The following is a 72,089-nucleotide window of genomic DNA, read 5'->3' on the forward strand; positions in this document are numbered from 1 at the left end:
CATATAACTCACACACACACACAACACATAAAGTATACGGTCAAACGAAACAACGTTCCTCCGGACCAAGGTGCACAACACAGTACATATAACTCACACACACACAACACATAAAGTATACCGTCAAACGAAACAACGTTCCTCCGGACCAATGTGCACAACACCGTACATATAACTCACAGACAACACATAAAGTATACCGTCAAATGAAACAACATTCCTCCGGACCAAGGTGCACAACACGGTACATATAACTCACACACACAACACATAAAGTATACCGTCAAACGAAACAACGTTCCTCCGGACCAAGGTGCACAACACGGTACATATAACTCACACACACAACACATAAAGTATACCGTCAAACGAAACAACGTTCCTCCGGACCAAGGTACACGACACAGTACATATAACACACACACACAACACATAAAGTATACCGTCAAACGAAACAACGTTCCTCCGGACCAAGGTGTACAACACAGTACATATAACTCACACACACAACACATAAAGTATACCGTCAAACGAAACAACGTTCCTCCGGACCAAAGTGCACAACACAGTACATATAACTCACACACACACAACACATAAAGTATACCGTCAAACGAAACAACGTTCCTCCGGACCAAGGTGCACAACACAGTACATATAACTCACACACACACACAGCACATAAAGTATACCGTCAAATGAGACAACGTTCCTCTGGAACAAGGTGCACAACACAATACATATAACTCACACACACACAACACATAAAGTATACCGTCAAATGAGACAACGTTCCTCCGGACCAAGGTGCACAACACAGTACATATAACTCACACACACACACAACACATAAAGTATACCGTCAAACGAAACAACATTCCTCCGGACCAAGGTGCACAACACAGTACATATAACTCACACACACACAGCAGATAAAGTATACCGTCAAACGAAACAACGTTCCTCCGGACCAAGGTGCACCACACAGTACATATAACTCACACACACAACACGTAAAGTATACCTTCAAACGAAACAACGTTCCTCCGGACCAAGGTGCACAACACAGTACATATAACACACACACACAACACATAAAGTATACCGTCAAACGAAACAACGTTCCTCCGGACCAAGGTGCACAACACAGTACATATAACACACACACACAACACATAAAGTATACCGTCAAACGAAACAACATTCCTCCGGACCACGATACACCACACAGTACATATAACTCACACACACACACACAACACATAAAGTATACCGTCAAATGAAACAACGTTCCTCCGGACCAAGGTGCACCACACAGTACATATAACACACACACACAACACATAAAGTATACCGTCAAACGAAACAACGTTCCTCCGGACCAAGGTGCACAACACAGTACATATAACTCACACACACACACAACACATAAAGTATACCGTCAAACGAAACAACGTTCCTCCGGACCAAGGTGCACAACACAGTACATATAACTCACACACACACAACACATAAAGTATACCGTCAAACGAAACAACGTTCCTCCGGACCAATGTGCACAACACCGTACATATAACTCACAGACAACACATAAAGTATACCGTCAAATGAAACAACATTCCTCCGGACCAAGATGCACAACACGGTACATATAACTCACACACACAACACATAAAGTATACCGTCAAACGAAACAACGTTCCTCCGGACCAAGGTGCACAACACGGTACATATAACTCACACACACAACACATAAAGTATACCGTCAAACAAAACAACGTTCCTCCGGACCAAGGTACACGACACAGTACATATAACACACACACACAACACATAAAGTATACCGTCAAACGAAACAACGTTCCTCCGGACCAAGGTGCACAACACAGTACATATAACTCACACACACAACACATAAAGTATACCGTCAAACGATACAACGTTCCTCCGGACCAAGGTGCACAACACAGTACATATAACTCACACACACACAACACATAAAGTATACAGTCAAACGAAACAACGTTCCTCCGGACCAAGGTGCACCACACAGTACATATAACACACACACACAACACATAAAGTATACCGTCAAATGAAACAACGTTCCTCCGGACCAAGGTGCACAACACAGTACATATAACTCACACACACACACAACACATAAAGTATACCGTCAAACGAAACAACGTTCCTCCGGACCAAGGTGCACAACACAGTACATATAACTCACACACACACAACACATAAAGTATACCGTCAAACGAAACAACGTTCCTCCGGACCAATGTGCACAACACCGTACATATAACTCACAGACAACACATAAAGTATACCGTCAAATGAAACAACATTCCTCCGGACCAAGGTGCACAACACGGTACATATAACTCACACACACAATACATAAAGTATACCGTCAAACGAAACAACGTTTCTCCGGACCAAGGTGCACAACACGGTACATATAACTCACACACACAACACATAAAGTATACCGTCAAACGAAACAACGTTCCTCCGGACCAAGGTACACGACACAGTACATATAACACACACACACAACACATAAAGTATACCTTCAAACGAAACAACGTTCCTCTGGACCAAGGTGCACAACACAGTACATATAACTCACACACACACAACACATAAAGTATACAGTCAAACGAAACAACGTTCCTCCGGACCAAGGTGCACAACACAGTACATATAACTCACACACACACAACACATAAAGTATACAGTCAAACGAAACAACGTTCCTCCGGACCAAGGTGCACAACACAGTACATATAACTCACACACACACAACACATAAAGTATACAGTCAAACGAAACAACGTTCCTCCGGACCAAGGTGCACAACACAGTACATATAACTCACACACACACACAACACATAAAGTATACCATCAAATGAGACAACGTTCCTCTGGACCAAGGTGCACAACACAGTACATATAACACACACACACAACACATAAAGTATACCGTCAAACGAAACAACGTTCCTCCGGACCAAGGTGCACAACACAGTACATATAACTCACACACACAACACATAAAGTATACCGTCAAACGAAACAACGTTCCTCCGGACCAAGGTGCACAACACAGTACATATAACTCACACACACACAGCAGATAAAGTATACCGTCAAACGAAACAACGTTCCTCTGGACCAAGGTGCACAACACAGTACATATAACACACACACACAACACATAAAGTATACCGTCAAATGAAACAACATTCCTCCGGACCAAGGTGCACCACACGGTACATATAACTCACACACACAATACATAAAGTATACCGTCAAATGAAACAACGTTCCTCCGGACCAAGGTGCACAGCACAGTACATATAACTCACACACACAACACATAAAGTATACCGTCAAACGAAACAACATTCCTCCGGACCAAGGTGCACAACACAGTACATATAACTCACACACACACACAACACATAAAGTATTCCGTCAAACGAAACAACGTTCCTCCGGACCAAGGTGCACAACACGGTACATATAACTTACACACACACAACACATAAAGTATTCCGTCAAACGAAACAACGTTCCTCCGGAACAAGTTGCACAACACGGTACATATAACTTACACACAACACATAAAGTATACCGTCAAATGAAACAACGTTCCTCCGGACCAAGGTGCACAACACGGTACATATAACTCACACATACAACACATAAAGTATACCGTCAAATGAAACAACGTTCCTCCGGACCAAGGTGCACAACACAGTACATATAACTCACACACACAACACATAAAGTATACCGTCAAAGGAAACAACATTCCTCCGGACCAAGGTGCACAACACAGTACATATAACTCACACACACACACACACATAAAGTATACTGTCAAACGAAACAACGTTCCTCCGGACCAAGGTGCCATATAACTCACACACACAACACATAAAGTATACCGTCAAATGAAACAACGTTCCTCCGGACCAAGGTGCACAACACAGTACATATAACTCACACACACAACACATAAAGTATACCGTCAAACGAAACAACGTTCCTCCGGACCAAGGTGCACAACACGGTACATATAACTTACACACACACAACACATAAAGTATTCTGTCAAACGAAACAACGTTCCTCCGGAACAAGGTGCACAACACGGTACATATAACTTACACACAACACATAAAGTATACCGTCAAATGAAGCAACGTTCCTCTGGACCAAGGTGCACAACACGGTACATATAACTCACACACACAACACATAAAGTATACCGTCAAACGAAACAACGTTCCTCCGGACCAAGGTGCACAACACAGTACATATAACTCACACACACAACACATAAAGTATACCGTCAAAGGAAACAACATTCCTCCGGACCAAGGTGCACAACACAGTACATATAACTCACACACACAACACATAAAGTATACCGTCAAACGAAACAACGTTCCTCCAGACCAAGGTGCACAACACACTACATATAACTCACACACACACAACACATAAAGTATACCGTCAAAGGAAACAACATTCCTCCGGACCAAGGTGCACGACACAGTACATATAACTCACACACACACAACACATAAAGTATACCGTCAAACGAAACAACGTTCCTCCGGACCAAGGTGCACAACACAGTACATATAACTCACACACACACAACACATAAAGTATACCGTCAAACAAAACAATGTTCCTCCAGACCAAGGTGCACAACACATTACATATAACTCACACACACAACACATAAAGTATACCGTCAAACGAAACAACGTTCCTCCGGACCAAGGTGCACAACACAGTACATATAACTGACACACACAACACATAAAGTATACCGTCAAAGGAAACAACATTCCTCCGGACCAAGGTGCCATATAACTCACACATACAACACATAAAGTATACCGTCAAATGAAACAACGTTCCTCCGGACCAAGGTGCACAACACAGTACATATAACTCACACACACAACACATAAAGTATACCGTCAAAGGAAACAACATTCCTCCGGACCAAGGTGCACAACACAGTACATATAACTCACACAAACAACCCATAAAGTATACCGTCAAACGAAACAACGTTCCTCCAGACCAAGGTGCACAACACAGTACATATAACTCACACACACAACACATAAAGTATACCGTCAAACGAAACAACGTTCCTCCGGACCAAGGTGCACAACACAGTACATATAACTCACACACACACAACACATAAAGTATACCGTCAAACGAAACAACGTTCCTCCGGACCAAGGTGCACAACACAGTACATATAACTCACACACACACACAACACATAAAGTATACCGTCAAATGAGACAACGTTCCTCTGGACCAAGGTGCACAACACAGTACATATAACTCACACACACACAACACATAAAGTATACCGTCAAATGAGACAACGTTCCTCCGGACCAAGGTGCACAACACAGTACATATAACTCACACACACACACAACACATAAAGTATACCGTCAAACGAAACAACATTCCTCCGGACCAAGGTGCACAACACAGTACATATAACTCACACACACACAGCAGATAAAGTATACCGTCAAACGAAACAACGTTCCTCCGGACCAAGGTGCACAACACAGTACATATAACACACACACACAACACATAAAGTATACCGTCAAAGGAAACAACATTCCTCCGGACCAAGGTGCCATATAACTCACACACACAACACATAAAGTATACCGTCAAACGAAACAACGTTCCTCCGCACCAAGGTGCACAACACAGTACATATAACTCACACACACAACACATAAAGTATACCGTCAAAGGAAACAACATTCCTCTGGACCAAGGTGCCATATAACTCACACATACAACACATAAAGTATACCGTCAAATGAAACAACGTTCCTCCGGACCAAGGTGCACAACACAGTACATATAACTCACACACACAACACATAAAGTATACCGTCAAAGGAAACAACATTCCTCCGGACCAAGGTGCACAACACAGTACATATAACTCACACAAACAACCCATAAAGTATACCGTCAAACGAAACAACGTTCCTCCAGACCAAGGTGCACAACACAGTACATATAACTCACACACACAACACATAAAGTATACCGTCAAACGAAACAACGTTCCTCCGGACCAAGGTGCACAACACAGTACATATAACTCACACACACACAACACATAAAGTATACCGTCAAACGAAACAACGTTCCTCCGGACCAAGGTGCACAACACAGTACATATAACTCACACACACACACACAACACATAAAGTATACCGTCAAATGAGACAACGTTCCTCTGGACCAAGGTGCACAACACAGTACATATAACTCACACACACACAACACATAAAGTATACCGTCAAATGAGACAACGTTCCTCCGGACCAAGGTGCACAACACAGTACATATAACTCACACACACACACAACACATAAAGTATACCGTCAAACGAAACAACATTCCTCCGGACCAAGGTGCACAACACAGTACATATAACTCACACACACACAGCAGATAAAGTATACCGTCAAACGAAACAACGTTCCTCCGGACCAAGGTGCACAACACAGTACATATAACACACACACACAACACATAAAGTATACCGTCAAACGAAACAACATTCCTCCGGACCAAGGTGCACCACACAGTACATATAACACACACACACAACACATAAAGCATACCGTCAAACGAAACAACGTTCCTCCGGACCAAGGTGCACAACACAGTACATATAACTCACACACACACAACACATAAAGTATACCGTCAAACGAAACAACGTTCCTCCGGACCAAGGTGCACAACACAGTACATATAACTCACACACACACACAACACATAAAGTATACCGTCAAACGAAACAACGTTCCTCCGGACCAAGGTGCACAACACAGTACATATAACTCACACACACACAACACATAAAGTATACCGTCAAACGAAACAACGTTCCTCCGGACCAATGTGCACAACACCGTACATATAACTCACAGACAACACATAAAGTATACCGTCAAATGAAACAACATTCCTCCGGACCAAGGTGCACAACACGGTACATATAACTCACACACACAACACATAAAGTATACCGTCAAACGAAACAACGTTCCTCCGGACCAAGGTGCACAACACAGTACATATAACTCACACACACACAACACATAAAGTATACCGTCAAACGAAACAACGTTCCTCCGGACCAATGTGCACAACACCGTACATATAACTCACAGACAACACATAAAGTATACCGTCAAATGAAACAACATTCCTCCGGACCAAGGTGCACAACACGGTACATATAACTCACACACACAACACATAAAGTATACCGTCAAACGAAACAACGTTCCTCCGGACCAAGGTGCACAACACGGTACATATAACTCACACACACAACACATAAAGTATACCGTCAAACGAAACAACGTTCCTCCGGACCAAGGTACACGACACAGTACATATAACACACACACACAACACATAAAGTATACCGTCAAACGAAACAACGTTCCTCCGGACCAAGGTGCACAACACAGTACATATAACTCACACACACAACACATAAAGTATACCGTCAAACGAAACAACGTTCCTCCGGACCAAGGTGCACAACACAGTACATATAACTCACACACACACAACACATAAAGTATACCGTCAAACGAAACAACGTTCCTCCGGACCAAGGTGCACAACACAGTACATATAACTCACACACACACACAGCACATAAAGTATACCGTCAAATGAGACAACGTTCCTCTGGAACAAGGTGCACAACACAATACATATAACTCACACACACACAACACATAAAGTATACCGTCAAATGAGACAACGTTCCTCCGGACCAAGGTGCACAACACAGTACATATAACTCACACACACACACAACACATAAAGTATACCGTCAAACGAAACAACATTCCTCCGGACCAAGGTGCACAACACAGTACATATAACTCACACACACACAGCAGATAAAGTATACCGTCAAACGAAACAACGTTCCTCCGGACCAAGGTGCACCACACAGTACATATAACTCACACACACAACACATAAAGTATACCGTCAAACGAAACAACGTTCCTCCGGACCAAGGTGCACAACACAGTACATATAACTCACACACACACAACACATAAAGTATACCGTCAAACGAAACAACGTTCCTCCGGACCAAGGTGCACAACACAGTACATATAACTCACACACACACACAACACATAAAGTATACCGTCAAATGAGACAACGTTCCTCTGGACCAAGGTGCACAACACAGTACATATAACTCACACACACACAACACATAAAGTATACCGTCAAATGAGACAACGTTCCTCCGGACCAAGGTGCACAACACAGTACATATAACTCACACACACAACACATAAAGTATACCGTCAAACGAAACAACATTCCTCCGGACCAAGGTGCACAACACAGTACATATAACTCACACACACACAGCAGATAAAGTATACCGTCAAACGAAACAACGTTCCTCCGGACCAAGGTGCACAACACAGTACATATAACACACACACACAACACATAAAGTATACCGTCAAAGGAAACAACATTCCTCCGGACCAAGGTGCCATATAACTCACACACACAACACATAAAGTATACCGTCAAACGAAACAACGTTCCTCCGGACCAAGGTGCACAACACAGTACATATAACTCACACACACAACACATAAAGTATACCGTCAAAGGAAACAACATTCCTCCGGACCAAGGTGCCATATAACTCACACATACAACACATAAAGTATACCGTCAAATGAAACAACGTTCCTCCGGACCAAGGTGCACAACACAGTACATATAACTCACACACACAACACATAAAGTATACCGTCAAAGGAAACAACATTCCTCCGGACCAAGGTGCACAACACAGTACATATAACTCACACAAACAACCCATAAAGTATACCGTCAAACGAAACAACGTTCCTCCAGACCAAGGTGCACAACACAGTACATATAACTCACACACACAACACATAAAGTATACCGTCAAACGAAACAACGTTCCTCCGGACCAAGGTGCACAACACAGTACATATAACTCACACACACACAACACATAAAGTATACCGTCAAACGAAACAACGTTCCTCCGGACCAAGGTGCACAACACAGTACATATAACTCACACACACACACACAACACATAAAGTATACCGTCAAATGAGACAACGTTCCTCTGGACCAAGGTGCACAACACAGTACATATAACTCACACACACACAACACATAAAGTATACCGTCAAATGAGACAACGTTCCTCCGGACCAAGGTGCACAACACAGTACATATAACTCACACACACACACAACACATAAAGTATACCGTCAAACGAAACAACATTCCTCCGGACCAAGGTGCACAACACAGTACATATAACTCACACACACACAGCAGATAAAGTATACCGTCAAACGAAACAACGTTCCTCCGGACCAAGGTGCACAACACAGTACATATAACACACACACACAACACATAAAGTATACCGTCAAACGAAACAACATTCCTCCGGACCAAGGTGCACCACACAGTACATATAACACACACACACAACACATAAAGCATACCGTCAAACGAAACAACGTTCCTCCGGACCAAGGTGCACAACACAGTACATATAACTCACACACACACAACACATAAAGTATACCGTCAAACGAAACAACGTTCCTCCGGACCAAGGTGCACAACACAGTACATATAACTCACACACACACACAACACATAAAGTATACCGTCAAACGAAACAACGTTCCTCCGGACCAAGGTGCACAACACAGTACATATAACTCACACACACACAACACATAAAGTATACCGTCAAACGAAACAACGTTCCTCCGGACCAATGTGCACAACACCGTACATATAACTCACAGACAACACATAAAGTATACCGTCAAATGAAACAACATTCCTCCGGACCAAGGTGCACAACACGGTACATATAACTCACACACACAACACATAAAGTATACCGTCAAACGAAACAACGTTCCTCCGGACCAAGGTGCACAACACAGTACATATAACTCACACACACACAACACATAAAGTATACCGTCAAACGAAACAACGTTCCTCCGGACCAATGTGCACAACACCGTACATATAACTCACAGACAACACATAAAGTATACCGTCAAATGAAACAACATTCCTCCGGACCAAGGTGCACAACACGGTACATATAACTCACACACACAACACATAAAGTATACCGTCAAACGAAACAACGTTCCTCCGGACCAAGGTGCACAACACGGTACATATAACTCACACACACAACACATAAAGTATACCGTCAAACGAAACAACGTTCCTCCGGACCAAGGTACACGACACAGTACATATAACACACACACACAACACATAAAGTATACCGTCAAACGAAACAACGTTCCTCCGGACCAAGGTGCACAACACAGTACATATAACTCACACACACAACACATAAAGTATACCGTCAAACGAAACAACGTTCCTCCGGACCAAGGTGCACAACACAGTACATATAACTCACACACACACAACACATAAAGTATACCGTCAAACGAAACAACGTTCCTCCGGACCAAGGTGCACAACACAGTACATATAACTCACACACACACACAGCACATAAAGTATACCGTCAAATGAGACAACGTTCCTCTGGAACAAGGTGCACAACACAATACATATAACTCACACACACACAACACATAAAGTATACCGTCAAATGAGACAACGTTCCTCCGGACCAAGGTGCACAACACAGTACATATAACTCACACACACACACAACACATAAAGTATACCGTCAAACGAAACAACATTCCTCCGGACCAAGGTGCACAACACAGTACATATAACTCACACACACACAGCAGATAAAGTATACCGTCAAACGAAACAACGTTCCTCCGGACCAAGGTGCACCACACAGTACATATAACTCACACACACAACACGTAAAGTATACCGTCAAACGAAACAACGTTCCTCCGGACCAAGGTGCACAACACAGTACATATAACACACACACACAACACATAAAGTATACCGTCAAACGAAACAACGTTCCTCCGGACCAAGGTGCACAACACAGTACATATAACACACACACACAACACATAAAGTATACCGTCAAACGAAACAACGTTCCTCCGGACCAAGGTGCACAACACAGTACATATAACACACACACACATCACATAAAGTATACCGTCAAACGAAACAACATTCCTCCGGACCACGATGCACCACACAGTACATATAACTCACACACACACACAACACATAAAGTATACCGTCAAATGAAACAACGTTCCTCCGGACCAAGGTGCACCACACAGTACATATAACACACACACACAACACATAAAGTATACCGTCAAACGAAACAACGTTCCTCCGGACCAAGGTGCACAACACAGTACATATAACTCACACACACACACAACACATAAAGTATACCGTCAAACGAAACAACGTTCCTCCGGACCAAGGTGCACAACACAGTACATATAACTCACACACACACAACACATAAAGTATACCGTCAAACGAAACAACGTTCCTCCGGACCAATGTGCACAACACCGTACATATAACTCACAGACAACACATAAAGTATACCGTCAAATGAAACAACATTCCTCCGGACCAAGATGCACAACACGGTACATATAACTCTCACACACAACACATAAAGTATACCGTCAAACGAAACAACGTTCCTCCGGACCAAGGTGCACAACACGGTACATATAACTCACACACACAACACATAAAGTATACCGTCAAACAAAACAACGTTCCTCCGGACCAAGGTACACGACACAGTACATATAACACACACACACAACACATAAAGTATACCGTCAAACGAAACAACGTTCCTCCGGACCAAGGTGCACAACACAGTACATATAACTCACACACACAACACATAAAGTATACCGTCAAACGAAACAACGTTCCTCCGGACCAAGGTGCACAACACAGTACATATAACTCACACACACACAACACATAAAGTATACAGTCAAACGAAACAACGTTCCTCCGGACCAAGGTGCACCACACAGTACATATAACACACACACACAACACATAAAGTATACCGTCAAACGAAACAACGTTCCTCCGGACCAAGGTGCACAACACAGTACATATAACTCACACACACACAACACATAAAGAATACCGTCAAACGAAACAACGTTCCTCCGGACCAATGTGCACAACACCGTACATATAACTCACACACACACATCACATAAAGTATACCGTCAAACGAAACAACGTTCCTCCGGACCAATGTGCACAACACCGTACATATAACTCACAGACAACACATAAAGTATACCGTCAAATGAAACAACATTCCTCCGGACCAAGGTGCACAACACGGTACATATAACTCACACACACAACACATAAAGTATACCGTCAAACGAAACAACGTTCCTCCGGACCAAGGTGCACAACACGGTACATATAACTCACACACACAACACATAAAGTATACCGTCAAACGAAACAACGTTCCTCCGGACCAAGGTACACGACACAGTACATATAACACACACACACAACACATAAAGTATACCTTCAAACGAAACAACGTTCCTCTGGACCAAGGTGCACAACACAGTACATATAACTCACACACACACAACACATAAAGTATACAGTCAAACGAAACAACGTTCCTCCGGACCAAGGTGCACAACACAGTACATATAACTCACACACACACAACACATAAAGTATACAGTCAAACGAAACAACGTTCCTCCGGACCAAGGTGCACAACACAGTACATATAACTCACACACACACAACACATAAAGTATACAGTCAAACGAAACAACGTTCCTCCGGACCAAGGTGCACAACACAGTACATATAACTCACACACACACACAACACATAAAGTATACCATCAAATGAGACAACGTTCCTCTGGACCAAGGTGCACAACACAGTACATATAACACACACACACAACACATAAAGTATACCGTCAAACGAAACAACGTTCCTCCGGACCAAGGTGCACAACACAGTACATATAACTCACACACACAACACATAAAGTATACCGTCAAACGAAACAACGTTCCTCCGGACCAAGGTGCACAACACAGTACATATAACTCACACACACACAGCAGATAAAGTATACCGTCAAACGAAACAACGTTCCTCTGGACCAAGGTACACAACACAGTACATATAACTCACACACACAATACATAAAGTATACCGTCAAATGAAACAACGTTCCTCCGGACCAAGGTGCACAGCACAGTACATATAACTCACACACACAACACATAAAGTATACCGTCAAACGAAACAACATTCCTCCGGACCAAGGTGCACAACACAGTACATATAACTCACACACACACACAACACATAAAGTATTCCGTCAAACGAAACAACGTTCCTCCGGACCAAGGTGCACAACACGGTACATATAACTCACACACACAACACATAAAGTATACCGTCAAACGAAACAACGTTCCTCCGGACCAAGGTGTACAACACAGTACATATAACTCACACACACAACACATAAAGTATACCGTCAAACGAAACAACGTTCCTCCGGACCAAGGTGCACAACACAGTACATATAACTCACACACACACAACACATAAAGTATACCGTCAAACGAAACAACGTTCCTCCGGACCAAGGTGCACAACACAGTACATATAACTCACACACACACACAGCACATAAAGTATACCGTCAAACGAAACAACGTTCCTCCAGACCAAGGTGCACAACACAGTACATATAACTCACACACACACACAACACATAAAGTATACCGTCAAACGAAACAACATTCCTCCGGACCAAGGTGCACAACACAGTACATATAACTCACACACACACAGCAGATAAAGTATACCGTCAAACGAAACAACGTTCCTCCGGACCAAGGTGCACCACACAGTACATATAACTCACACACACAACACGTAAAGTATACCTTCAAACGAAACAACGTTCCTCCGGACCAAGGTGCACAACACAGTACATATAACACACACACACAACACATAAAGTATACCGTCAAACGAAACAACGTTCCTCCGGACCAAGGTGCACAACACAGTACATATAACACACACACACAACACATAAAGTATACCGTCAAACGAAACAACATTCCTCCGGACCACGATGCACCACACAGTACATATAACTCACACACACACACAACACATAAAGTATACCGTCAAATGAAACAACGTTCCTCCGGACCAAGGTGCACCACACAGTACATATAACACACACACACAACACATAAAGTATACCGTCAAACGAAACAACGTTCCTCCGGACCAAGGTGCACAACACAGTACATATAACTCACACACACACACAACACATAAAGTATACCGTCAAACGAAACAACGTTCCTCCGGACCAAGGTGCACAACACAGTACATATAACTCACACACACACAACACATAAAGTATACCGTCAAACGAAACAACGTTCCTCCGGACCAATGTGCACAACACCGTACATATAACTCACAGACAACACATAAAGTATACCGTCAAATGAAACAACATTCCTCCGGACCAAGATGCACAACACGGTACATATAACTCACACACACAACACATAAAGTATACCGTCAAACGAAACAACGTTCCTCCGGACCAAGGTGCACAACACGGTACATATAACTCACACACACAACACATAAAGTATACCGTCAAACAAAACAACGTTCCTCCGGACCAAGGTACACGACACAGTACATATAACACACACACACAACACATAAAGTATACCGTCAAACGAAACAACGTTCCTCCGGACCAAGGTGCACAACACAGTACATATAACTCACACACACAACACATAAAGTATACCGTCAAACGATACAACGTTCCTCCGGACCAAGGTGCACAACACAGTACATATAACTCACACACACACAACACATAAAGTATACAGTCAAACGAAACAACGTTCCTCCGGACCAAGGTGCACCACACAGTACATATAACACACACACACAACACATAAAGTATACCGTCAAACGAAACAACGTTCCTCCGGACCAAGGTGCACAACACAGTACATATAACTCACACACACACACAACACATAAAGTATACCGTCAAACGAAACAACGTTCCTCCGGACCAAGGTGCACAACACAGTACATATAACTCACACACACACAACACATAAAGTATACCGTCAAACGAAACAACGTTCCTCCGGACCAATGTGCACAACACCGTACATATAACTCACAGACAACACATAAAGTATACCGTCAAATGAAACAACATTCCTCCGGACCAAGGTGCACAACACGGTACATATAACTCACACACACAATACATAAAGTATACCGTCAAACGAAACAACGTTCCTCCGGACCAAGGTGCACAACACGGTACATATAACTCACACACACAACACATAAAGTATACCGTCAAACGAAACAACGTTCCTCCGGACCAAGGTACACGACACAGTACATATAACACACACACACAACACATAAAGTATACCTTCAAACGAAACAACGTTCCTCTGGACCAAGGTGCACAACACAGTACATATAACTCACACACACACAACACATAAAGTATACAGTCAAACGAAACAACGTTCCTCCGGACCAAGGTGCACAACACAGTACATATAACTCACACACACACAACACATAAAGTATACAGTCAAACGAAACAACGTTCCTCCGGACCAAGGTGCACAACACAGTACATATAACTCACACACACACAACACATAAAGTATACAGTCAAACGAAACAACGTTCCTCCGGACCAAGGTGCACAACACAGTACATATAACTCACACACACACACAACACATAAAGTATACCATCAAATGAGACAACGTTCCTCTGGACCAAGGTGCACAACACAGTACATATAACACACACACACAACACATAAAGTATACCGTCAAACGAAACAACGTTCCTCCGGACCAAGGTGCACAACACAGTACATATAACTCACACACACAACACATAAAGTATACCGTCAAACGAAACAACATTCCTCCGGACCAAGGTGCACAACACAGTACATATAACTCACACACACACACAACACATAAAGTATTCCGTCAAACGAAACAACGTTCCTCCGGACCAAGGTGCACAACACGGTACATATAACTCACACACACAACACATAAAGTATACCGTCAAACGAAACAACGTTCCTCCGGACCAAGGTGTACAACACAGTACATATAACTCACACACACAACACATAAAGTATACCGTCAAACGAAACAACGTTCCTCCGGACCAAGGTGCACAACACAGTACATATAACTCACACACACACAACACATAAAGTATACCGTCAAACGAAACAACGTTCCTCCGGACCAAGGTGCACAACACAGTACATATAACTCACACACACACACAGCACATAAAGTATACCGTCAAACGAAACAACGTTCCTCCAGACCAAGGTGCACAACACAGTACATATAACTCACACACACACACAACACATAAAGTATACCGTCAAACGAAACAACATTCCTCCGGACCAAGGTGCACAACACAGTACATATAACTCACACACACACAGCAGATAAAGTATACCGTCAAACGAAACAACGTTCCTCCGGACCAAGGTGCACCACACAGTACATATAACTCACACACACAACACGTAAAGTATACCTTCAAACGAAACAACGTTCCTCCGGACCAAGGTGCACAACACAGTACATATAACACACACACACAACACATAAAGTATACCGTCAAACGAAACAACGTTCCTCCGGACCAAGGTGCACAACACAGTACATATAACACACACACACAACACATAAAGTATACCGTCAAACGAAACAACATTCCTCCGGACCACGATGCACCACACAGTACATATAACTCACACACACACACAACACATAAAGTATACCGTCAAATGAAACAACGTTCCTCCGGACCAAGGTGCACCACACAGTACATATAACACACACACACAACACATAAAGTATACCGTCAAACGAAACAACGTTCCTCCGGACCAAGGTGCACAACACAGTACATATAACTCACACACACACACAACACATAAAGTATACCGTCAAACGAAACAACGTTCCTCCGGACCAAGGTGCACAACACAGTACATATAACTCACACACACACAACACATAAAGTATACCGTCAAACGAAACAACGTTCCTCCGGACCAATGTGCACAACACCGTACATATAACTCACAGACAACACATAAAGTATACCGTCAAATGAAACAACATTCCTCCGGACCAAGATGCACAACACGGTACATATAACTCACACACACAACACATAAAGTATACCGTCAAACGAAACAACGTTCCTCCGGACCAAGGTGCACAACACGGTACATATAACTCACACACACAACACATAAAGTATACCGTCAAACAAAACAACGTTCCTCCGGACCAAGGTACACGACACAGTACATATAACACACACACACAACACATAAAGTATACCGTCAAACGAAACAACGTTCCTCCGGACCAAGGTGCACAACACAGTACATATAACTCACACACACAACACATAAAGTATACCGTCAAACGATACAACGTTCCTCCGGACCAAGGTGCACAACACAGTACATATAACTCACACACACACAACACATAAAGTATACAGTCAAACGAAACAACGTTCCTCCGGACCAAGGTGCACCACACAGTACATATAACACACACACACAACACATAAAGTATACCGTCAAACGAAACAACGTTCCTCCGGACCAAGGTGCACAACACAGTACATATAACTCACACACACACACAACACATAAAGTATACCGTCAAACGAAACAACGTTCCTCCGGACCAAGGTGCACAACACAGTACATATAACTCACACACACACAACACATAAAGTATACCGTCAAACGAAACAACGTTCCTCCGGACCAATGTGCACAACACCGTACATATAACTCACAGACAACACATAAAGTATACCGTCAAATGAAACAACATTCCTCCGGACCAAGGTGCACAACACGGTACATATAACTCACACACACAATACATAAAGTATACCGTCAAACGAAACAACGTTCCTCCGGACCAAGGTGCACAACACGGTACATATAACTCACACACACAACACATAAAGTATACCGTCAAACGAAACAACGTTCCTCCGGACCAAGGTACACGACACAGTACATATAACACACACACACAACACATAAAGTATACCTTCAAACGAAACAACGTTCCTCTGGACCAAGGTGCACAACACAGTACATATAACTCACACACACACAACACATAAAGTATACAGTCAAACGAAACAACGTTCCTCCGGACCAAGGTGCACAACACAGTACATATAACTCACACACACACAACACATAAAGTATACAGTCAAACGAAACAACGTTCCTCCGGACCAAGGTGCACAACACAGTACATATAACTCACACACACACAACACATAAAGTATACAGTCAAACGAAACAACGTTCCTCCGGACCAAGGTGCACAACACAGTACATATAACTCACACACACACACAACACATAAAGTATACCATCAAATGAGACAACGTTCCTCTGGACCAAGGTGCACAACACAGTACATATAACACACACACACAACACATAAAGTATACCGTCAAACGAAACAACGTTCCTCCGGACCAAGGTGCACAACACAGTACATATAACTCACACACACAACACATAAAGTATACCGTCAAACGAAACAACGTTCCTCCGGACCAAGGTGCACAACACAGTACATATAACTCACACACACACAGCAGATAAAGTATACCGTCAAACGAAACAACGTTCCTCTGGACCAAGGTGCACAACACAGTACATATAACACACACACACAACACATAAAGTATACCGTCAAACGAAACAACATTCCTCCGGACCAAGGTGCACCACACGGTACATATAACTCACACACACAATACATAAAGTATACCGTCAAATGAAACAACGTTCCTCCGGACCAAGGTGCACAGCACAGTACATATAACTCACACACACAACACATAAAGTATACCGTCAAACGAAACAACATTCCTCCGGACCAAGGTGCACAACACAGTACATATAACTCACACACACACACAACACATAAAGTATTCCGTCAAACGAAACAACGTTCCTCCGGACCAAGGTGCACAACACGGTACATATAACTTACACACACACAACACATAAAGTATTCCGTCAAACGAAACAACGTTCCTCCGGAACAAGGTGCACAACACGGTACATATAACTTACACACAACACATAAAGTATACCGTCAAATGAAACAACGTTCCTCCGGACCAAGGTGCACAACACGGTACATATAACTCACACATACAACACATAAAGTATACCGTCAAATGAAACAACGTTCCTCCGGACCAAGGTGCACAACACAGTACATATAACTCACACACACAACACATAAAGTATACCGTCAAAGGAAACAACATTCCTCCGGACCAAGGTGCACAACACAGTACATATAACTCACACACACACACACACATAAAGTATACTGTCAAACGAAACAACGTTCCTCCGGACCAAGGTGCCATATAACTCACACACACAACACATAAAGTATACCGTCAAATGAAACAACGTTCCTCCGGACCAAGGTGCACAACACAGTACATATAACTCACACACACAACACATAAAGTATACCGTCAAACGAAACAACGTTCCTCCGGACCAAGGTGCACAACACGGTACATATAACTTACACACACACAACACATAAAGTATTCTGTCAAACGAAACAACGTTCCTCCGGAACAAGGTGCACAACACGGTACATATAACTTACACACAACACATAAAGTATACCGTCAAATGAAGCAACGTTCCTCTGGACCAAGGTGCACAACACGGTACATATAACTCACACACACAACACATAAAGTATACCGTCAAACGAAACAACGTTCCTCCGGACCAAGGTGCACAACACAGTACATATAACTCACACACACAACACATAAAGTATACCGTCAAACGAAACAACGTTCCTCCAGACCAAGGTGCACAACACACTACATATAACTCACACACACACAACACATAAAGTATACCGTCAAATGAAACAACGTTCCTCCGGACCAAGGTGCACAACACAGTACATATAACTCACACACACACAACACATAAAGTATACCGTCAAAGGAAACAACATTCCTCCGGACCAAGGTGCACAACACAGTACATATAACTCACACACACAACACATAAAGTATACCGTCAAACGAAACAACGTTCCTCCAGACCAAGGTGCACAACACACTACATATAACTCACACACACACAACACATAAAGTATACCGTCAAAGGAAACAACATTCCTCCGGACCAAGGTGCACGACACAGTACATATAACTCACACACACACAACACATAAAGTATACCGTCAAACGAAACAACGTTCCTCCGGATCAATGTGCACAACACAGTACATATAACTCACACACACACAACACATAAAGTATACCGTCAAACAAAACAATGTTCCTCCAGACCAAGGTGCACAACACATTACATATAACTCACACACACAACACATAAAGTATACCGTCAAACGAAACAACGTTCCTCCGGACCAAGGTGCACAACACAGTACATATAACTGACACACACAACACATAAAGTATACCGTCAAACGAAACAACGTTCCTCCGGACCAAGGTGCACAACACAGTACATATAACTCACACACACACAACACATAAAGTATACCGTCAAACGAAACAACGTTCCTCCGGACCAAGGTGCACAACACAGTACATATAACTCACACACACACAACACATAAAGTATACCGTCAAACGAAACAACGTTCCTCCGGACCAAGGTGCACAACACACTACATATAACTCACACACACAACACATAAAGTATACCGTCAAAGGAAACAACATTCCTCCGGACCAAGGTGCCATATAACTCACACATACAACACATAAAGTATACCGTCAAATGAAACAACGTTCCTCCGGACCAAGGTGCACAACACAGTACATATAACTCACACACACAACACATAAAGTATACCGTCAAAGGAAACAACATTCCTCCGGACCAAGGTGCACAACACAGTACATATAACTCACACAAACAACCCATAAAGTATACCGTCAAACGAAACAACGTTCCTCCAGACCAAGGTGCACAACACAGTACATATAACTCACACACACAACACATAAAGTATACCGTCAAACGAAACAACGTTCCTCCGGACCAAGGTGCACAACACAGTACATATAACTCACACACACACAACACATAAAGTATACCGTCAAACGAAACAACGTTCCTCCGGACCAAGGTGCACAACACAGTACATATAACTCACACACACACACAACACATAAAGTATACCGTCAAATGAGACAACGTTCCTCTGGACCAAGGTGCACAACACAGTACATATAACTCACACACACACAACACATAAAGTATACCGTCAAATGAGACAACGTTCCTCCGGACCAAGGTGCACAACACAGTACATATAACTCACACACACACACAACACATAAAGTATACCGTCAAACGAAACAACATTCCTCCGGACCAAGGTGCACAACACAGTACATATAACTCACACACACACAGCAGATAAAGTATACCGTCAAACGAAACAACGTTCCTCCGGACCAAGGTGCACAACACAGTACATATAACACACACACACAACACATAAAGTATACCGTCAAAGGAAACAACATTCCTCCGGACCAAGGTGCCATATTACTCACACACACAACACATAAAGTATACCGTCAAACGAAACAACGTTCCTCCGGACCAAGGTGCACAACACAGTACATATAACTCACACACACAACACATAAAGTATACCGTCAAAGGAAACAACATTCCTCCGGACCAAGGTGCCATATAACTCACACATACAACACATAAAGTATACCGTCAAATGAAACAACGTTCCTCCGGACCAAGGTGCACAACACAGTACATATAACTCACACTCACACACACAACACATAAAGTATACCGTCAAAGGAAACAACATTCCTCCGGACCAAGGTGCACAACACAGTACATATAACTCACACAAACAACCCATAAATTATACCGTCAAACGAAACAACGTTCCTCCAGACCAAGGTGCACAACACAGTACATATAACTCACACACACAACACATAAAGTATACCGTCAAACGAAACAACGTTCCTCCGGACCAAGGTGCACAACACAGTACATATAACTCACACACACACAACACATAAAGTATACCGTCAAACGAAACAACGTTCCTCCGGACCAAGGTGCACAACACAGTACATATAACTCACACACACACACACAACACATAAAGTATACCGTCAAATGAGACAACGTTCCTCTGGACCAAGGTGCACAACACAGTACATATAACTCACACACACACAACACATAAAGTATACCGTCAAATGAGACAACGTTCCTCCGGACCAAGGTGCACAACACAGTACATATAACTCACACACACACACAACACATAAAGTATACCGTCAAACGAAACAACATTCCTCCGGACCAAGTTGCACAACACAGTACATATAACTCACACACACACAGCAGATAAAGTATACCGTCAAACGAAACAACGTTCCTCCGGACCAAGGTGCACAACACAGTACATATAACACACACACACAACACATAAAGTATACCGTCAAACGAAACAACATTCCTCCGGACCAAGGTGCACCACACAGTACATATAACACACACACACAACACATAAAGTATACCGTCAAACGAAACAACGTTCCTCCGGACCAAGGTGCACAACACAGTACATATAACTCACACACACACACAACACATAAAGTATACCGTCAAACGAAACAACGTTCCTCCGGACCAAGGTGCACAACACAGTACATATAACTCACACACACACAACACATAAAGTATACCGTCAAACGAAACAACGTTCCTCCGGACCAAGGTGCACAACACAGTACATATAACTCACACACACACACAACACATAAAGTATACCGTCAAACGAAACAACGTTCCTCCGGACCAAGGTGCACAACACAGTACATATAACTCACACACACACAACACATAAAGTATACCGTCAAACGAAACAACGTTCCTCCGGACCAATGTGCACAACACCGTACATATAACTCACAGACAACACATAAAGTATACCGTCAAATGAAACAACATTCCTCCGGACCAAGGTGCACAACACGGTACATATAACTCACACACACAACACATAAAGTATACCGTCAAACGAAACAACGTTCCTCCGGACCAAGGTGCACAACACAGTACATATAACTCACACACACACAACACATAAAGTATACCGTCAAACGAAACAACGTTCCTCCGGACCAATGTGCACAACACCGTACATATAACTCACAGACAACACATAAAGTATACCGTCAAATGAAACAACATTCCTCCGGACCAAGGTGCACAACACGGTACATATAACTCACACACACAACACATAAAGTATACCGTCAAACGAAACAACGTTCCTCCGGACCAAGGTGCACAACACGGTACATATAACTCACACACACAACACATAAAGTATACCGTCAAACGAAACAACGTTCCTCCGGACCAAGGTACACGACACAGTACATATAACACACACACACAACACATAAAGTATACCGTCAAACAAAACAATGTTCCTCCAGACCAAGGTGCACAACACATTACATATAACTCACACACACAACACATAAAGTATACCGTCAAACGAAACAACGTTCCTCCGGACCAAGGTGCACAACACAGTACATATAACTGACACACACAACACATAAAGTATACCGTCAAACGAAACAACGTTCCTCCGGACCAAGGTGCACAACACAGTACATATAACTCACACACACACAACACATAAAGTATACCGTCAAACGAAACAACGTTCCTCCGGACCAAGGTGCACAACACAGTACATATAACTCACACACACACAACACATAAAGTATACCGTCAAACGAAACAACGTTCCTCCGGACCAAGGTGCACAACACACTACATATAACTCACACACACAACACATAAAGTATACCGTCAAAGGAAACAACATTCCTCCGGACCAAGGTGCCATATAACTCACACATACAACACATAAAGTATACCGTCAAATGAAACAACGTTCCTCCGGACCAAGGTGCACAACACAGTACATATAACTCACACACACAACACATAAAGTATACCGTCAAAGGAAACAACATTCCTCCGGACCAAGGTGCACAACACAGTACATATAACTCACACAAACAACCCATAAAGTATACCGTCAAACGAAACAACGTTCCTCCAGACCAAGGTGCACAACACAGTACATATAACTCACACACACAACACATAAAGTATACCGTCAAACGAAACAACGTTCCTCCGGACCAAGGTGCACAACACAGTACATATAACTCACACACACACAACACATAAAGTATACCGTCAAACGAAACAACGTTCCTCCGGACCAAGGTGCACAACACAGTACATATAACTCACACACACACACAACACATAAAGTATACCGTCAAATGAGACAACGTTCCTCTGGACCAAGGTGCACAACACAGTACATATAACTCACACACACACAACACATAAAGTATACCGTCAAATGAGACAACGTTCCTCCGGACCAAGGTGCACAACACAGTACATATAACTCACACACACACACAACACATAAAGTATACCGTCAAACGAAACAACATTCCTCCGGACCAAGGTGCACAACACAGTACATATAACTCACACACACACAGCAGATAAAGTATACCGTCAAACGAAACAACGTTCCTCCGGACCAAGGTGCACAACACAGTACATATAACACACACACACAACACATAAAGTATACCGTCAAAGGAAACAACATTCCTCCGGACCAAGGTGCCATATTACTCACACACACAACACATAAAGTATACCGTCAAACGAAACAACGTTCCTCCGGACCAAGGTGCACAACACAGTACATATAACTCACACACACAACACATAAAGTATACCGTCAAAGGAAACAACATTCCTCCGGACCAAGGTGCCATATAACTCACACATACAACACATAAAGTATACCGTCAAATGAAACAACGTTCCTCCGGACCAAGGTGCACAACACAGTACATATAACTCACACTCACACACACAACACATAAAGTATACCGTCAAAGGAAACAACATTCCTCCGGACCAAGGTGCACAACACAGTACATATAACTCACACAAACAACCCATAAATTATACCGTCAAACGAAACAACGTTCCTCCAGACCAAGGTGCACAACACAGTACATATAACTCACACACACAACACATAAAGTATACCGTCAAACGAAACAACGTTCCTCCGGACCAAGGTGCACAACACAGTACATATAACTCACACACACACAACACATAAAGTATACCGTCAAACGAAACAACGTTCCTCCGGACCAAGGTGCACAACACAGTACATATAACTCACACACACACACACAACACATAAAGTATACCGTCAAATGAGACAACGTTCCTCTGGACCAAGGTGCACAACACAGTACATATAACTCACACACACACAACACATAAAGTATACCGTCAAATGAGACAACGTTCCTCCGGACCAAGGTGCACAACACAGTACATATAACTCACACACACACACAACACATAAAGTATACCGTCAAACGAAACAACATTCCTCCGGACCAAGTTGCACAACACAGTACATATAACTCACACACACACAGCAGATAAAGTATACCGTCAAACGAAACAACGTTCCTCCGGACCAAGGTGCACAACACAGTACATATAACACACACACACAACACATAAAGTATACCGTCAAACGAAACAACATTCCTCCGGACCAAGGTGCACCACACAGTACATATAACACACACACACAACACATAAAGTATACCGTCAAACGAAACAACGTTCCTCCGGACCAAGGTGCACAACACAGTACATATAACTCACACACACACACAACACATAAAGTATACCGTCAAACGAAACAACGTTCCTCCGGACCAAGGTGCACAACACAGTACATATAACTCACACACACACAACACATAAAGTATACCGTCAAACGAAACAACGTTCCTCCGGACCAAGGTGCACAACACAGTACATATAACTCACACACACACACAACACATAAAGTATACCGTCAAACGAAACAACGTTCCTCCGGACCAAGGTGCACAACACAGTACATATAACTCACACACACACAACACATAAAGTATACCGTCAAACGAAACAACGTTCCTCCGGACCAATGTGCACAACACCGTACATATAACTCACAGACAACACATAAAGTATACCGTCAAATGAAACAACATTCCTCCGGACCAAGGTGCACAACACGGTACATATAACTCACACACACAACACATAAAGTATACCGTCAAACGAAACAACGTTCCTCCGGACCAAGGTGCACAACACAGTACATATAACTCACACACACACAACACATAAAGTATACCGTCAAACGAAACAACGTTCCTCCGGACCAATGTGCACAACACCGTACATATAACTCACAGACAACACATAAAGTATACCGTCAAATGAAACAACATTCCTCCGGACCAAGGTGCACAACACGGTACATATAACTCACACACACAACACATAAAGTATACCGTCAAACGAAACAACGTTCCTCCGGACCAAGGTGCACAACACGGTACATATAACTCACACACACAACACATAAAGTATACCGTCAAACGAAACAACGTTCCTCCGGACCAAGGTACACGACACAGTACATATAACACACACACACAACACATAAAGTATACCGTCAAACGAAACAACGTTCCTCCGGACCAAGGTGCACGACACAGTACATATAACTCACACACACAACACATAAAGTATACCGTCAAACGAAACAACGTTCCTCCGGACCAAGGTGCACAACACAGTACATATAACTCACACACACACAACACATAAAGTATACCGTCAAACGAAACAACGTTCCTCCGGACCAAGGTGCACAACACAGTACATATAACTCACACACACACACAGCACATAAAGTATACCGTCAAATGAGACAACGTTCCTCTGGAACAAGGTGCACAACACAATACATATAACTCACACACACACAACACATAAAGTATACCGTCAAATGAGACAACGTTCCTCCGGACCAAGGTGCACAACACAGTACATATAACTCACACACACACACAACACATAAAGTATACCGTCAAACGAAACAACATTCCTCCGGACCAAGGTGCACAACACAGTACATATAACTCACACACACACAGCAGATAAAGTATACCGTCAAACGAAACAACGTTCCTCCGGACCAAGGTGCACCACACAGTACATATAACTCACACACACAACACGTAAAGTATACCGTCAAACGAAACAACGTTCCTCCGGACCAAGGTGCACAACACAGTACATATAACACACACACACAACACATAAAGTATACCGTCAAACGAAACAACGTTCCTCCGGACCAAGGTGCACAACACAGTACATATAACACACACACACAACACATAAAGTATACCGTCAAACGAAACAACGTTCCTCCGGACCAAGGTGCACAACACAGTACATATAACACACACACACAACACATAAAGTATACCGTCAAACGAAACAACATTCCTCCGGACCACGATGCACCACACAGTACATATAACTCACACACACACACAACACATAAAGTATACCGTCAAATGAAACAACGTTCCTCCGGACCAAGGTGCACCACACAGTACATATAACACACACACACAACACATAAAGTATACCGTCAAACGAAACAACGTTCCTCCGGACCAAGGTGCACAACACAGTACATATAACTCACACACACACACAACACATAAAGTATACCGTCAAACGAAACAACGTTCCTCCGGACCAAGGTGCACAACACAGTACATATAACTCACACACACACAACACATAAAGTATACCGTCAAACGAAACAACGTTCCTCCGGACCAATGTGCACAACACCGTACATATAACTCACAGACAACACATAAAGTATACCGTCAAATGAAACAACATTCCTCCGGACCAAGATGCACAACACGGTACATATAACTCTCACACACAACACATAAAGTATACCGTCAAACGAAACAACGTTCCTCCGGACCAAGGTGCACAACACGGTACATATAACTCACACACACAACACATAAAGTATACCGTCAAACAAAACAACGTTCCTCCGGACCAAGGTGCACAACACAGTACATATAACTCACACACACACACAACACATAAAGTATACCGTCAAACGAAACAACATTCCTCCGGACCAAGTTGCACAACACAGTACATATAACTCACACACACACAGCAGATAAAGTATACCGTCAAACGAAACAACGTTCCTCCGGACCAAGGTGCACAACACAGTACATATAACACACACACACAACACATAAAGTATACCGTCAAACGAAACAACATTCCTCCGGACCAAGGTGCACAACACAGTACATATAACTCACACACACACAACACATAAAGTATACCGTCAAACGGAACAACGTTCCTCCGGACCAAGGTGCACAACACAGTACATATAACTCACACACACACACAACACATAAAGTATACCGTCAAACGAAACAACGTTCCTCCGGACCAAGGTGCACAACACAGTACATATAACTCACACACACACAACACATAAAGTATACCGTCAAATGAAACAACGTTCCTCCGGACCAAGGTGCACAACACAGTACATATAACTCACACACACACACAACACATAAAGTATACCGTCAAACGAAACAACGTTCCTCCGGACCAAGGTGCACAACACAGTACATATAACTCACACACACACAACACATAAAGTATACCGTCAAACGAAACAACGTTCCTCCGGATCAATGTGCACAACACCGTACATATAACTCACAGACAACACATAAAGTATACCGTCAAATGAAACAACATTCCTCCGGACCAAGGTGCACAACACGGTACATATAACTCACACACACAACACATAAAGTATACCGTCAAACGAAACAACGTTCCTCCGGACCAAGGTGCACAACACAGTACATATAACTCACACACACACAACACATAAAGTATACCGTCAAACGAAACAACGTTCCTCCGGACCAATGTGCACAACACCGTACATATAACTCACAGACAACACATAAAGTATACCGTCAAATGAAACAACATTCCTCCGGACCAAGGTGCACAACACGGTACATATAACTCACACACACAACACATAAAGTATACCGTCAAACGAAACAACGTTCCTCCGGACCAAGGTGCACAACACGGTACATATAACTCACACACACAACACATAAAGTATACCGTCAAACGAAACAACGTTCCTCCGGACCAAGGTACACGACACAGTACATATAACACACACACACAACACATAAAGTATACCGTCAAACGAAACAACGTTCCTCCGGACCAAGGTGCACGACACAGTACATATAACTCACACACACAACACATAAAGTATACCGTCAAACGAAACAACGTTCCTCCGGACCAAGGTGCACAACACAGTACATATAACTCACACACACACAACACATAAAGTATACCGTCAAACGAAACAACGTTCCTCCGGACCAAGGTGCACAACACAGTACATATAACTCACACACACACACAGCACATAAAGTATACCGTCAAATGAGACAACGTTCCTCTGGAACAAGGTGCACAACACAATACATATAACTCACACACACACAACACATAAAGTATACCGTCAAATGAGACAACGTTCCTCCGGACCAAGGTGCACAACACAGTACATATAACTCACACACACACACAACACATAAAGTATACCGTCAAACGAAACAACATTCCTCCGGACCAAGGTGCACAACACAGTACATATAACTCACACACACACAGCAGATAAAGTATACCGTCAAACGAAACAACGTTCCTCCGGACCAAGGTGCACCACACAGTACATATAACTCACACACACAACACGTAAAGTATACCGTCAAACGAAACAACGTTCCTCCGGACCAAGGTGCACAACACAGTACATATAACACACACACACAACACATAAAGTATACCGTCAAACGAAACAACGTTCCTCCGGACCAAGGTGCAAAACACAGTACATATAACACACACACACAACACATAAAGTATACCGTCAAACGAAACAACGTTCCTCCGGACCAAGGTGCACAACACAGTACATATAACACACACACACAACACATAAAGTATACCGTCAAACGAAACAACATTCCTCCGGACCACGATGCACCACACAGTACATATAACTCACACACACACACAACACATAAAGTATACCGTCAAATGAAACAACGTTCCTCCGGACCAAGGTGCACCACACAGTACATATAACACACACACACAACACATAAAGTATACCGTCAAACGAAACAACGTTCCTCCGGACCAAGGTGCACAACACAGTACATATAACTCACACACACACACAACACATAAAGTATACCGTCAAACGAAACAACGTTCCTCCGGACCAAGGTGCACAACACAGTACATATAACTCACACACACACAACACATAAAGTATACCGTCAAACGAAACAACGTTCCTCCGGACCAATGTGCACAACACCGTACATATAACTCACAGACAACACATAAAGTATACCGTCAAATGAAACAACATTCCTCCGGACCAAGATGCACAACACGGTACATATAACTCTCACACACAACACATAAAGTATACCGTCAAACGAAACAACGTTCCTCCGGACCAAGGTGCACAACACGGTACATATAACTCACACACACAACACATAAAGTATACCGTCAAACAAAACAACGTTCCTCCGGACCAAGGTACACGACACAGTACATATAACACACACACACAACACATAAAGTATACCGTCAAACGAAACAACGTTCCTCCGGACCAAGGTGCACAACACAGTACATATAACTCACACACACAACACATAAAGTATACCGTCAAACGAAACAACGTTCCTCCGGACCAAGGTGCACAACACAGTACATATAACTCACACACACACAACACATAAAGTATACAGTCAAACGAAACAACGTTCCTCCGGACCAAGGTGCACCACACAGTACATATAACACACACACACAACACATAAAGTATACCGTCAAACGAAACAACGTTCCTCCGGACCAAGGTGCACAACACAGTACATATAACTCACACACACAACACATAAAGTATACCGTCAAACGAAACAACGTTCCTCCGGACCAAGGTGCACAACACAGTACATATAACTCACACACACACACAACACATAAAGTATACCGTCAAACGAAACAACGTTCCTCCGGACCAAGGTGCACAACACAGTACATATAACTCACACACACACAACACATAAAGTATACCGTCAAACGAAACAACGTTCCTCCGGACCAATGTGCACAACACCGTACATATAACTCACAGACAACACATAAAGTATACCGTCAAATGAAACAACATTCCTCCGGACCAAGATGCACAACACGGTACATATAACTCTCACACACAACACATAAAGTATACCGTCAAACGAAACAACGTTCCTCCGGACCAAGGTGCACAACACGGTACATATAACTCACACACACAACACATAAAGTATACCGTCAAACAAAACAACGTTCCTCCGGACCAAGGTACACGACACAGTACATATAACACACACACACAACACATAAAGTATACCGTCAAACGAAACAACGTTCCTCCGGACCAAGGTGCACAACACAGTACATATAACTCACACACACAACACATAAAGTATACCGTCAAACGAAACAACGTTCCTCCGGACCAAGGTGCACAACACAGTACATATAACTCACACACACACAACACATAAAGTATACAGTCAAACGAAACAACGTTCCTCCGGACCAAGGTGCACCACACAGTACATATAACACACACACACAACACATAAAGTATACCGTCAAACGAAACAACGTTCCTCCGGACCAAGGTGCACAACACAGTACATATAACTCACACACACACAACACATAAAGAATACCGTCAAACGAAACAACGTTCCTCCGGACCAATGTGCACAACACCGTACATATAACTCACACACACACATCACATAAAGTATACCGTCAAACGAAACAACGTTCCTCCGGACCAATGTGCACAACACCGTACATATAACTCACAGACAACACATAAAGTATACCGTCAAATGAAACAACATTCCTCCGGACCAAGGTGCACAACACGGTACATATAACTCACACACACAACACATAAAGTATACCGTCAAACGAAACAACGTTCCTCCGGACCAAGGTGCACAACACGGTACATATAACTCACACACACAACACATAAAGTATACCGTCAAACGAAACAACGTTCCTCCGGACCAAGGTACACGACACAGTACATATAACACACACACACAACACATAAAGTATACCTTCAAACGAAACAACGTTCCTCTGGACCAAGGTGCACAACACAGTACATATAACTCACACACACACAACACATAAAGTATACAGTCAAACGAAACAACGTTCCTCCGGACCAAGGTGCACAACACAGTACATATAACTCACACACACACAACACATAAAGTATACAGTCAAACGAAACAACGTTCCTCCGGACCAAGGTGCACAACACAGTACATATAACTCACACACACACAACACATAAAGTATACAGTCAAACGAAACAACGTTCCTCCGGACCAAGGTGCACAACACAGTACATATAACTCACACACACACACAACACATAAAGTATACCATCAAATGAGACAACGTTCCTCTGGACCAAGGTGCACAACACAGTACATATAACACACACACACAACACATAAAGTATACCGTCAAACGAAACAACGTTCCTCCGGACCAAGGTGCACAACACAGTACATATAACTCACACACACAACACATAAAGTATACCGTCAAACGAAACAACGTTCCTCCGGACCAAGGTGCACAACACAGTACATATAACTCACACACACACAGCAGATAAAGTATACCGTCAAACGAAACAACGTTCCTCTGGACCAAGGTACACAACACAGTACATATAACTCACACACACAATACATAAAGTATACCGTCAAATGAAACAACGTTCCTCCGGACCAAGGTGCACAGCACAGTACATATAACTCACACACACAACACATAAAGTATACCGTCAAACGAAACAACATTCCTCCGGACCAAGGTGCACAACACAGTACATATAACTCACACACACACACAACACATAAAGTATTCCGTCAAACGAAACAACGTTCCTCCGGACCAAGGTGCACAACACGGTACATATAACTTACACACACACAACACATAAAGTATTCCGTCAAACGAAACAACGTTCCTCCGGAACAAGGTGCACAACACGGTACATATAACTTACACACAACACATAAAGTATACCGTCAAATGAAACAACGTTCCTCCGGACCAAGGTGCACAACACGGTACATATAACTCACACATACAACACATAAAGTATACCGTCAAATGAAACAACGTTCCTCCGGACCAAGGTGCACAACACAGTACATATAACTCACACACACAACACATAAAGTATACCGTCAAACGAAACAACGTTCCTCCGGACCAATGTGCACAACACAGTACATATAACTCACACATACAACACATAAAGTATACCGTCAAAGGAAACAACATTCCTCCGGACCAAGGTGCACAACACAGTACATATAACTCACACACACACACACACATAAAGTATACTGTCAAACGAAACAACGTTCCTCCGGACCAAGGTGCCATATAACTCACACACACAACACATAAAGTATACCGTCAAATGAAACAACGTTCCTCCGGACCAAGGTGCACAACACAGTACATATAACTCACCCACACAACACATAAAGTATACCGTCAAACGAAACAACGTTCCTCCGGACCAAGGTGCACAACACGGTACATATAACTTACACACACACAACACATAAAGTATTCTGTCAAACGAAACAACGTTCCTCCGGAACAAGGTGCACAACACGGTACATATAACTTACACACAACACATAAAGTATTCCGTCAAATGAAGCAACGTTCCTCTGGACCAAGGTGCACAACACGGTACATATAACTCACACACACAACACATAAAGTATACCGTCAAACGAAACAACGTTCCTCCGGACCAAGGTGCACAACACAGTACATATAACTCACACACACAACACATAAAGTATACCGTCAGAGGAAACAACATTCCTCCGGACCAAGGTGCACAACACAGTACATATAACTCACACACACAACACATAAAGTATACCGTCAAACGAAACAACGTTCCTCCAGACCAAGGTGCACAACACACTACATATAACTCACACACACACAACACATAAAGTATACCGTCAAAGGAAACAACATTCCTCCGGACCAAGGTGCACGACACAGTACATATAACTCACACACACACAACACATAAAGTATACCGTCAAACGAAACAACGTTCCTCCGGACCAAGGTGCACAACACAGTACATATAACACACACACACAACACATAAAGTATACCGTCAAACGAAACAACGTTCCTCCGGACCAAGGTGCACAACACAGTACATATAACTCACACACACACACAACACATAAAGTATACCGTCAAACGAAACAACGTTCCTCCGGACCAAGGTGCACAACACAGTACATATAACTCACACACACACAACACATAAAGTATACCGTCAAACGAAACAACGTTCCTCCGGACCAAGGTGCACAACACAGTACATATAACTCACACACACACACAACACATAAAGTATACCGTCAAACGAAACAACGTTCCTCCGGACCAAGGTGCACAACACAGTACATATAACTCACACACACACAACACATAAAGTATACCGTCAAACGAAACAACGTTCCTCCGGACCAATGTGCACAACACCGTACATATAACTCACAGACAACACATAAAGTATACCGTCAAATGAAACAACATTCCTCCGGAACAAGGTGCACAACACGGTACATATAACTCACACACACAACACATAAAGTATACCGTCAAACGAAACAACGTTCCTCCGGACCAAGGTGCACAACACGGTACATATAACTCACACACACAACACATAAAGTATACCGTCAAACGAAACAACGTTCCTCCGGACCAAGGTACACGACACAGTACATATAACACACACACACAACACATAAAGTATACCGTCAAACCAAACAACGTTCCTCCGGACCAAGGTGCACAACACAGTACATATAACTCACACACACAACACATAAAGTATACCGTCAAACGAAACAACGTTCCTCCGGACCAAGGTGCACAACACAGTACATATAACTCACACACACACAACACATAAAGTATACCGTCAAACGAAACAACGTTCCTCCGGACCAAGGTGCACAACACAGTACATATAACTCACACACACACACAGCACATAAAGTATACCGTCAAATGAGACAACGTTCCTCTGGACCAAGGTGCACAACACAGTACATATAACTCACACACACACAACACATAAAGTATACCGTCAAATGAGACAACGTTCCTCCGGACCAAGGTGCACAACACAGTACATATAACTCACACACACACACAACACATAAAGTATACCGTCAAACGAAACAACATTCCTCCGGACCAAGGTGCACAACACAGTACATATAGCTCACACACACACAGCAGATAAAGTATACCGTCAAACGAAACAACGTTCCTCCGGACCAAGGTGCACCACACAGTACATATAACTCACACACACAACACGTAAAGTATACCGTCAAACGAAACAACGTTCCTCCGGACCAAGGTGCACAACACAGTACATATAACTCACACACACACACAGCACATAAAGTATACCGTCAAATGAGACAACGTTCCTCTGGAACAAGGTGCACAACACAGTACATATAACTCACACACACACAACACATAAAGTATACCGTCAAATGAGACAACGTTCCTCCGGACCAAGGTGCACAACACAGTACATATAACTCACACACACACACAACACATAAAGTATACCGTCAAACGAAACAACATTCCTCCGGACCAAGGTGCACAACACAGTACATATAACTCACACACACACAGCAGATAAAGTATACCGTCAAACGAAACAACGTTCCTCCGGACCAAGGTGCACCACACAGTACATATAACTCACACACACAACACGTAAAGTATACCATCAAACGAAACAACGTTCCTCCGGACCAAGGTGCACAACACAGTACATATAACACACACACACAACACATAAAGTATACCGTCAAACGAAACAACGTTCCTCCGGACCAAGGTGCACAACACAGTACATATAACACACACACACAACACATAAAGTATACCGTCAAACGAAACAACGTTCCTCCGGACCAAGGTGCACAACACAGTACATATAACACACACACTCAACACATAAAGTATACCGTCAAACGAAACAACATTCCTCCGGACCACGATGCACCACACAGTACATATAACTCACACACACACACAACACATAAAGTATACCGTCAAATGAAACAACGTTCCTCCGGACCAAGGTGCACCACACAGTACATATAACACACACACACAACACATAAAGTATACCGTCAAACGAAACAACGTTCCTCCGGACCAAGGTGCACAACACAGTACATATAACTCACACACACGCACAACACATAAAGTATACCGTCAAACGAAACAACGTTCCTCCGGACCAAGGTGCACAACACAGTACATATAACTCACACACACACAACTCATAAAGTATACCGTCAAACGAAACAACGTTCCTCCGGACCAATGTGCACAACACCGTACATATAACTCACAGACAACACATAAAGTATACCGTCAAATGAAACAACATTCCTCCGGACCAAGATGCACAACACGGTACATATAACTCACACACACAACACATAAAGTATACCGTCAAACGAAACAACGTTCCTCCGGACCAAGGTGCACAACACGGTACATATAACTCACACACACAACACATAAAGTATACCGTCAAACAAAACAACGTTCCTCCGGACCAAGGTACATGACACAGTACATATAACACACACACACAACACATAAAGTATACCGTCAAACGAAACAACGTTCCTCCGGACCAAGGTGCACAACACAGTACATATAACTCACACACACAACACATAAAGTATACCGTCAAACGAAACAACGTTCCTCCGGACCAAGGTGCACAACACAGTACATATAACTCACACACACACAACACATAAAGTATACAGTCAAACGAAACAACGTTCCTCCGGACCAAGGTGCACCACACAGTACATATAACACACACACACAACACATAAAGTATACCGTCAAACGAAACAACGTTCCTCCGGACCAAGGTGCACAACACAGTACATATAACTCACACACACACACAACACATAAAGTATACCGTCAAACGAAACAACGTTCCTCCGGACCAAGGTGCACAACACAGTACATATAACTCACACACACACAACACATAAAGTATACCGTCAAACGAAACAACGTTCCTCCGGACCAATGTGCACAACACCGTACATATAACTCACAGACAACACATAAAGTATACCGTCAAATGAAACAACATTCCTCCGGACCAAGGTGCACAACACGGTACATATAACTCACACACACAACACATAAAGTATACCGTCAAACGAAACAACGTTCCTCCGGACCAAGGTGCACAACACGGTACATATAACTCACACACACAACACATAAAGTATACCGTCAAACGAAACAAAGTTCCTCCGGACCAAGGTACACGACACAGTACATATAACACACACACACAACACATAAAGTATACCTTCAAACGAAACAACGTTCCTCTGGACCAAGGTGCACAACACAGTACATATAACTCACACACACACAACACATAAAGTATACAGTCAAACGAAACAACGTTCCTCCGGACCAAGGTGCACAACACAGTACATATAACTCACACACACACAACACATAAAGTATACAGTCAAACGAAACAACGTTCCTCCGGACCAAGGTGCACAACACAGTACATATAACTCACACACACACAACACATAAAGTATACAGTCAAACGAAACAACGTTCCTCCGGACCAAGGTGCACAACACAGTACATATAACTCACACACACACACAACACATAAAGTATACCATCAAATGAGACAACGTTCCTCTGGACCAAGGTGCACAACACAGTACATATAACACACACACACAACACATAAAGTATACCGTCAAACGAAACAACGTTCCTCCGGACCAAGGTGCACAACACAGTACATATAACTCACACACACAACACATAAAGTATACCGTCAAACGAAACAACGTTCCTCCGGACCAAGGTGCACAACACAGTACATATAACTCACACACACACAGCAGATAAAGTATACCGTCAAACGAAACAACGTTCCTCTGGACCAAGGTGCACAACACAGTACATATAACACACACACACAACACGTAAAGTATACCGTCAAACGAAACAACATTCCTCCGGACCAAGGTGCACCACACGGTACATATAACTCACACACACAACACATAAAGTATACCGTCAAATGAAACAACGTTCCTCCGGACCAAGGTGCACAGCACAGTACATATAACTCACACACACAACACATAAAGTATACCGTCAAACGAAACAACATTCCTCCGGACCAAGGTGCACAACACAGTACATATAACTCACACACACACACAACACATAAAGTATTCCGTCAAACGAAACAACGTTCCTCCGGACCAAGGTGCACAACACGGTACATATAACTTACACACACACAACACATAAAGTATTCCGTCAAACGAAACAACGTTCCTCCGGAACAAGGTGCACAACACGGTACATATAACTTACACACAACACATAAAGTATACCGTCAAATGAAACAACGTTCCTCCGGACCAAGGTGCACAACACGGTACATATAACTGACACATACAACACATAAAGTATACCGTCAAATGAAACAACGTTCCTCCGGACCAAGGTGCACAACACAGTACATATAACTCACACACACAACACATAAAGTATACCGTCAAAGGAAACAACATTCCTCCGGACCAAGGTGCACAACACAGTACATATAACTCACACACACACACACACATAAAGTATACTGTCAAACGAAACAACGTTCCTCCGGACCAAGGTGCCATATAACTCACACACACAACACATAAAGTATACCGTCAAATGAAACAACGTTCCTCCGGACCAAGGTGCACAACACAGTACATATAACTCACACACACAACACATAAAGTATACCGTCAAACGAAACAACGTTCCTCCGGACCAAGGTGCACAACACGGTACATATAACTTACACACACACAACACATAAAGTATACCGTCAAATGAAGCAACGTTCCTCTGGACCAAGGTGCACAACACGGTACATATAACTCACACACACAACACATAAAGTATTCTGTCAAACGAAACAACGTTCCTCCGGAACAAGGTGCACAACACGGTACATATAACTTACACACAACACATAAAGTATACCGTCAAATGAAGCAACGTTCCTCTGGACCAAGGTGCACAACACGGTACATATAACTCACACACACAACACATAAAGTATACCGTCAAACGAAACAACGTTCCTCCGGACCAAGGTGCACAACACAGTACATATAACTCACACACACAACACATAAAGTATACCGTCAAAGGAAACAACATTCCTCCGGACCAAGGTGCACAACACAGTACATATAACTCACACACACAACACATAAAGTATACCGTCAAACGAAACAACGTTCCTCCAGACCAAGGTGCACAACACACTACATATAACTCACACACACACAACACATAAAGTATACCGTCAAAGGAAACAACATTCCTCCGGACCAAGGTGCACGACACAGTACATATAACTCACACACACACAACACATAAAGTATTCTGTCAAACGAAACAACATTCCTCCGGACCAAGGTGCACAACACAGTACATATAACTCACACACACACAACACATAAAGTATACCGTCAAACGAAACAACGTTCCTCCGGACCAAGGTGCACAACACAGTACATATAACTCACACACACACAACACATAAAGTATACCGTCAAACGAAACAACGTTCCTCCGGACCAAGGTGCACAACACAGTACATATAACTCACACACACACACAACACATAAAGTATACCGTCAAACGAAACAACGTTCCTCCGGACCAAGGTGCACAACACAGTACATATAACTCACACACACACACAACACATAAAGTATACCGTCAAACGAAACAACATTCCTCCGGACCAAGGTGCACAACACAGTACATATAACTCACACACACAACACATAAAGTATACCGTCAAAGGAAACAACATTCCTCCGGACCAAGGTGCCATATAACTCACACATACAACACATAAAGTATACCGTCAAATGAAACAACGTTCCTCCGGACCAAGGTGCACAACACGGTACATATAACTCACACACACACAACACATAAAGAATACCGTCAAAGGAAACAACATTCCTCCGGACCAAGGTGCACAACACAGTACATATAACTCACACACACAACACATAAAGTATACCGTCAAAGGAAACAACATTCCTCCGGACCAAGGTGCACAACACAGTACATATAACTCACACACACAACACATAAAGTATACCGTCAAACGAAACAACGTTCCTCCGGACCAAGGTGCACAACACAGTACATATAACTCACACACACAACACATAAAGTATACCGTCAAAGGAAACAACATTCCTCCGGACCAAGGTGCCATATAACTCACACATACAACACATAAAGTATACCGTCAAATGAAACAACGTTCCTCCGGACCAAGGTGCACAACACAGTACATATAACTCACACTCACACACACAACACATAAAGTATACCGTCAAAGGAAACAACATTCCTCCGGACCAAGGTGCACAACACAGTACATATAACTCACACAAACAACCCATAAAGTATACCGTCAAACGAAACAACGTTCCTCCAGACCAAGGTGCACAACACAGTACATATAACTCACACACACAACACATAAAGTATACCGTCAAACGAAACAACGTTCCTCCGGACCAAGGTGCACAACACAGTACATATAACTCACACACACACAACACATAAAGTATACCGTCAAACGAAACAACGTTCCTCCGGACCAAGGTGCACAACACAGTACATATAACTCACACACACACACACAACACATAAAGTATACCGTCAAATGAGACAACGTTCCTCTGGACCAAGGTGCACAACACAGTACATATAACTCACACACACACAACACATAAAGTATACCGTCAAATGAGACAACGTTCCTCCGGACCAAGGTGCACAACACAGTACATATAACTCACACACACACACAACACATAAAGTATACCGTCAAACGAAACAACATTCCTCCGGACCAAGTTGCACAACACAGTACATATAACTCACACACACACAGCAGATAAAGTATACCGTCAAACGAAACAACGTTCCTCCGGACCAAGGTGCACAACACAGTACATATAACACACACACACAACACATAAAGTATACCGTCAAACGAAACAACATTCCTCCGGACCAAGGTGCACCACACAGTACATATAACACACACACACAACACATAAAGTATACCGTCAAACGAAACAACGTTCCTCCGGACCAAGGTGCACAACACAGTACATATAACTCACACACACACACAACACATAAAGTATACCGTCAAACGAAACAACGTTCCTCCGGACCAAGGTGCACAACACAGTACATATAACTCACACACACACAACACATAAAGTATACCGTCAAACGAAACAACGTTCCTCCGGACCAAGGTGCACAACACAGTACATATAACTCACACACACACACAACACATAAAGTATACCGTCAAACGAAACAACGTTCCTCCGGACCAAGGTGCACAACACAGTACATATAACTCACACACACACAACACATAAAGTATACCGTCAAACGAAACAACGTTCCTCCGGACCAATGTGCACAACACCGTACATATAACTCACAGACAACACATAAAGTATACCGTCAAATGAAACAACATTCCTCCGGACCAAGGTGCACAACACGGTACATATAACTCACACACACAACACATAAAGTATACCGTCAAACGAAACAACGTTCCTCCGGACCAAGGTGCACAACACAGTACATATAACTCACACACACACAACACATAAAGTATACCGTCAAACGAAACAACGTTCCTCCGGACCAATGTGCACAACACCGTACATATAACTCACAGACAACACATAAAGTATACCGTCAAATGAAACAACATTCCTCCGGACCAAGGTGCACAACACGGTACATATAACTCACACACACAACACATAAAGTATACCGTCAAACGAAACAACGTTCCTCCGGACCAAGGTGCACAACACGGTACATATAACTCACACACACAACACATAAAGTATACCGTCAAACGAAACAACGTTCCTCCGGACCAAGGTACACGACTCAGTACATATAACACACACACACAACACATAAAGTATACCGTCAAACGAAACAACGTTCCTCCGGACCAAGGTGCACGACACAGTACATATAACTCACACACACAACACATAAAGTATACCGTCAAACGAAACAACGTTCCTCCGGACCAAGGTGCACAACACAGTACATATAACTCACACACACACAACACATAAAGTATACCGTCAAACGAAACAACGTTCCTCCGGACCAAGGTGCACAACACAGTACATATAACTCACACACACACACAGCACATAAAGTATACCGTCAAATGAGACAACGTTCCTCTGGAACAAGGTGCACAACACAATACATATAACTCACACACACACAACACATAAAGTATACCGTCAAATGAGACAACGTTCCTCCGGACCAAGGTGCACAACACAGTACATATAACTCACACACACACACAACACATAAAGTATACCGTCAAACGAAACAACATTCCTCCGGACCAAGGTGCACAACACAGTACATATAACTCACACACACACAGCAGATAAAGTATACCGTCAAACGAAACAACGTTCCTCCGGACCAAGGTGCACCACACAGTACATATAACTCACACACACAACACGTAAAGTATACCGTCAAACGAAACAACGTTCCTCCGGACCAAGGTGCACAACACAGTACATATAACACACACACACAACACATAAAGTATACCGTCAAACGAAACAACGTTCCTCCGGACCAAGGTGCACAACACAGTACATATAACACACACACACAACACATAAAGTATACCGTCAAACGAAACAACGTTCCTCCGGACCAAGGTGCACAACACAGTACATATAACACACACACACAACACATAAAGTATACCGTCAAACGAAACAACATTCCTCCGGACCACGATGCACCACACAGTACATATAACTCACACACACACACAACACATAAAGTATACCGTCAAATGAAACAACGTTCCTCCGGACCAAGGTGCACCACACAGTACATATAACACACACACACAACACATAAAGTATACCGTCAAACGAAACAACGTTCCTCCGGACCAAGGTGCACAACACAGTACATATAACTCACACACACACACAACACATAAAGTATACCGTCAAACGAAACAACGTTCCTCCGGACCAAGGTGCACAACACAGTACATATAACTCACACACACACAACACATAAAGTATACCGTCAAACGAAACAACGTTCCTCCGGACCAATGTGCACAACACCGTACATATAACTCACAGACAACACATAAAGTATACCGTCAAATGAAACAACATTCCTCCGGACCAAGATGCACAACACGGTACATATAACTCTCACACACAACACATAAAGTATACCGTCAAACGAAACAACGTTCCTCCGGACCAAGGTGCACAACACGGTACATATAACTCACACACACAACACATAAAGTATACCGTCAAACAAAACAACGTTCCTCCGGACCAAGGTGCACAACACAGTACATATAACTCACACACACACACAACACATAAAGTATACCGTCAAACGAAACAACATTCCTCCGGACCAAGTTGCACAACACAGTACATATAACTCACACACACACAGCAGATAAAGTATACCGTCAAACGAAACAACGTTCCTCCGGACCAAGGTGCACAACACAGTACATATAACACACACACACAACACATAAAGTATACCGTCAAACGAAACAACATTCCTCCGGACCAAGGTGCACCACACAGTACATATAACACACACACACAACACATAAAGTATACCGTCAAACGAAACAACGTTCCTCCGGACCAAGGTGCACAACACAGTACATATAACTCACACACACACACAACACATAAAGTATACCGTCAAACGAAACAACGTTCCTCCGGACCAAGGTGCACAACACAGTACATATAACTCACACACACACAACACATAAAGTATACCGTCAAACGAAACAACGTTCCTCCGGACCAAGGTGCACAACACAGTACATATAACTCACACACACACACAACACATAAAGTATACCGTCAAACGAAACAACGTTCCTCCGGACCAAGGTGCACAACACAGTACATATAACTCACACACACACAACACATAAAGTATACCGTCAAACGAAACAACGTTCCTCCGGACCAATGTGCACAACACCGTACATATAACTCACAGACAACACATAAAGTATACCGTCAAATGAAACAACATTCCTCCGGACCAAGGTGCACAACACGGTACATATAACTCACACACACAACACATAAAGTATACCGTCAAAGGAAACAACATTCCTCCGGACCAAGGTGCACGACACAGTACATATAACTCACACACACACAACACATAAAGTATACCGTCAAACGAAACAACGTTCCTCCGGACCAAGGTGCACAACACAGTACATATAACTCACACACACACAACACATAAAGTATACCGTCAAACAAAACAATGTTCCTCCAGACCAAGGTGCACAACACATTACATATAACTCACACACACAACACATAAAGTATACCGTCAAACGAAACAACGTTCCTCCGGACCAAGGTGCACAACACAGTACATATAACTCACACACACAACACATAAAGTATACCGTCAAAGGAAACAACATTCCTCCGGACCAAGGTGCCATATAACTCACACATACAACACATAAAGTATACCGTCAAATGAAACAACGTTCCTCCGGACCAAGGTGCACAACACAGTACATATAACTCACACACACAACACATAAAGTATACCGTCAAAGGAAACAACATTCCTCCGGACCAAGGTGCACAACACAGTACATATAACTCACACACACAACACATAAAGTATACCGTCAAACGAAACAACGTTCCTCCAGACCAAGGTGCACAACACAGTACATATAACTCACACACACAACACATAAAGTATACCGTCAAACGAAACAACGTTCCTCCGGACCAAGGTGCACAACACAGTACATATAACTCACACACACACAACACATAAAGTATACCGTCAAACGAAACAACGTTCCTCCGGACCAAGGTGCACAACACAGTACATATAACTCACACACACACACAACACATAAAGTATACCGTCAAATGAGACAACGTTCCTCTGGACCAAGGTGCACAACACAGTACATATAACTCACACACACACAACACATAAAGTATACCGTCAAATGAGACAACGTTCCTCCGGACCAAGGTGCGCAACACAGTACATATAACTCACACACACACACAACACATAAAGTATACCGTCAAACGAAACAACATTCCTCCGGACCAAGGTGCACAACACAGTACATATAACTCACACACACACAGCAGATAAAGTATACCGTCAAACGAAACAACGTTCCTCCGGACCAAGGTGCACAACACAGTACATATAACACACACACACAACACATAAAGTATACCGTCAAACGAAACAACATTCCTCCGGACCAAGGTGCACCACACAGTACATATAACACACACACACAACACATAAAGTATACCGTCAAACGAAACAACGTTCCTCCGGACCAAGGTGCACAACACAGTACATATAACTCACACACACACACAACACATAAAGTATACCGTCAAACGAAACAACGTTCCTCCGGACCAAGGTGCACAACACAGTACATATAACTCACACACACACAACACATAAAGTATACCGTCAAACGAAACAACGTTCCTCCGGACCAAGGTGCACAACACAGTACATATAACTCACACACACACACAACACATAAAGTATACCGTCAAACGAAACAACGTTCCTCCGGACCAAGGTGCACAACACAGTACATATAACTCACACACACACAACACATAAAGTATACCGTCAAACGAAACAACGTTCCTCCGGACCAATGTGCACAACACCGTACATATAACTCACAGACAACACATAAAGTATACCGTCAAATGAAACAACATTCCTCCGGAACAAGGTGCACAACACGGTACATATAACTCACACACACAACACATAAAGTATACCGTCAAACGAAACAACGTTCCTCCGGACCAAGGTGCACAACACGGTACATATAACTCACACACACAACACATAAAGTATACCGTCAAACGAAACAACGTTCCTCCGGACCAAGGTACACGACACAGTACATATAACACACACACACAACACATAAAGTATACCGTCAAACGAAACAACGTTCCTCCGGACCAAGGTGCACAACACAGTACATATAACTCACACACACAACACATAAAGTATACCGTCAAACGAAACAACGTTCCTCCGGACCAAGGTGCACAACACAGTACATATAACTCACACACACACAACACATAAAGTATACCGTCAAACGAAACAACGTTCCTCCGGACCAAGGTGCACAACACAGTACATATAACTCACACACACACACAGCACATAAAGTATACCGTCAAATGAGACAACGTTCCTCTGGACCAAGGTGCACAACACAGTACATATAACTCACACACACACAACACATAAAGTATACCGTCAAATGAGACAACGTTCCTCCGGACCAAGGTGCACAACACAGTACATATAACTCACACACACACACAACACATAAAGTATACCGTCAAACGAAACAACATTCCTCCGGACCAAGGTGCACAACACAGTACATATAACTCACACACACACAGCAGATAAAGTATACCGTCAAACGAAACAACGTTCCTCCGGACCAAGGTGCACCACACAGTACATATAACTCACACACACAACACGTAAAGTATACCGTCAAACGAAACAACGTTCCTCCGGACCAAGGTGCACAACACAGTACATATAACTCACACACACACACAGCACATAAAGTATACCGTCAAATGAGACAACGTTCCTCTGGAACAAGGTGCACAACACAGTACATATAACTCACACACACACAACACATAAAGTATACCGTCAAATGAGACAACGTTCCTCCGGACCAAGGTGCACAACACAGTACATATAACTCACACACACACACAACACATAAAGTATACCGTCAAACGAAACAACATTCCTCCGGACCAAGGTGCACAACACAGTACATATAACTCACACACACACAGCAGATAAAGTATACCGTCAAACGAAACAACGTTCCTCCGGACCAAGGTGCACCACACAGTACATATAACTCACACACACAACACGTAAAGTATACCATCAAACGAAACAACGTTCCTCCGGACCAAGGTGCACAACACAGTACATATAACACACACACACAACACATAAAGTATACCGTCAAACGAAACAACGTTCCTCCGGACCAAGGTGCACAACACAGTACATATAACACACACACACAACACATAAAGTATACCGTCAAACGAAACAACGTTCCTCCGGACCAAGGTGCACAACACAGTACATATAACACACACACACAACACATAAAGTATACCGTCAAACGAAACAACATTCCTCCGGACCACGATGCACCACACAGTACATATAACTCACACACACACACAACACATAAAGTATACCGTCAAATGAAACAACGTTCCTCCGGACCAAGGTGCACCACACAGTACATATAACACACACACACAACACATAAAGTATACCGTCAAACGAAACAACGTTCCTCCGGACCAAGGTGCACAACACAGTACATATAACTCACACACACACACAACACATAAAGTATACCGTCAAACGAAACAACGTTCCTCCGGACCAAGGTGCACAACACAGTACATATAACTCACACACACACAACTCATAAAGTATACCGTCAAACGAAACAACGTTCCTCCGGACCAATGTGCACAACACCGTACATATAACTCACAGACAACACATAAAGTATACCGTCAAATGAAACAACATTCCTCCGGACCAAGATGCACAACACGGTACATATAACTCACACACACAACACATAAAGTATACCGTCAAACGAAACAACGTTCCTCCGGACCAAGGTGCACAACACGGTACATATAACTCACACACACAACACATAAAGTATACCGTCAAACAAAACAACGTTCCTCCGGACCAAGGTACATGACACAGTACATATAACACACACACACAACACATAAAGTATACCGTCAAACGAAACAACGTTCCTCCGGACCAAGGTGCACAACACAGTACATATAACTCACACACACAACACATAAAGTATACCGTCAAACGAAACAACGTTCCTCCGGACCAAGGTGCACAACACAGTACATATAACTCACACACACACAACACATAAAGTATACAGTCAAACGAAACAACGTTCCTCCGGACCAAGGTGCACCACACAGTACATATAACACACACACACAACACATAAAGTATACCGTCAAACGAAACAACGTTCCTCCGGACCAAGGTGCACAACACAGTACATATAACTCACACACACACACAACACATAAAGTATACCGTCAAACGAAACAACGTTCCTCCGGACCAAGGTGCACAACACAGTACATATAACTCACACACACACAACACATAAAGTATACCGTCAAACGAAACAACGTTCCTCCGGACCAATGTGCACAACACCGTACATATAACTCACAGACAACACATAAAGTATACCGTCAAATGAAACAACATTCCTCCGGACCAAGGTGCACAACACGGTACATATAACTCACACACACAACACATAAAGTATACCGTCAAACGAAACAACGTTCCTCCGGACCAAGGTGCACAACACGGTACATATAACTCACACACACAACACATAAAGTATACCGTCAAACGAAACAACGTTCCTCCGGACCAAGGTACACGACACAGTACATATAACACACACACACAACACATAAAGTATACCTTCAAACGAAACAACGTTCCTCTGGACCAAGGTGCACAACACAGTACATATAACTCACACACACACAACACATAAAGTATACAGTCAAACGAAACAACGTTCCTCCGGACCAAGGTGCACAACACAGTACATATAACTCACACACACACAACACATAAAGTATACAGTCAAACGAAACAACGTTCCTCCGGACCAAGGTGCACAACACAGTACATATAACTCACACACACACAACACATAAAGTATACAGTCAAACGAAACAACGTTCCTCCGGACCAAGGTGCACAACACAGTACATATAACTCACACACACACACAACACATAAAGTATACCATCAAATGAGACAACGTTCCTCTGGACCAAGGTGCACAACACAGTACATATAACACACACACACAACACATAAAGTATACCGTCAAACGAAACAACATTCCTCCGGACCAAGTTGCACAACACAGTACATATAACTCACACACACACAGCAGATAAAGTATACCGTCAAACGAAACAACGTTCCTCCGGACCAAGGTGCACAACACAGTACATATAACACACACACACAACACATAAAGTATACCGTCAAACGAAACAACATTCCTCCGGACCAAGGTGCACCACACAGTACATATAACACACACACACAACACATAAAGTATACCGTCAAACGAAACAACGTTCCTCCGGACCAAGGTGCACAACACAGTACATATAACTCACACACACACACAACACATAAAGTATACCGTCAAACGAAACAACGTTCCTCCGGACCAAGGTGCACAACACAGTACATATAACTCACACACACACAACACATAAAGTATACCGTCAAACGAAACAACGTTCCTCCGGACCAAGGTGCACAACACAGTACATATAACTCACACACACACACAACACATAAAGTATACCGTCAAACGAAACAACGTTCCTCCGGACCAAGGTGCACAACACAGTACATATAACTCACACACACACAACACATAAAGTATACCGTCAAACGAAACAACGTTCCTCCGGACCAATGTGCACAACACCGTACATATAACTCACAGACAACACATAAAGTATACCGTCAAATGAAACAACATTCCTCCGGACCAAGGTGCACAACACGGTACATATAACTCACACACACAACACATAAAGTATACCGTCAAAGGAAACAACATTCCTCCGGACCAAGGTGCACGACACAGTACATATAACTCACACACACACAACACATAAAGTATACCGTCAAACGAAACAACGTTCCTCCGGACCAAGGTGCACAACACAGTACATATAACTCACACACACACAACACATAAAGTATACCGTCAAACAAAACAATGTTCCTCCAGACCAAGGTGCACAACACATTACATATAACTCACACACACAACACATAAAGTATACCGTCAAACGAAACAACGTTCCTCCGGACCAAGGTGCACAACACAGTACATATAACTCACACACACAACACATAAAGTATACCGTCAAAGGAAACAACATTCCTCCGGACCAAGGTGCCATATAACTCACACATACAACACATAAAGTATACCGTCAAATGAAACAACGTTCCTCCGGACCAAGGTGCACAACACAGTACATATAACTCACACACACAACACATAAAGTATACCGTCAAAGGAAACAACATTCCTCCGGACCAAGGTGCACAACACAGTACATATAACTCACACACACAACACATAAAGTATACCGTCAAACGAAACAACGTTCCTCCAGACCAAGGTGCACAACACAGTACATATAACTCACACACACAACACATAAAGTATACCGTCAAACGAAACAACGTTCCTCCGGACCAAGGTGCACAACACAGTACATATAACTCACACACACACAACACATAAAGTATACCGTCAAACGAAACAACGTTCCTCCGGACCAAGGTGCACAACACAGTACATATAACTCACACACACACACAACACATAAAGTATACCGTCAAATGAGACAACGTTCCTCTGGACCAAGGTGCACAACACAGTACATATAACTCACACACACACACACAACACATAAAGTATACCGTCAAATGAGACAACGTTCCTCTGGACCAAGGTGCACAACACAGTACATATAACTCACACACACACAACACATAAAGTATACCGTCAAATGAGACAACGTTCCTCCGGACCAAGGTGCGCAACACAGTACATATAACTCACACACACACACAACACATAAAGTATACCGTCAAACGAAACAACATTCCTCCGGACCAAGGTGCACAACACAGTACATATAACTCACACACACACAGCAGATAAAGTATACCGTCAAACGAAACAACTTTCCTCCGGACCAAGGTGCACAACACAGTACATATAACACACACACACAACACATAAAGTATACCGTCAAACGAAACAACATTCCTCCGGACCAAGGTGCACCACACAGTACATATAACACACACACACAACACATAAAGTATACCGTCAAACGAAACAACGTTCCTCCGGACCAAGGTGCACAACACAGTACATATAACTCACACACACACACAACACATAAAGTATACCGTCAAACGAAACAACGTTCCTCCGGACCAAGGTGCACAACACAGTACATATAACTCACACACACACAACACATAAAGTATACCGTCAAACGAAACAACGTTCCTCCGGACCAAGGTGCACAACACAGTACATATAACTCACACACACACACAACACATAAAGTATACCGTCAAACGAAACAACGTTCCTCCGGACCAAGGTGCACAACACAGTACATATAACTCACACACACACAACACATAAAGTATACCGTCAAACGAAACAACGTTCCTCCGGACCAATGTGCACAACACCGTACATATAACTCACAGACAACACATAAAGTATACCGTCAAATGAAACAACATTCCTCCGGAACAAGGTGCACAACACGGTACATATAACTCACACACACAACACATAAAGTATACCGTCAAACGAAACAACGTTCCTCCGGACCAAGGTGCACAACACGGTACATATAACTCACACACACAACACATAAAGTATACCGTCAAACGAAACAACGTTCCTCCGGACCAAGGTACACGACACAGTACATATAACACACACACACAACACATAAAGTATACCGTCAAACGAAACAACGTTCCTCCGGACCAAGGTGCACAACACAGTACATATAACTCACACACACAACACATAAAGTATACCGTCAAACGAAACAACGTTCCTCCGGACCAAGGTGCACAACACAGTACATATAACTCACACACACACAACACATAAAGTATACCGTCAAACGAAACAACGTTCCTCCGGACCAAGGTGCACAACACAGTACATATAACTCACACACACACACAGCACATAAAGTATACCGTCAAATGAGACAACGTTCCTCTGGACCAAGGTGCACAACACAGTACATATAACTCACACACACACAACACATAAAGTATACCGTCAAATGAGACAACGTTCCTCCGGACCAAGGTGCACAACACAGTACATATAACTCACACACACACACAACACATAAAGTATACCGTCAAACGAAACAACATTCCTCCGGACCAAGGTGCACAACACAGTACATATAACTCACACACACACAGCAGATAAAGTATACCGTCAAACGAAACAACGTTCCTCCGGACCAAGGTGCACCACACAGTACATATAACTCACACACACAACACGTAAAGTATACCGTCAAACGAAACAACGTTCCTCCGGACCAAGGTGCACAACACAGTACATATAACTCACACACACACACAGCACATAAAGTATACCGTCAAATGAGACAACGTTCCTCTGGAACAAGGTGCACAACACAGTACATATAACTCACACACACACAACACATAAAGTATACCGTCAAATGAGACAACGTTCCTCCGGACCAAGGTGCACAACACAGTACATATAACTCACACACACACACAACACATAAAGTATACCGTCAAACGAAACAACATTCCTCCGGACCAAGGTGCACAACACAGTACATATAACTCACACACACACAGCAGATAAAGTATACCGTCAAACGAAACAACGTTCCTCCGGACCAAGGTGCACCACACAGTACATATAACTCACACACACAACACGTAAAGTATACCATCAAACGAAACAACGTTCCTCCGGACCAAGGTGCACAACACAGTACATATAACACACACACACAACACATAAAGTATACCGTCAAACGAAACAACGTTCCTCCGGACCAAGGTGCACAACACAGTACATATAACACACACACACAACACATAAAGTATACCGTCAAACGAAACAACGTTCCTCCGGACCAAGGTGCACAACACAGTACATATAACACACACACACAACACATAAAGTATACCGTCAAACGAAACAACATTCCTCCGGACCACGATGCACCACACAGTACATATAACTCACACACACACACAACACATAAAGTATACCGTCAAATGAAACAACGTTCCTCCGGACCAAGGTGCACCACACAGTACATATAACACACACACACAACACATAAAGTATACCGTCAAACGAAACAACGTTCCTCCGGACCAAGGTGCACAACACAGTACATATAACTCACACACACACACAACACATAAAGTATACCGTCAAACGAAACAACGTTCCTCCGGACCAAGGTGCACAACACAGTACATATAACTCACACACACACAACTCATAAAGTATACCGTCAAACGAAACAACGTTCCTCCGGACCAATGTGCACAACACCGTACATATAACTCACAGACAACACATAAAGTATACCGTCAAATGAAACAACATTCCTCCGGACCAAGATGCACAACACGGTACATATAACTCACACACACAACACATAAAGTATACCGTCAAACGAAACAACGTTCCTCCGGACCAAGGTGCACAACACGGTACATATAACTCACACACACAACACATAAAGTATACCGTCAAACAAAACAACGTTCCTCCGGACCAAGGTACATGACACAGTACATATAACACACACACACAACACATAAAGTATACCGTCAAACGAAACAACGTTCCTCCGGACCAAGGTGCACAACACAGTACATATAACTCACACACACAACACATAAAGTATACCGTCAAACGAAACAACGTTCCTCCGGACCAAGGTGCACAACACAGTACATATAACTCACACACACACAACACATAAAGTATACAGTCAAACGAAACAACGTTCCTCCGGACCAAGGTGCACCACACAGTACATATAACACACACACACAACACATAAAGTATACCGTCAAACGAAACAACGTTCCTCCGGACCAAGGTGCACAACACAGTACATATAACTCACACACACACACAACACATAAAGTATACCGTCAAACGAAACAACGTTCCTCCGGACCAAGGTGCACAACACAGTACATATAACTCACACACACACAACACATAAAGTATACCGTCAAACGAAACAACGTTCCTCCGGACCAATGTGCACAACACCGTACATATAACTCACAGACAACACATAAAGTATACCGTCAAATGAAACAACATTCCTCCGGACCAAGGTGCACAACACGGTACATATAACTCACACACACAACACATAAAGTATACCGTCAAACGAAACAACGTTCCTCCGGACCAAGGTGCACAACACGGTACATATAACTCACACACACAACACATAAAGTATACCGTCAAACGAAACAACGTTCCTCCGGACCAAGGTACACGACACAGTACATATAACACACACACACAACACATAAAGTATACCTTCAAACGAAACAACGTTCCTCTGGACCAAGGTGCACAACACAGTACATATAACTCACACACACACAACACATAAAGTATACAGTCAAACGAAACAACGTTCCTCCGGACCAAGGTGCACAACACAGTACATATAACTCACACACACACAACACATAAAGTATACAGTCAAACGAAACAACGTTCCTCCGGACCAAGGTGCACAACACAGTACATATAACTCACACACACACAACACATAAAGTATACAGTCAAACGAAATAACGTTCCTCCGGACCAAGGTGCACAACACAGTACATATAACTCACACACACACACAACACATAAAGTATACCATCAAATGAGACAACGTTCCTCTGGACCAAGGTGCACAACACAGTACATATAACACACACACACAACACATAAAGTATACCGTCAAACGAAACAACGTTCCTCCGGACCAAGGTGCACAACACAGTACATATAACTCACACACACAACACATAAAGTATACCGTCAAACGAAACAACGTTCCTCCGGACCAAGGTGCACAACACAGTACATATAACTCACACACACACAGCAGATAAAGTATACCGTCAAACGAAACAACGTTCCTCTGGACCAAGGTGCACAACACAGTACATATAACACACACACACAACACGTAAAGTATACCGTCAAACGAAACAACATTCCTCCGGACCAAGGTGCACCACACGGTACATATAACTCACACACACAACACATAAAGTATACCGTCAAATGAAACAACGTTCCTCCGGACCAAGGTGCACAGCACAGTACATATAACTCACACACACAACACATAAAATATACCGTCAAACGAAACAACATTCCTCCGGACCAAGGTGCACAACACAGTACATATAACTCACACACACACACAACACATAAAGTATTCCGTCAAACGAAACAACGTTCCTCCGGACCAAGGTGCACAACACGGTACATATAACTTACACACACACAACACATAAAGTATTCCGTCAAACGAAACAACGTTCCTCCGGAACAAGGTGCACAACACGGTACATATAACTTACACACAACACATAAAGTATACCGTCAAATGAAACAACGTTCCTCCGGACCAAGGTGCACAACACGGTACATATAACTGACACATACAACACATAAAGTATACCGTCAAATGAAACAACGTTCCTCCGGACCAAGGTGCACAACACAGTACATATAACTCACACACACAACACATAAAGTATACCGTCAAAGGAAACAACATTCCTCCGGACCAAGGTGCACAACACAGTACATATAACTCACACACACACACACACATAAAGTATACTGTCAAACGAAACAACGTTCCTCCGGACCAAGGTGCCATATAACTCACACACACAACACATAAAGTATACCGTCAAATGAAACAACGTTCCTCCGGACCAAGGTGCACAACACAGTACATATAACTCACACACACAACACATAAAGTATACCGTCAAACGAAACAACGTTCCTCCGGACCAAGGTGCACAACACGGTACATATAACTTACACACACACAACACATAAAGTATACCGTCAAATGAAGCAACGTTCCTCTGGACCAAGGTGCACAACACGGTACATATAACTCACACACACAACACATAAAGTATTCTGTCAAACGAAACAACGTTCCTCCGGAACAAGGTGCACAACACGGTACATATAACTTACACACAACACATAAAGTATACCGTCAAATGAAGCAACGTTCCTCTGGACCAAGGTGCACAACACGGTACATATAACTCACACACACAACACATAAAGTATACCGTCAAACGAAACAACGTTCCTCCGGACCAAGGTGCACAACACAGTACATATAACTCACACACACAACACATAAAGTATACCGTCAAAGGAAACAACATTCCTCCGGACCAAGGTGCACAACACAGTACATATAACTCACACACACAACACATAAAGTATACCGTCAAACGAAACAACGTTCCTCCAGACCAAGGTGCACAACACAGTACATATAACTCACACACACACAACACATAAAGTATACCGTCAAACGAAACAACATTCCTCCGGACCAAGGTGCACAACACAGTACATATAACTCACACACACACAACACATAAAGTATACCGTCAAAGGAAACAACATTCCTCCGGACCAAGGTGCACAACACAGTACATATAACTCACACACACAACACATAAAGTATTCTGTCAAACGAAACAACATTCCTCCGGACCAAGGTGCACAACACAGTACATATAACTCACACACACACAACACATAAAGTATACCGTCAAACGAAACAACGTTCCTCCGGACCAAGGTGCACAACACAGTACATATAACTCACACACACACAACACATAAAGTATACCGTCAAACGAAACAACGTTCCTCCGGACCAAGGTGCACAACACAGTACATATAACTCACACACACACACAACACATAAAGTATACCGTCAAACGAAACAACGTTCCTCCGGACCAAGGTGCACAACACAGTACATATAACTCACACACACACACAACACATAAAGTATACCGTCAAACGAAACAACATTCCTCCGGACCAAGGTGCACAACACAGTACATATAACTCACACACACAACACATAAAGTATACCGTCAAAGGAAACAACATTCCTCCGGACCAAGGTGCCATATAACTCACACATACAACACATAAAGTATACCGTCAAATGAAACAACGTTCCTCCGGACCAAGGTGCACAACACGGTACATATAACTCACACACACACAACACATAAAGAATACCGTCAAAGGAAACAACATTCCTCCGGACCAAGGTGCACAACACAGTACATATAACTCACACACACAACACATAAAGTATACCGTCAAAGGAAACAACATTCCTCCGGACCAAGGTGCACAACACAGTACATATAACTCACACACACAACACATAAAGTATACCGTCAAACGAAACAACGTTCCTCCAGACCAAGGTGCACAACACAGTACATATAACTCACACACACACACAACACATAAAGTATACCGTCAAACGAAACAACGTTCCTCCAGACCAAGGTGCACAACACAGTACATATAACTCACACACACAACACATAAAGTATACCGTCAAATGAGACAACGTTCCTCCGGACCAAGGTGCACAACACAGTACATATAACTCACACACACACACAACACATAAAGTATACCGTCAAACGAAACAACATTCCTCCGGACCAAGGTGCACAACACAGTACATATAACTCACACACACACAGCAGATAAAGTATACCGTCAAACGAAACAACGTTCCTCCGGACCAAGGTGCACAACACAGTACATATAACACACACACACAACACATAAAGTATACCGTCAAACGAAACAACATTCCTCCGGACCAAGGTGCACCACACAGTACATATAACACACACACACAACACATAAAGTATACCGTCAAACGAAACAACGTTCCTCCGGACCAAGGTGCACAACACAGTACATATAACTCACACACACAACACATAAAGTATACCGTCAAACGAAACAACGTTCCTCCGGACCAAGGTGCACAACACAGTACATATAACTCACACACACAACACATAAAGTATACCGTCAAAGGAAACAACATTCCTCCGGACCAAGGTGCACAACACAGTACATATAACTCACACACACAACACATAAAGTATACCGTCAAACGAAACAACGTTCCTCCAGACCAAGGTGCACAACACACTACATATAACTCACACACACACAACACATAAAGTATACCGTCAAAGGAAACAACATTCCTCCGGACCAAGGTGCACGACACAGTACATATAACTCACACACACACAACACATAAAGTATACCGTCAAACGAAACAACGTTCCTCCGGACCAAGGTGCACAACACAGTACATATAACTCACACACACACAACACATAAAGTATACCGTCAAACGAAACAACGTTCCTCCGGACCAAGGTGCACAACACAGTACATATAACTCACACACACACACAACACATAAAGTATACCGTCAAACGAAACAACGTTCCTCCGGACCAAGGTGCACAACACAGTACATATAACTCACACACACAACACATAAAGTATACCGTCAAAGGAAACAACATTCCTCCGGACCAAGGTGCCATATAACTCACACATACAACACATAAAGTATACCGTCAAATGAAACAACGTTCCTCCGGACCAAGGTGCACAACACAGTACATATAACTCACACACACAACACATAAAGTATACCGTCAAAGGAAACAACATTCCTCCGGACCAAGGTGCACAACACAGTACATATAACTCACACACACAACACATAAAGTATACCGTCAAACGAAACAACGTTCCTCCAGACCAAGGTGCACAACACAGTACATATAACTCACACACACAACACATAAAGTATACCGTCAAACGAAACAACGTTCCTCCGGACCAAGGTGCACAACACAGTACATATAACTCACACACACACAACACATAAAGTATACCGTCAAACGAAACAACGTTCCTCCGGACCAAGGTGCACAACACAGTACATATAACTCACACACACACACAACACATAAAGTATACCGTCAAATGAGACAACGTTCCTCTGGACCAAGGTGCACAACACAGTACATATAACTCACACACACACAACACATAAAGTATACCGTCAAATGAGACAACGTTCCTCCGGACCAAGGTGCACAACACAGTACATATAACTCACACACACACACAACACATAAAGTATACCGTCAAACGAAACAACATTCCTCCGGACCAAGGTGCACAACACAGTACATATAACTCACACACACACAGCAGATAAAGTATACCGTCAAACGAAACAACGTTCCTCCGGACCAAGGTGCACAACACAGTACATATAACACACACACACAACACATAAAGTATACCGTCAAACGAAACAACATTCCTCCGGACCAAGGTGCACCACACAGTACATATAACACACACACACAACACATAAAGTATACCGTCAAACGAAACAACGTTCCTCCGGACCAAGGTGCACAACACAGTACATATAACTCACACACACACAACACATAAAGTATACCGTCAAACGAAACAACGTTCCTCCGGACCAAGGTGCACAACACAGTACATATAACTCACACACACACAACACATAAAGTATACCGTCAAACGAAACAACGTTCCTCCGGACCAATGTGCACAACACCGTACATATAACTCACAGACAACACATAAAGTATACCGTCAAATGAAACAACATTCCTCCGGACCAAGGTGCACAACACGGTACATATAACTCACACACACAACACATAAAGTATACCGTCAAACGAAACAACGTTCCTCCGGACCAAGGTGCACAACACGGTACATATAACTCACACACACAACACATAAAGTATACCGTCAAACGAAACAACGTTCCTCCGGACCAAGGTACACGACACAGTACATATAACACACACACACAACACATAAAGTATACCGTCAAACGAAACAACGTTCCTCCGGACCAAGGTGCACAACACAGTACATATAACTCACACACACAACACATAAAGTATACCGTCAAACGAAACAACGTTCCTCCGGACCAAGGTGCACAACACAGTACATATAACTCACACACACACAACACATAAAGTATACCGTCAAACGAAACAACATTCCTCCGGACCAAGGTGCACAACACAGTACATATAACTCACACACACACACAGCACATAAAGTATACCGTCAAATGAGACAACGTTCCTCTGGACCAAGGTGCACAACACAGTACATATAACTCACACACACACAACACATAAAGTATACCGTCAAATGAGACAACGTTCCTCCGGACCAAGGTGCACAACACAGTACATATAACTCACACACACACACAACACATAAAGTATACCGTCAAACGAAACAACATTCCTCCGGACCAAGGTGCACAACACAGTACATATAACTCACACACACACAGCAGATAAAGTATACCGTCAAACGAAACAACGTTCCTCCGGACCAAGGTGCACCACACAGTACATATAACTCACACACACAACACGTAAAGTATACCGTCAAACGAAACAACGTTCCTCCGGACCAAGGTGCACAACACAGTACATATAACACACACACACACAACACATAAAGTATACCGTCAAACGAAACAACGTTCCTCCGGACCAAGGTGCACAACACAGTACATATAACACACACACACAACACATAAAGTATACCGTCAAACGAAACAAATTTCCTCCGGACCAAGGTGCAGAACACAGTACATATAACACACACACACAACACATAAAGTATACCGTCAAACGAAACAACATTCCTCCGGACCACGATGCACCACACAGTACATATAACTCACACACACACACAACACATAAAGTATACCGTCAAATGAAACAACGTTCCTCCGGACCAAGGTGCACCACACAGTACATATAACACACACACACAACACATAAAGTATACCGTCAAACGAAACAACGTTCCTCCGGACCAAGGTGCACAACACAGTACATATAACTCACACACACACACAACACATAAAGTATACCGTCAAACGAAACAACGTTCCTCCGGACCAAGGTGCACAACACAGTACATATAACTCACACACACACAACACATAAAGTATACCGTCAAACGAAACAACGTTCCTCCGGACCAATGTGCACAACACCGTACATATAACTCACAGACAACACATAAAGTATACCGTCAAATGAAACAACATTCCTCCGGACCAAGGTGCACAACACGGTACATATAACTCACACACACAACACATAAAGTATACCGTCAAACGAAACAACGTTCCTCCGGACCAAGGTGCACAACACGGTACATATAACTCACACACACAACACATAAAGTATACCGTCAAACGAAACAACGTTCCTCCGGACCAAGGTACACGACACAGTACATATAACACACACACACAACACATAAAGTATACCGTCAAACGAAACAACGTTCCTCCGGACCAAGGTGCACAACACAGTACATATAACTCACACACACAACACATAAAGTATACCGTCAAACGAAACAACGTTCCTCCGGACCAAGGTGCACAACACAGTACATATAACTCACACACACACAACACATAAAGTATACAGTCAAACGAAACAACGTTCCTCCGGACCAAGGTGCACAACACAGTACATATAACTCACACACACACACAACACATAAAGTATACCATCAAATGAGACAACGTTCCTCTGGACCAAGGTGCACAACACAGTACATATAACTCACACACACACAACACATAAAGTATACCGTCAAATGAGACAACGTTCCTCCGGACCAAGGTGCACAACACAGTACATATAACTCACACACACACACAACACATAAAGTATACCGTCAAACGAAACAACATTCCTCCGGACCAAGGTGCACAACACAGTACATATAACTCACACACACACAGCAGATAAAGTATACCGTCAAACGAAACAACGTTCCTCCGGACCAAGGTGCACCACACAGTACATATAACTCACACACACAACACGTAAAGTATACCGTCAAACGAAACAACGTTCCTCCGGACCAAGGTGCACAACACAGTACATATAACACACACACACAACACATAAAGTATACCGTCAAACGAAACAACGTTCCTCCGGACCAAGGTGCACAACACAGTACATATAACACACACACACAACACATAAAGTATACCGTCAAACGAAACAACGTTCCTCCGGACCAAGGTGCACAACACAGTACATATAACACACACACACAACACATAAAGTATACCGTCAAACGAAACAACGTTCCTCCGGACCAAGGTGCACAACACAGTACATATAACTCACACACACACACAACACATAAAGTATACCGTCAAACGAAACAACGTTCCTCCGGACCAAGGTGCACAACACAGTACATATAACTCACACACACACAACACATAAAGTATACCGTCAAATGAAACAACGTTCCTCCGGACCAAAGTGCACAACACCGTACATATAACTCACAGACAACACATAAAGTATACCGTCAAATGAAACAACATTCCTCCGGACCAAGGTGCACAACACGGTACATATAACTCACACACACACACAAGACATAAAGTATACCGTCAAACGAAACAACGTTCCTCTGGACCAAGGTGCACAACACGGTACATATAACTCACACACACAACACATAAAGTATACCGTCAAACGAAACAACGTTCCTCCGGACCAAGGTACACGACACAGTACATATAACTCACACACACACAACACATAAAGTATACCGTCAAACGAAACAACATTCCTCCGGACCAAGGTGCACCACACAGTACATATAACTCACACACACAACACATAAAGTATACCGTCAAACGAAACAACGTTCCTCCGGACCAAGGTGCACAACACAGTACATATAACTCACACACACACAACACATAAAGTATACCGTCAAATGAAACAACGTTCCTCCGGACCAATGTGCACAACACCGTACATATAACTCACAGACAACACATAAAGTATACCGTCAAATGAAACAACATTCCTCCGGACCAAGGTGCACAACACGGTACATATAACTCACACACACAACACATAAAGTATACCGTCAAATGAAACAACGTTCCTCCGGACCAATGTGCACAACACAGTACATATAACTCACACACACACAACACATAAAGTATACCGTCAAACGAAACAACGTTCCTCCGGACCAATGTGCACAACACGGTACATATAACTCACACACACACAACACATAAAGTATACCGTCAAACGAAACAACGTTCCTCCGGACCAAGGTGCACAACACAGTACATATAACTCACACACACACAACACATAAAGTATACCGTCAAATGAAACAACGTTCCTCCAGACCAAGGTGCACAACACAGTACATATAACTCACACACACACAACACATAAAGTATACCGTCAAATGAAACAACGTTCCTCCAGACCAAGGTGCACAACACAGTACATATAACTCACACACAGCCCATAAAGTAATATTAACACAATTAACAAATAATTAGATAGATAGATTGATAGATAGATACTTTATTTGTGCCAAATGAAGTTAGTGTCGAAGCAGAGGAATACAAATATTCGAAGGGAAGTCGGAAAGAATAAATAATAAGTTATCTCTAACAGTCTAACGGGGGGGGGGTGCGGGGTCGTCACTTCCCCGTCTATAGGGTGACCCATTATAGAGCCCGATGGCCGAGGGTAAGAATGACCTCATTTATTGCTCTTTGGAGCAGCGCAGTTGTCTGAGTCTGTTTCTGGAAGTGCTCCCTCTGTTCAGCCGAGGTGGCACGCAGAGGGTGAGGAACACTGTCTGGAATTGCCAGGATTTTCCGGAGGGTCCTTCGTTCTACCACAGCCTCCAGAGTGTCCAGTTTGTCTCCTACAACAGAGCCAACCTTTCCAATCCTGTTGGCATCACCCCGTGTTGATGCCATTGCCCCGACACACCACCACGTAAAAGGTTGTCCTGGTGACGACAGACGGGTAGAACGTGTGAGGGAGAGGCCTGCGTACTCCAAAGGACCTCAGTCTCCTCAGGAAGTGGAGGCGAATCTGGCCCTTCTTGTACACAGCCTCTGTGCTGGTAATCCACTCCAGCTTGTCGTCCAGGTGCACTTACAACACAAGTTAAAAGGTAAAACAGTGCTGGTGCTTCATGCAAATGGGACCTGGATGGTGGCAAACACTATAAGACCATAAGAGCCATTCAGCCCATCAAGTTTGCTCCACCATTCCAACACAACTGATTTACTATCCCTCCCAACCCCATTCTCCTGCCGTATAAGACCATAGACCTAGGAGCAGGCCATTCCGCCCGTCTGGACTGCTGATAAATATTGTGTGAAAGGATTTTCTTCCGACAGGCTGAACTCTGAGGGAAACATCCCACCCGGCAAAAACTCATGTCAGGGAGGTAGCACCACCACCCTGCCCCCCCCCATAGCCCCTTATACCACCCTCCCCCTGTCGACCTCCAAGGCTGTATGTATACAGGATATTTGATTATGAAAGAACACAATAATTTATTTGATCACATATTGAAACTATTTACACACACACACTCACACACACACACACACACACACACACTCACACACACTCACACACACACACACACTCACACACACACACACAGAGACACACACACACACTCACACACACTCACACTCACACACACACACACACACACTCACACACACACTCACACACACACACATACACACTCACACACACACACACACACTCACACACACTCACACACACACTCACACACACATACACACTCACACACACACTCACACACACACACATACACACTCACACACACACACACACACTCACACACACTCACACACACACACACACACTCACACACACTCACACACACACACACATACACACTCACACACACAGACACACACACACACACTCACACACACTCACACACACACAGACACACACACAGACACACACACTCACACACACTCACACTCACACACACACACACACTCACACACACACATACACACTCACACACACACTCACACACACACACATACACACTCACACACACACACTCACACACACAGACACACACACACACACTCACACACACTCACACACACACAGACACACACACACACACTCACACACACACACAGACACACACACACACACACATACACACTCACACACACACTCACACACACAGACACACACACACACACTCACACACACTCACACACACACACAGACACACACACACACAGACACACACACTCACACACACTCACACTCACACACACACATACACACTCACACACACACTCACACACACACACACATACACACTCACACACACACACTCACACACACAGACACACACACACACACTCACACACACTCACACACACACACAGACACACACACACACACACACACACACACACACACACACACACACACACATATATATTCCTTGTTGAGTATTTTGTTGGTAGTCTCAATGCTATTAGCTAAATGCCAATGCAAGTAGCTTTTCTATTTCTTCTGCAAACTTTCCTTGCACTGTGACGTGGCTTGCTTGGCAGATTTGAGCATTTTTCCAGAAGTCTCAACCTCATAGCAGTCTGTGTCAATGAGTTTGTTCATGTTGCAAGACATCAGATTCACAAGATTCACAATTATATTATATTATCGTGGAGTCGTTTTTTAAATTCTATTACAACTTTAAGCGAGTCTGCAGGGAGTTTGGCCTCATCAATAGAGTACCTCCTTAGCAGCCAGCCAGCTAGTTTAAATAACGTTACCTATGCTAATGAACGAATGACTCCTGTTAAACTCACCTCAACATGTCTTTTACATTTTAACCCACCGTGGGCAATAGAAAAGTCACTGTGGCAAACAATGCGGCGAGCAACACTGTCATTATTCTTGACCCCTATTAGGCAGGGGTACACTTCAGTGGAGTCTGGGGTGAAGTACGTTTTATATTTTCTTTTTTTGGAACACTCTGCCGTGGCGCTGCAGGACACTAAACTGAACTGACGGACAATGAGAGAGAGAGAGAGAGGTCGACTGTAAAGCCCGCCCACAGAGAAAACTGATTGGTCTACTTAGCACTGTTACGTACCCCGTAACTGGGTCACTTACCAGCAAAGATAGAGAGGTCCGTTGAAGTCTGATGGTACTATTTTTAACAGTATTTATTGATAAAATACACAAAAATAATATCAATGCAAACATACGGATAATATACGTCGTCAATACTAAATCTAAAAGCGCGGGTATAATAACAATGAATAAGAAATAGCTCTATCGTTGTCTAGGGGATAATGTATTGTCCGATGGAAATATAAAAGTCACTTTAGTTCATGCAGGCTGCAGCTTTTGGTTGGAGAGAGAGACGGGTTAAAACTTGCCCATTCCTTTTATGATGTCAATCCTTCGAGAGTTGTTGGGGGCTGATTTCCCCTTTGTGGTTAGCTAAAGCCATGCTTCCGTGGCAAGACCCACCAATTCCGAGGCAAATGGAAAAGGACGCACGTGGGTCGTTTCCACCGGCTTTCGCTATTATGCTGTTACAGGATTTCTAGCATTTCTTCTGGTGCGTCTGAGGGGCTGTTCCCCAGACCCTCTTTTATCCTGACTCACAGGGTCTCAGATGTCAATCAGGGTGGAATGATGCCTGCCCTCCACCAATCCCCCTCGGTTCATTGCCTGGGGGCTTCGATGCATCGTACAGTATTCAATAAACAATTCTGCCTCCAAGAGATAATGGCCGTTATCCGTGACTTTGTCTCTCGGAGGCCCAGGATACATTCCAAACATTGAGGAATCTGCGTGTCTCTCTCTCTCATTTCCTGGGTCTCCTGACCCGAATCAATAGCGATCCTGTGATTCTCAAAAAGGAGGGGGGTACAGGCGTAACAGCACAAAGAGAGACCAATCAGGGTGCTCTCTCTGTCACTCTCTCTCTACGTCTGTCACTCTCTGTGTCTTGTTCTCTCTCTCTCTCTCCTCTCTTGCCCCCTCCCCCACTCGCTCGCTCTAAAAAAAAATCGATTTCCGGGATATTGTATATAATTTGCGGGCGTCAGGGAGCCGCCAGCGATATGCGGGAGACTCCCGGGACTTCCCGGACAGGTGGGATGTCTGGGTAAGCGAGATGCTTTCCTTGGTTTCCTGACCCTGTCCGAGATCCTGCCGTTGCCCTGTCTCCCGCCCGCTGTTGTCCACAGTCAACGTCATTCTGCGCAGAACGGGCCCTTCCGGCCCAGCGAGCAACCCACCAGCCTAGCGACACGACAAGTTACGGTGACCTTCACAGGGGCCCACCCGTCCCTGCTGAACCCCCTCCCAGCCCCTCACCCGTCCCTGCTGAACCCCCTCCCAGCCCCGCACCCGTCCCTGCTGAACCCCCTCCCAGCCCCGCACCCGTCCCTGCTGAACCCCCTCACAGCCACGCACCCCTCCCTGCTGAACCCCCTCCCAGCCCCGCACCCGTCCCTGCTGAACCCCCCTCCCAGCCCCACACCCGTCCCTGCTGAACCCCCTCCCAGCCCCACACCCGTCCCTGCTGAACCCCCTCCCAGCCCCACACCCGTCCCTGCTGAACCCCGTCCCAGCCCCGCACCCGTCCCTGCTGAACCCCCTCCCAGCCCCACACCCGTCCCTGCTGAACCCCCTCCCAGCCCCACACCCGTCCCTGCTGAACCCCCTCCCAGCCCCGCACCCGTCCCTGCTGAACCCCCTCCCAGCCCCGCACCCGTCCCTGCTGAACCCCCTCCCAGCCCCACACCCGTCCCTGCTGAACCCCCTCCCAGCCCCGCACCCGTCCCTGCTGAACCCCCCTCCCAGCCCCACACCCCTCCCTGCTGAACCCCCTCCCAGCCCCACACCCGACCCTGCTGAACCCCCTCCCAGCCCCACACCCGTCCCTGCTGAAACCCCCTCCCAGCCCCACACCCATCCCTGCTGAACCCCATCCCAGCCCCACACACGTCCCTGCTGAACCCCCTCCCAGCCCCACACACGTCCCTGCTGAACCCCCTCCCAGCCCCACACCCATCCCTGCTGAACCCCCCTCCCAGCCCCGCACCCGTCCCTGCTGAACCCCCCTCCCAGCCCCGCACCCGTCCCTGCTGAACCCCCTCCCAGCCCTACACCCGTCCCTGCTGAACCCCCTCCCAGCCGCACACCCGTCCCTGCTGAACCCCCTCCCAGCCCCGCACCCGTCCCTGCTGTACCCCCTCCCAGCCCCACACCCGTCCCTGCTGAACCCCCTCCCAGCCCCACACCCGTCCCTGCTGAACCCCCTCCCAGCCCCACACCCGTCCCTGCTGAACCCCCTCCCAGCCCCGCACCCGTCCCTGCTGAACCCCCCTCCCAGCCCCGCACCCGTCCCTGCTGAACCCCCTCCCAGCCCCGCACCCGTCCCTGCTGAACCCCCTCCCAGCCCCGCACCCGTCCCTGCTGAACCCCCTCCCAGCCCCGCACCCGTCCCTGCTGAACCCCCTCCCAGCCCCACACCCGTCCCTGCTGAACCCCCTCCCAGCCCCGCACCCGTCCCTGCTGAACCCCCTCCCAGCCCCGCACCCGTCCCTGCTGAACCCCCTCCCAGCCCCACACCCGTCCCTGCTGAACCCCCTCCCAGCCCCGCACCCGTCCCTGCTGAACCCCCTCCCAGCCCCACACCCGTCCCTGCTGAACCCCCTCCCAGCCCCGCACCCCTCCCTGCTGAACCCCCCTCCCAGTCCCACACCCGTCCCTGCTGATCCCCCTCCCAGCCCCGCACCCGTCCCTGCTGAACCCCCTCCCAGCCCCACACCCGTCCCTGCTGATCCCCCTCCCAGCCCCGCACCCGTCCCTGCTGAACCCCCTCCCAGCCCCACACCCGTCCCTGCTGTACCCCCTCCCAGCCCCGCAACCGTCCCTGCTGAACCCCCCTCCCAGCCCCTCACCCCTCCCTGCTGAACCCCCTCCCAGCCCCACACCCGTCCCTGCTGAACCCCCTCCCAGCCCCGCACCCGTCCCTGCTGAACCCCCTCCCAGCCCCACACCCGTCCCTGCTGAACCCCCTCCCAGCCCCACACCCGTCCCTGCTGAACCCCCTCCCAGCCAAGCACCCGTCCCTGCTGAACCCCCCTCCCAGCCCCTCACCCCTCCCTGCTGAACCCCCTCCCAGCCCCACACCCGTCCCTGCTGAACCCCCTCCCAGCCCCGCACCCGTCCCTGCTGAACCCCCTCCCAGCCCCACACCCGTCCCTGCTGAACCCCCTCCCAGTCCCACACCCGTCCCTGCTGAACCCCCTCCCAGCCCCGCACCCGTCCCTGCTGAACCCCCCTCCCAGCCCCACACCCGTCCCTGCTGAACCCCCTCCCAGCCCCACACCCGTCCCTGCTGAACCCCCCTCCCAGCCCCGCACCCGTCCCTGCTGAACACCCTCCCAGCCCCACAACCGTCCCTGCTGAACCCCCTCCCAGCCCCACACCCCTCCCTGCTGAACCCCCCTCCCAGCCCCGCACCCGTCCCTGCTGAACCCCCTCCCAGCCCCGCACCCGTCCCTGCTGAACCCCCTCCCAGCCCCGCACCCGTCCCTGCTGAACCCCCTCCCAGCCCCGCACCCGTCCCTGCTGAACCCCTCCCAGCCCCGCACCCGTCCCTGCTGAACCCCCTCCCAGCCCCACACCCGTCCCTGCTGAACCCCCTCCCAGCCCCACACCCCTCCCTGCTGAACCCCCCTCCCAGCCCCGCACCCCTCCCTGCTGAACCCCCCTCCCAGCCCCACACCCCTCCCTGCTGAAACCCCTCCCAGCCCCTCACCCCTCCCTGCTGAACCCCCTCCCAGCCCCACACCCGTCCCTGCTGAACCCCCTCCCAGCCCCGCACCCGTCCCTGCTGAACCCCCTCCCAGCCCCACACCCGTCCCTGCTGAACCCCCTCCCAGCCCCACACCCGTCCCTGCTGAACCCCCTCCCAGCCCCACACCCGTCCCTGCTGAACCCCCCTCCCAGCCCCGCACCCGTCCCTGCTGAACCCCCTCCCAGCCCCACACCCGTCCCTGCTGAACCCCCTCCCAGCCCCACACCCGTCCCTGCTGAACCCCCCTCCCAGCCCCGCACCCGTCCCTGCTGAACCCCCTCCCAGCCCCACACCCCTCCCTGCTGAACCCCCTCCCAGCCCCGCACCCCTCCCTGCTGAACCCCCCTCCCAGCCCCGCACCCGTCCCTGCTGAACCCCCTCCCAGCCCTGCACCCGTCCCTGCTGAACCCCCTCCCAGCCCCACACCCGTCCCTGCTGAACCCCCTCCCAGCCCTGCACCCGTCACTGCTGAACCCCCCTCCCAGTGCCACATCCGTCCCTGCTGAACCCCCCTCCCAGCCCCGCACCCGTCCCTGCTGAACCCCCCTCCCAGCCCCACACCCGTCCCTGCTGAACCCCCTCCCAGCCCCACACCCCTCCCTGCTGAACCCCCCTCCCAGCCCCACACCCGTCCCTGCTGAACCCCCTCCCAGCCCCGCACCCGTCCCTGCTGAACCCCCTCCCAGCCCCGCACCCCTCCCTGCTGAACCCCCTCCCAGCCCCGCACCCCTCCCTGCTGAACCCCCTCCCAGCCCCGCACCCGTCCCTGCTGAACCCCCCTCCCAGCCCCACACCCGTCCCTGCTGAACCCCCTCCCAGCCCCGCACCCCTCCCTGCTGAACCCCCTCCCAGCCCCACACCCCTCCCTGCTGAACCCCCTCCCAGCCCCGCACCCGTCCCTGCTGAACCCCCCTCCCAGCCCCACACCCGTCCCTGCTGAACCCCTCCCAGCCCCGCACCCGTCCCTGCTGAACCCCCTCCCAGCCCCGCACCCGTCCCTGCTGAACCCCCTCCCAGCCCCACACCCCTCCCTGCTGAACCCCCCTCCCAGCCCCGCACCCCTCCCTGCTGAACCCCCCTCCCAGCCCCACACCCCTCCCTGCTGAAACCCCTCCCAGCCCCGCACCCGTCCCTGCTGAACCCCCTCCCAGCCCCACACCCGTCCCTGCTGAACCCCCTCCCAGCCCCGCACCCGTCCCTGCTGAACCCCCCTCTCAGCCCCACACCCCTCCCTGCTGAACCCCCTCCCAGCCCCACACACGTCCCTGCTGAACCCCCTCCCAGCCCCACACCCGTCCCTGCTGAACCCCCTCCCAGCCCCACACCCGTCCCTGCTGAACCCCCCTCCCAGCCCCAAACCCGTCCCTGCTGAACCCCCTCCCAGCCCCACACCCGTCCCTGCTGAACC

The sequence above is a fragment of the Hemitrygon akajei genome, chromosome 26 (assembly GCF_048418815.1).
Source record: "Hemitrygon akajei chromosome 26, sHemAka1.3, whole genome shotgun sequence".
Lineage (NCBI taxonomy): Eukaryota > Metazoa > Chordata > Chondrichthyes > Myliobatiformes > Dasyatidae > Hemitrygon > Hemitrygon akajei.